Source organism: Melanerpes formicivorus, unplaced genomic scaffold (genome assembly GCF_026170545.1).
Source record: "Melanerpes formicivorus ecotype bairdi unplaced genomic scaffold, bMelFor1.0.p_v2 SCAF_9, whole genome shotgun sequence".
Lineage (NCBI taxonomy): Eukaryota > Metazoa > Chordata > Aves > Piciformes > Picidae > Melanerpes > Melanerpes formicivorus.
In genome coordinates this window covers 19,480,755-19,552,843 of record NW_027142361.1, presented here as the reverse complement: position 1 = coordinate 19,552,843, position 72,089 = coordinate 19,480,755, and the positions used below count along the sequence as shown (strand labels likewise).

The following is a 72,089-nucleotide window of genomic DNA, read 5'->3' as shown; positions in this document are numbered from 1 at the left end:
AAGTGTTCAAGTCCATGGGACCTGGCGGGATACACCCACGGGTACTGAGAGAACTGGCAGATGAGGTTGCTAAACCCCTCTCTATTATATTTCAAAAGTCATGGCAATCTGGTGAAGTCCCCACAGACTGGAAAAGGGGAAACATTGCCCCCATCTTCAAAAAGGTTAAGAAGGAGGAACCAGGGAACTACAGGCCAGTCAGTCTCACCTCTGTGCCAGGAAAGATCATGGAGCAGATCCTCCTGGAGTCACTACTCGCTCAAAAGAATAGTGAAGAGGTGATTTGGAACAGTCAGCATGGCTTTGCCAAGGGCAAATCCTGCCTGACCAACCTGGTGGCCTTCTATGAGCAGGTGACAAAATTAATAGATGAGGGGCGAGCAACTGATGTCGTTTACCTGGACCTGAGCAAAGCCTTCAACACTGTCCTGCACCACATCCTGGTCTCCAAACTGGTGACACATGGGTTTGATGGGTGGACCACTAGATGGATAAGGAACTGGCTTGATGGCCGCACCCAAAGAGTGGCTGTCAATGGCTCCATGTCCCAGTGGAGGCCAGTGACAAGCGGAGTCCCTCAGGGGTCAGTCCTGGGACCTGTCTTGTTCAACATCTTTGTGGGTGACATGGACAGTAGCATTGAGTGCAACCTCAGCAAGTTTGCTGATGACACCAAGCTGTGTGGTGCAGCAGACACGCTGGAGGGAAGGGAGGCCATCCAGAGGGACCTTGACAGGCTGGAGAGGTGGGCACAAGCCAACCTCATGAAGTTCAATAAGAGCAAGTGCAGGGTCCTGCATCTGGGTCGAGGCAATCCCAGGCACAAATACAGGCTGGGCAGTGACTGGCTGGAGAGTAGCCCTGAGGAGAGAAACTTGGGGGTGCTGGTGGACAAAAAGCTCAACATGAGCTCTCAATGTGCACTTGCAGCCCTCAAAGCCAATCAGATCCTGGGCTGCATCAGGAGAAGTGTGGCTAGCAGGTCGAGGGAGGTGATCCTCCCCCTCTACTCAGCCCTGGTGAGACCCCACCTGGAGTACTGTGTCCAGTTCTGGAGCCCCTATTACAAGAGGGATGTGGAGGTGCTGGAACGCGTCCAGAGAAGGGCCACGAGGATGATCAGAGGGCTGGAGCACCTCTCCTATGAGGACAGACTGAAGGAGTTGGGGCTGTTCAGTCTGCAGAAGAGAAGGCTCCGAGGTGACCTAATTGTGGCCTTCCAGTATCTGAAGGGGGCCTACAGGAAGGCTGGGGAAGGACTTTTCAGGATCTCAGGTAGTGATAGGACTAGGGGGAATGGAATGAAGCTGGAGGTGGGGAGATTCAGGCTAGATGTGAGGAGGAGGTTCTTCACCATGAGAGTGGTGAAACCCTGGAATGTGTTGTCCAGGGAGGTGGTTGAGGCCCTGTCCCTGGAGGTGTTTAAGACCAGGCTGGATGAGGCTCTGGCCAGCCTGATCTAGTGTGGGGTGTCCCTGCCCATGGCAGGGGGTTTGGAACTAGATGATCCTTGTGGTCCCTTCCAGCCCTGAATGATTCTATGATACTATGACTTTCCTTAGTTTCGCTTCTTCCCTTCTCCCTTTCCAGGTCATCTGCCTCTGGGCTCTCTGCCAGACTGACCTTCGACAGATAAGCAAACTAAGGCCTGCTAACATATTCTGCTTTAATTAACAATTGCTCTTTTTCTCTCTTTCTAACCCTATTTGGGGGAAAAGGGGAGAGAAGGGGGTAGAGGGGGGGAACCTTCCTCAGCAGAGGAGGGAATTTCATTCCTGTATTATTGTTCTTTTACTTTTCTGTATATTTCTGTGTATATATTGTAAATACTGTAAATTGTGTATATATATCCTGCATTCCCTAAAAATTGCTTGTAAATATAGCATTTCCCTTTTGCTTCTCCAGCTGGCTAGCTGTGGTTATTTGTTTTTTCCTCTTTGTGGGGGGAGAAGGCTGGGCCTTTCTCTCAAACCCACCACAGACCCAAAGAGATCGAGTCCAACCCCCCTGCCAGTGCAGGACCATACAATCTTGCTCAGGTCACACAGGAATGCATCCAGATGGGCTTTGAAAATCTCCAGAGATGGAGACTCCACAACCTTTCTGTTCCAATGCTCTGTGACCTTTACAGTAAAGAAGTTCCCCCTTGTGTTGAGGTGGAACCTCCTGTGCTGCAGCTTACATCCATTGCTCCATCACATTCCTGGCCTTCCCCCTGATTCTTACCCATAAACACTCAATCCTATCATCACCATCATTAACCTCAATACAATCAAAACCCTCTGGATCAAATTGCCCCAAACCAAAGAAAACTGCAGGAAGCCTCCTGCATACCAAGGTCTCACTCTCTCTGCTTCTGGCCTGACTGGTTCAAAAGCAGCTGTTCTATACCTGGCCCCGATCAAACTGCCCCAAATCTTGTTGCAGAAAGGAAAAAAACAACAACTCTTTTCCCCCCACATCTGAAGTGGGTAAGACAAGAAGAACTTGGCTGATGTTACAGGAAGGAAGGTCTGGGAATAGAATAGAATAGAATAGAATAGAATAGAATAGAATAGAATAGAATAGAATAGAATAGAATAGAATAGAATAGAACAGAACCAGCTTGGAAGAGACCTTCAAGATCATTGCGTCCAACCCATCATCCAACACCATCTAATCAGCTAAACCATGGCACCAAGCACCCCATCAAGTCTCATTCTAAACACCTCCAGTGATGGTGACTCCACCACCTCCCCGGGCTTTTGTGATGAATCTTGGTAAATGGGAATAAAGATGCAGTTTCCCTGGGGCTTCAAGCTGGTGCTGTTAGACACCTTGGACCAGTATGCCAAGACACAGCCATGACGAGTTCAGCTTTATTACAAGACGACAGGCAAGAGGATGGTGCACAAGGCATGAGGTGTCCACCCCCCACCCATCGCTCTTCCCCCCTAATGCGGGTACGGAATTGGGTTAAGTTCAGGGACATTCATCTCCCTGGGGATTCAGAGTGCCCTGCGGTGAATTTTAACCACACACCCCTGTGAGAAATTGTTTTTAATATTTGGCTTTCGCAAGGGGAATTACTGGGGACCGTGGGGCTCGACCGTTGGGCTGATTGGTTGGTTATGGTCTGTATTGTGTGGGGTATTGGGAGAGAAAGGTGAGGTGCCAACAGGTCTAAAGACTGGCCAGGTCAAAAGTGCAGGTTTTGTGTCAGTCCTGATGGAGAGGGGTGGGAGCGTGCTGGGGAATATATGAATATGTACGTTTTAATATATTAATATGTATGTTTGCCGCCTATGTAAGTTCAACTCATGTTGTTAGGGTGCGCCTCTAGCAAACTCGCTATGCGCCCAGCGCTGTGTTGCCTTTATTTTATAATAAACTGGTTATAAATTTCAGCAGTGAGTTCGTTTCTCACAATTTGGAGACCCCGACGTGATTACCCTGCCTGCGACGACTTCACAGACCCTTCGGAAGGGGTCCTGGAAGCCTCTCGGAACACAGTGTAGTGGATATGCCCTCAGGAATGCGCGGCAGATCCATCAATGAAAATGTAAGTTTATTTATATATATATGTACAAACTCTGTAACGGGGTATTTACAGTCACCCTTCACAGGTATCAATATTCGGTTAGTGGAACTATCTTTACAGAATGTTATGTATGGGCATTTAAATCAAAATGATTCACAGAACTTATAATCGAAACTGAGTCAGAGAGTGGCGGGGGAGGGGTTGGTCAGTGACCGGCAACCCTCCACCCAGAGCAATATAAATGCTATCCTAACTGAGGCTCTGTAAAGAAGGGCTTGGCTTACTCACAAGCTGAGAACTTCATGGAGTCTTTCCTTAATAATATTTATAGTCCAGAGAACGTGGCACGGATGTGCCGTAATAAGGAGACAGGAAATGGCGCCGGCCACGTGGCCGCACCGCGTGGCTCTGCTGTTCTCTCCCAGGATACAAAGGTTCCTCGCTCGGAGGGGGGCAGTGGCAGGTCAGCAACGCTGGTTCACACGGTCTACCAGGTTTTCTCCTACAACAATGGATCACGCAGCGGTTGATCCCACAGAGTGCTGTCCACAGCACCGCACGCAGCTGGGTGACGGTGGCAAAAAGGACCACGAGGCCTCCCGAAGCACTGGCACGCGCACACACAGGCTCCAACACCGAGGTGGGGGGGCTCATTTACCAAACGACCCCTATTTACCATTTGCCCCCGTGAATACTGGTCCAATAAGCATCTGTTGCTAACGCAAACATTAACCAATCAACTGACACCTACCAAATATGGCCTGAGTATATGCTATACCCAGGGAAACAAACCTATAGCCTGCCTCTTGTACTACAGGGGTGAGACCACACCCAGGTAGGCTGTTTACCTGGACTCAGTGGCTCCAGGATCCCCCCTGCTGCCTCCAGAAAGGAGGGGGAACAAAGGAGGGTTAACACATTGAGAAATATATCCTACACAAATGTTCAGGGCACAATCCTGACCATAAGCATCCTTCACTACACACGGGTAGGCGATCTAGCCAACGTTATAAGATAAAGGCAGGGGAAGGAGCTCCCAGTTTTCGCGACTGCCTGTAATTCTTGTGCACTAAGTCTCGGGCAAGAAAAGCGCTGTAAGTATTGTCCGGTTGGGCGGGTATTGAGGTCAGTGATGTCAAGGTCCGGAGACATTAAATGTCTCGATCCGGAGACACAGTTCTTTTAAATATTCCCGTGTTGTGAAATTAGAGGCACAAACGAGGCCAAAGTATCAACAGCTAGACTATTTATTACATAAATAAAGTGGACATAAGAAGGGGAGAGGGAGGAAATAGAGAGGGAGAGAGAGAAGAGAGAGAGAAGAGGAAAGGAATTATATTACCACACCCCTCATCCCCCCCAAGACAGTTTGAGTCTGTGGAGGAAAGGTGCTGCAGGAGATGTTGGGTCTGTAGAGAAACGGTGTTGAGGCTTTTGCTGGAGAAGAGCTGTGGTCCTCTGGGGAGATGTTGGATTGGTACAGGAATGGTGCTGAGGCTCCTCTGGGCAGCCTGGGTCTGTAGAGAAAGGGTGCTGAGGCTTTGGCTGGAGAAGAGCTGTGGTCCTCTGGGCAGCTTCTTTTCTCCAGAGCAGCATTGTCCCGGCTTTCCCTTCTCAGCGGCATGGTCCGTCTCCTGTGTTGTCCTTCATCTCCGTTTTTCTCCTCTGTTTCTCTCTACAAACCAGTAGTTGCTCAAGTCTTTTATACAGTTTTTAGTCCTTAGGTATGTAATCAAATATTGTCCCTCAGGAATTCCAGGGGCAGGAAATAATCCTTAGATAAATATCCAGGTATCGTTTCCCTGGAAATCTTTCTGTGTATTGCTGTGTGTTTGGGCAAGATTTTGGATGGAGGGGGGGAATCTCCATCTCCCCTGTCTCCATCCAGACAAGCCCCCCACATTCCTTACACATCAGGAAACAGGTGGTAAAAACCATTGTGTCACCCTGCCCAGGGTACTTGATGGGTGGAGATTATCTTTTCCTAAAGGCGTGATGGCTGGGTCCTTGGGTCCATTGTTGTAGTCCCGTGTTATCACGATGCAATCACAAGCTGATTTGCATCCAGGATTGGTAGACAGGATTCTTTGCACCTTCCTTCCAGTGGCTCTGCTATCAGTTTATCTTTGTTGACTCACACCAAGAGAGACAAACTTTTGGTCTCTCACAGTGAGAGTGTGGGCGTGCGTGAGACGTGGGCTGGACAGTCCGGATCCATGAAGCAAGTGCGGAGTCCTTCTAACTGCATTTCCAATATCCTGCGAGGGACTTGGCCAGTGAAGGGACAAAGCGGTTGGTGATGGAAAGCTTAGACCTCGGGAAATGGGGCAGGGGTCGGGTAAACAGACCAGAGCCGGGAAAAATGGGAGCAAAAGGGTACCCAGGGATATACCCCCGGACAGCCCTCTGGGGTTACAATTAGCGTATTGGGAAGAGAATCCTAATAGGTGGGATAAAGATCAGGGAACAATGATATATTATTGTATGGAGAAATGGGCTAGAGAGAAGATCAGATCAGACAATTTATTTTGGCCCCAATATGGGTCCTCGTAAGGATGGATCTGTCAGGCTCTCAACCTTTATGTTAACAGTAAGGAGCCTTTCAATCAGGAGGAGAGTGAATATGCCACTTGATGGAAAGGCAACGTCTGGTCAGCAGTGACAGTAACGGATTTTAAGGTGGAGGAAGAGGAAGAGCCAGAACCTGAAAAGTGGGAACCACTGAGTCACTTACCCCCACCTTATAACCCTGCAGTACCATCAGTCCCCGTCCTCCCTACATGCCCCGTCCTCCCTGCAGCCCCCGTCCCCTTGGCAGCAGCGGCCCCCACCCCCCCTGCAGAGGGACACACTAGCTTAACCCCTAGTCCTCCCCCATCTAAATCCACCCGCCAAAGGAGAGGAGGTAGGCAAACTAGAAGACAGGCAAATGTCATGGGTTTAGAGGAAGAGTCTACTGACTCAGACAATCCACATGAAGGAGTGCCATTATATCCTTTGAGAGAGGTGCCCCAGGGGGGAACAAATGGGGGAATTGGATATGTAAATGCCCCTCTCACTTCTACTGAGGTGAGAAACTTTAAGAAGGAATTAAAAGGTCTCCTGGAAGAACCAATTGGAGTAGCAGAACAATTTGATCAATTCTTGGGGCCGAATATTTACACGTGGGAAGAAATGCAATCAATCATGGGAATCCTTTTTACTTCAGAGGAAAGACAGATGATTAGGACAGCTGGAATGAGGATTTGGGAAAGGGAAAATCAGCAGGGACCTCCAGGTGATCAAAAGATGCCCCTAGCTTCTCCTAATTGGAACCATAATGATGATAGGGGCAGACAAAACATGAATGAATATCGAACCTTGGTTATTAGAGGCATAAAGGAAGCAATACCCAGGGGGCAAAATACAAAAAAAGCATTTGATAGTCAACAGGGAAGGGAGGAAACCCCTACTGATTGTCTTGAGAGGTTACGGAAAAATATACAGCAATATTCAAGAATAGATCCCATCAGTCAGGATGGCCAGATATTGTTAAAGGTAAATTTTGTCATTCATTCCTGGCCAGATATTAGAAAGAAATTGGAAAAAATAGAAGATTGGCAAGATAGAGGACTTCAAGAGTTATTGAGGGAAGCACAGAAGGTGTATGTGCGTAGAGATGAGGAAAAAGCAAAAGCTAAGGCCAAAATTATGGTAGCCAGCATGAGGGAAGCAGATCAGGTGGGGAAACCTGAGAAGAAAACACAATTCTCCCACCCTCCACCTCCTCGACCTATGAGGGATAAAACCCCCAGGCCTCACTTGGACCCGGGGAATGCTCAAACTGGAAGTAAGGGTACTGAATGTTATTATTGTGGGAAAATTGGGCATTTTAAATGAGATTGTCAAAGGAGGAAGAGAGATCTTAAAGTTTTTGAGGAAGATCAGCAATAGGGGTGTCAGGGGCTCTTTTACCTGGGGCAAAAATACCAACAGGAGCCCTTGATAAAATTAAAAGTAGGACCCCAGGAAGAAATTTTAGAATTTTTAGTAGATACAGGAGCTGAACGCACTTGTGTTACCAAGGCTCCTGAAGGGTGTGTGGAGAGTAAAAATACTGTAAAGGTTTTAGGGGCAAAGGGGGAAGGGTTTAAAGTCCCTGTAGTTAAGGATGTTAAATTAGAAACTGAGGCAAGAATTGGGGTAGGAGATATTTTGGTAGTGCCAAGCGCAGGATGTAATTTTCTAGGGAGAGATTTACAAGTTCAATTTGGCATAGGGGTAGTTCCAGAAGAGGGGCAGATGAGGGTCAGAATAATACAATTAAACACTGAGGATGAGGCAGAGATTAACCCAGAAGTCAGGGCCAGTGAAGAAAATAGAGGGAGCTTAGACATTGAACCTATACAAGTAACTATAGAGCAACCAGAACGTCCTATCAGAGCAAAACAGTATCCCATACCTAAAGAAGGGAGAGAGGGATTAAAGCCAGTTATAGACCACCTCCTTAAAGAGAGAACCTTGGAACCTTGTATGTCCCCGCATAACACCCCCATACTACCAGTAAAGAAAGAGGATGGAACTTACAGGTTGGTGCAAGACCTGCAGGAAGTGAATAAGAGAACCGTGACTCGGTTTCCTGTAGTTTCTAATCCTTACACATTGTTGAGTCACATACCTCCAAGTCATAAATGGTAGAGTGTAATAGATCTTAAAGATGCCTTCTGGGCCTGCCCATTAGCTGAAAACAGTAGAGATATCTTTGCCTTTGAATGGGAAGATCCAGTCACCAGGAGAAAGCAACAATTGAGGTGGACCAGATTGCCCCAAGGTTTTACAGAATTTCCCAATCTGTTTGGTCAAAACCTGGAAAAATTGTTATTGTCATTTCCACGGGAAAAGGATGTTTTAATCGCACAATATGTAGATGATTTATTAATTTCAGGAGAAGGGGCAGTTGAAGTTAGAAGGACCACCATGAACCTCTTGAATTTCCTGGGAAATTTGAGATTAAGGGTATCAAAAAGCAAATTACAATTTGTGGAACCTGAAGTTAAATATTTAGGACTATGGTTAAGTAATGGAGCCAGGAAGATAGATCCTGAAAGAGTAGAAGGGATTATATCTCTCCAAGCCCCTAAAACAAAGAGACAATCAGAAGATTATTAGGGTTACTAGGATATTGTAGATTATGGATTGAGAGATATAGTCAGTTAGTCAAGTTTTTATAGGAAAATTTAGTAGGAGATGATAACTTCGTTTGGACAGGGGAAGACGAGAAGAAATTTGAAACAATTAAAAAGGCTTTGACTACAATTCCAGTTTTGAGCCTCCCTTCCCTGGATATGCCATTCCAACTCTTTGTTAATGTGGAGGGAGGGGTGGCTTATGGAGTTCTGACTCAAGAATGGGGAGGGTCACGTAAGCCAGTAGCATACTGTGACCGGTTGACGTCCCCTTAAGAAAGGGGATATGGTGGACGGAAGTTGGTAAACGGAAAGAACGGATCTAAACTATTTCATTGGTGAAGTGGGAGGAAGCACCTTCTGAACTGGGACAGCAGGAAGGTATACTGGGCTTTCCAGCACTTTTCTGCAGTCTTGCTTCTGTCTCTTCTTTGGGCAGCAGCTCTCTCTGTGCTGGGCTTTCTGCCAAGGCTTCGGCCTTCAAACTGACAAACCTGATAAGGCCTGTATTAACTCCTTTCCAATTAACACAAACTGCTTCTAATTATTTTTCCTCTTTCTCTCTCTTTTCTAACCTGCTCTGGGGAAGAGGGGTAGAGGGGGAAAGCGGAGGTGGGGAATCCCCTCAGCAAGGGGGGGGGGGAACTCTCATTTCTGTGTTACTCTGTTGTATATCTTTGTATATATTGTAAATATTGTAAATTTGTATATATTCCCCTGCATACCCTACATTGCTTTGTAAATATAAAGCTCCACTGCTTTGCTAATTCAGCTTGTGAGTTTTTTTTCCCTTTCCCTTCAATTTTCTTTCCCTTTACCTTACAAGGGGGAAGGGAGGAGGCTTCTTGGCCTTACCCTTCCAACCCACCACATTTTTTTTTTCTTGGCGTACCCAACGTGTGGCAGATAATTAGTTTAATTTATTATTTGATTGATTTAGTGTTTTCCAGCTGAATTAGCAAACATGAAGGTATTGTGGTTTGTGGAGCGATTATTCTTTTCAATTTTTGGGGCTCTGGTTTACAGATATTGTTTGGGTTTGATTTTGGATTACCTGGGTAAATATTTGGTGCGGACAATTTATATGTGGGTTATGTATAGAGTTAGACTATGGTATGGAAAATGTATTAAATTCTTATGGCCAGTGAGATACAGAAATGTTACCTCCACCACTCTCCCAATTGAGATAAAGGGTTTTAGGATTCCGCCGGAGGAGAGAGTAACTTTAAGTGATGCCTGGGATCCAAAGGTGATTTATTGGGTGTGTATAATCCTGCTCTCGGTGCTAATTAATGTGTATCTCCTGATTTCTTTGCGGCGAGAGAGAAAGGTGTCCAGAGCTTGTTTTGTTATTAAAACTAGATCAAAAAGAAAACACCATGGCTCTGGATCAGTCCCAGAGTCATCTAGTGATGAGGAATGTGCAGAATCTGTGTCAGCTAAAAAGAAGGCTAAAAAGTTAATTGGTAAAGCAGCTCTAAATGACTCTGCTGATTCTGGCAAGCTGCCAAGGGCGTCGGCTGGTATCAACATGGCGCCTACTCCTTCTCCTACTCCTTCTCCTCCTTCTTCTTCTCCGTCGGCCATTAACGGAGCAACGTCACTTCCACCCACTCCCTCGGTGGGACTGGAAGTCACTGCCCCAGCAGCTGATTTATCTCAGGACCAGGCAGCTTCCATTAAGGTGGCTGTAAATTCAAACACAGCTCCAGTTAAGGTGGCTCCTTTAAAGACTAGAGGTGGAAAGGCCAAAGATGGAGAAGAAGAGGAGGAGACTGATCCTGGTGAGGGGCCCTCTACTGTAAAAGATCCTGCTCAGGAGGAAGAGAAGGTTTGTTTTAAAGATCTAGCTAACCTAGTGAGATCAAAGCAGGATGGAGATGAAGTTAGGAAAGCATCTGGCAAAGGTGGTTCTCAGCTTAAAGAGATCCTTAGGAGAATGACAGCAGGATTATATGGGCAAAGAATTCAGGGAGACGAAGGCGAAGATGATATTTCGGACTGTTCTTCTCCCCGCGAGGAATTGCGAAATGTCCGTAAAGATTTCACCAGGGCAGATAAGGAGCCAGTTCTAGCTTGGCTTAGTAGGTGTTATGATACAGGTGCTTCAGCTCTAACAGTTGGAGACAAGTCAGCAGCTCAGTTAGGAACTCTCTCAAGGGACAATGGAATAGATAGACATCTAAGCAGGGCTCTCGGTAAGGTTAATCTGTGGATACGCCTTTTAATAGCGGTTGCCCTGAGATACCCTTCCCGAGATGATCTTCCCTGGAATCCTAAACCCTGGACTACCATAGATGAGGGAATTAAGCGCTTGAGAGAATTTGCTGTTAGAGAGCTACTCTATGGTGAGCATGAAACTCTGAATCCTGATGACATTCCTGTAGGTATTGGTCTTGCTAAAAAGATCATCAAACTTGCTCCTTCCAATTATGCAAACATTCTGGCAAGCAGAATTCTGTCAAGAAGTTATGGTGGAGCTTCTCCTACGGCTGGCCAATTCAGTGATCAAATGAGACAATTGGAGGATAGCATGACACGTGGTTCTTTGGTTTCGGCCATTAAAACTATGTCTGGTAATATACAGAATTGCATAAGAGAGTTAAAAGATGAGATTAGAAATTCCATATCCCAATTGGCACAGAGGGATAATTTCAATTCTACCTTCAGGTGGGTACAAGTTTCATTTGTGAGGAATACAAGTCCTCCAAGGAGGTCATTCCAAAACAGGTCGTTCCAAAACAGGTCGTTCCAAAACAGACCACCAAGGCAATCACGTAGAACTATTTGGATAACTCTGCGTGATCAGTTTGGTGAGAACATGAACCGCTGGGATGGCCAACCAACTTCTAATCTTTTCAGAAGACTGAGAGAACTGCAAAGTGGCAGAACTCGAGGTAGCAATACCAGATGGGTAGCTGTTACTTCCACAGTTCCTCAGAACGACTCTTATGGCTCCAACAGTGGCTCGAGTTATAACATGCAAAGTTATTACCCTGCAAACTATGTGCAATGCACATGTGCGCATGTTCCCCATAACTAGGGGTGCCCTGCCTCCCGCCAGGGGGAGGAGAGGGATAACAGAGATAATAGAATCTATTGGGATGTGTACATCCAGTGGCCTGGCACTTCACAATTTCGGAAGTAAAGGGCCTTGGTTGACACAGGACCATAGTGCACAGTGCACCATAATACCATCAAATTTTCAGGGATCAGAGTCTATAACTATTCTGGCATCACTGGTGGATCTCAAGAGTTAAGTAAGGTGGAGGTTAATATAAGTTTAACTGGTAAACAATGGAGGAAGCATACAGTTGTGACTGGACCTGACGCACCTTGTGTTTTGGGAATTGATTTTCTGAGAGAAGGGCGTTTCAAAGACCCTAGAGGTTACAAATGGGCTTTTGGAGTAGCTTCAATAGAAATTGATGGACAAAAATTGAAGCTGTCTGCTAGACCTGAACTTTCTGATGAATCTGCAGTTGTGGGACTACACAAGATACAGGACATTAAATTGCCGGTTGCTTCTCAGACTGTGCATCACAGACAATACAGAACCAACCGTGACTCTTTGTTGCCCATTCAGAATCAGATTCATCAGTTGGAAAGTCAGAAAGTTGTCAGCAAAACTCATTCACCTTTCAACAGTCCAGTGTGGCCTGTGCGGAAGCAGAATGGAGACTGCCGTCTGACGGTAGACTACCGAGGCCTAAATGAAGTAACACCACCTATGAGTGCAGCAGTGCCAGACATGATGGAGCTACAGTATGAGCTGGAATCCAAAGAGGCCAAATGGTATGCTACCATAGACATTGCTAATGCATTTTTCTCTATTCCCATAGCAGAGGAATGCAGGCCTCAGTTCGCTTTCACCTTGTGGTGGGTGGAAGGGTAAGGCCAAGAAGCCTCCTCCCTTCCCCCTTGTAAAGTAAAAGGGAAAGAAAAATTGAAGGGAAGGGAAAAAAAAACTCACAAGCTGAATTAGCAAAGCAGTGGAGCTATATTTACAAAGCAATGTAGGATTTGCAGGGAAATATTTACAAATTTACAATATCTACAATATATACAAAGATATATAACAGAGTAACACAGAAATGAGAGTAACCCCCTCTCTGCAGAGAGGGGGTTCCCCACCTCCGCTCTCCCCTCTCTCCCCCCCTTTCCCCAGAGTGGGATAGAAAGAGAAAGAAAAGAGAGGAAAAAAAATTTAGAAGCAGTTCGTGTTAATTGGAAGGAAGTTAATATACAGGCCTGGTATCTTGTTTTCAAGGCCGAGGCCTTGGCAGAAAGCCCAGCACAGAGACAGAGCTGCTGCACGAAGAAAAGGCGGAAGCAAGACTGAAGATAGGGAGCCGGAGTGCCCAGGGTAGTCCCAGCTCACTCCCAGTTCAGAAGGTGCTTCCTCCCACTTTACCAATGAAATAGTTTAGACTATTCCTTCCGTTTACCAACTTCCGTCCACCATATTCCCTTTCTTAAGGGGGCAACGTCTACCGGCCACAGTCCACCCCTTCTAAACAATTTCATTGGCTGTTCATACTGTCCATCCAATCCAAAACGATATTTACAGTTCGTAAGTAAAGTTCATAGTCCATTCCGTCTATGCTCAGATGTAGATGATTCAAAAGTCCAAGAAAATCAGAAAATGAGAAAAATGGAAAACAGTTCATTTCTTCACCGACAAAGCAAAGAAAAGGGAAACAGGGATTCTCAGGGTCTCTTAGTTGACTCAGGGCTCTCAGGGCTCTCAGGGTTCGTGCACCGTAGATTCCTCGTTGATTCTTCCTCTGGACGCGATGTAGCTATACAACTGTTTGAAATTAACCTCTTTCAGCTAAAGTTAAATTTCTTTGTGGAATACACTGAATTTCACCATTCTCTTGCATTACCCAATAAGTGTGACCCGGACCTTCAGCTGAAACCACCCCTCTGACAGGTTTAGCCTCTCCTGAGGGTGAAAATACCCAAACAGTTTTACCTAACAGATTCTTTTCTCTAACAACAGGAACTCTATCACCTTCTACTTTCCGTAGCAAATCTGAATGTGCAGGTCCAGCTCGGTTCACTGAACCTCTACTATTTACCAGCCAGGTTGCTTGTGCTAAATGTTTTTCCCAGTTTTTCAAAGATCCACCCCCCATGGCTTTGAGAGTGGTCTTCAACAAACCATTGTAGCGTTCAATCTTCCCTGAAGCTGGTGCATAGTAGGGAATGTGGAATATCCACTCAACACCGTATTCTTTTTCCCAGTTCTTTACAAGGATGTTCTTGAAATGAGTTCCGTTGTCTGACTCAATCCTCTCTGGAGTTCCATGTCTCCACAGGACTTGTCTCTCCAGACCGAGAATGGTGTTGCGTGCAGTTGCACGTGGAACTGGATAAGTTTCCAACCATCCAGTGTTTGCCTCTACCATAGTAAGCACGTATTGCTTACCAGAACAAGAACGTGGTAGAGTGATGTAGTCAATCTGCCAAGCTTCACCATACTTGTACTTGGACCATCTGTCACCATACCACAAGGACTTAAGTCGTTTTGCCTGCTTAATAGCAGCACAAATGTCACAGTCATGGATGACTTGTGTGATAGCATCCATGGAAATGTCTATGGATCTGTCACGAGCCCATTGGTATGTTGCATCTCTGCCTTGATGTCCTGACGAATCGTGAGCCCACCGAGCTAAGAATATCTCACCTCGGTGTTTCCAGTCGAGATCAAGATTAGAGTCCATGTCTACTTGAGAAACTCTTGCAGCTAGATCTGCCTGATGGTTGTGTTGCTGTTCCTCAGTAGCTTTGCTCTTAGGTATGTGAGCATCGATGTGTCTCACTTTCACTGGAATTCTCTCAATTCGATCAGCAATGTCCTGCCATAGGTTGGCTGCCCAAATGGGTTTTCCTTTCCTCTGCCAACCACCCTTTTTCCAGTTCTTTAGCCAACCCCATAGAGCATTGGCTACCATCCATGAGTCGGTGTAGAGATAAAGCTTTGGCCATCTCTCATGTTCAGCCACGTCGAGAGCTAGCTGGACAGCTTTTACGTCTGCAAACTGACTGGATTCTCCTTCTCCATCTTTCGCCTCTGCAACTCGGCGTGTTGGACTCCACACTGCAGACTTCCACCTTCGCTTGTTTCCAACAAGACGACAGGAACCATCTGTGAACAAAGCGTATTTCTTTTCATCATCAGAAAGGTCATTGTAAGGAGGAGCTTCCTCAGCACGAGTTACTTTCTCCTCTGGAGGTTTGGCGCAGTTGGTACCTTCAGGCCAACTTGAGATCACCTCCACTAGACCAGGTCTTTCAAGATTTCCCATTCGAGCTCTCTGTGTTATCAGAGCCATCCACTTAGACCATGTTGAGTCTGTGGCATGATGTGGTGTGGAACCTTTGCCTTTGAACATCCAATTCAAAACTGGTAATCTGGGAGCTAGAAGAAGTTGTGATTCAGTTCCAATCACTTCAGAAGATGCTTTTACTCCTTCATAGGCAGCTAAAATTTCTTTCTCCGTTGGAGTATAGTTAGCCTCTGAACCTCTGTAACCTCGACTCCAGAAATCAAGAGGTCGTCCACGTGTCTCACCTGGAGCTTTTTGCCACAAGCACCAGGTTGGACCATTGTCACTTGCAGCCATGTACAAGATGTTCTTAATGTCTGGACCATCTCGGACAGGTCCCAGACCCATTGCTTGAATCACCTCTTGTATTATCTGGCCAAAGGCTGCTTGTTGTTCAGGTCCCCAGTGGAAATGGTTTCTCTTTCGAGTCACATCATACAGAGGTTTCACAATCTGACTGTATCCAGGAATGTGCAGTCTCCAAAATCCCACTATCCCCAAGAAACGTAGGGTCTCTTGCTTGTTTGTGGGACTTGCCATGGTAGAGACTCTATTTACCACATCCACTGGAATGTGTCGGCGTCCATCCTGCCACCACACTCCTAGAAATTGAATCTCTGTGGTAGGTCCTTTTACCTTGTCTCGTTTGATGGCAAAACCTGCATTCAGAAGAATGTCAATGATATTGTTACCTTTCTTGAAAACTTCCTCAGCTCAGTTTTGCCCCAGACGATGATGTCATCGATGAACTGGATGTGTTCTGGAGCACCGCCTTTCTCCAGAGCATCGTGGATCACTGCATGACAGATGCTTGAGCTGTGGATCCAGTCCATTGGCAGTCTGTTGAAAGTGTACTGGATTCCTCTCCAGGTGAAAGCAAACTGAGGCCTGCATTCCTCTGCTATGGGAATAGAGAAAAATGCATTAGGAATGTCTATGGTAGCATACCATTTGGCCTCTTTGGATTCCAGCTCATACTGTAGCTCCATCATGTCTGGTACTGCTGCACTCATAGGTGGTGTCACCTCATTCAGGGCTCGGTAGTCTACCGTCAGATGCCAGTCTCCATTCTGCTTCCGCACAGGCCACACTGGACTGTTGAAAGGTGAATGAGTTTTGCTGACGACTTTCTGACTCTCCAACTGACGAATCAGATTCTGAATGGGCAACAAAGAGTCACAGTTGGTTCTGTATTGTCTGTCATGCACAGTCTGAGAAGCAACCGGCAATTTAATGTCCTGTATCTTATGTTGTCCCACAACTGCAGATTCATCAGAAAGTTCAGGTCTGGCAGATAGCTTCAATTTTTGTCCATCAATTTCTATTGAAGCTACTCCAAAAGCCCATTTGTAACCTCTAGGGTCTTTGAAACGCCCTTCTCTCAGAAAATCAATTCCCAAAATACAAGGTGCGTCAGGTCCGGTCACAACTGTATGCTTCCTCCATTGTTTACCAGTTAAACTTATATTAACCTCTACCTTACTTAACTCTTGAGATCCACCAGTGACTCCCAGAATAGTTATAGACTCTGATCCCTGATAATTTGATGGTATTATGGTGCACTGAGCTCCTGTGTCAACCAAGGTGTGGTGGGTGGAAGGGCAAGGCCAAGAAGCCTCCTCCCTTCCCCCTTGTAAGGTAAAAGGGAAAACAAATTGAAGGGAAAAGAAAAAAAACTCGCAAGCTGAATTAGCAAAGCAGTGGAGCTATATTTACAAAGCGATGTAGGGTTTGCAGGGAGATATTTACAAATTTACAATATCTACAATATATACAAAGATATACAACAGTGTAACACAGAAATGAGAGTGAACCCCTCTCGGCAGAGAGGGGGGTTCCCCACCTCCTCTTTCCCCTCTTTCCCCCCTTTCCCCAGATTAGGTTAGAAGAGAGAGAGAGAGAGCGAAAGAAAGAAGTTAAAAGCAGTTTTGTGTTAATTGGAAAGGAGTTAATACAGGCCTTATCAGTTTTTCTCTCAAGGCCGGAGCCTTGGCAGAAAGCCCAGCACAAGGACAGAGAGCAGCCGCACCGTAGAAAGGCGGAAGCAAGACTGATAGAAAAGTCGTGGAAATGTCCAGTTCACTCCCAGTTCCGAAAAGTGCTTCCTCCCACTTCACCAATGAAATTAGTTTAGACTATTCCTTCCGTTTACCAACTTCCGTCCACCATATTCTCTTTCTTAAGGGGGCAACGTCAACCGGCCACAGTCCAACCCTTCTAAACAATTTCATTGGCTGTTCATACTGTCCATCCAATCCAAAACGATATTTACAGTTCGCGAGCAAAGTTCATAGTCCATTCCGGCTATGCTCAGATGTAGATGATTCAAAAGTCCAAGAAAATCAGAAAATGAGAAAAATGGAAAACAGTTCATTTCTTCACCGACGAAGCGAAGAAAAGGGAAACAGGGATTCTCAGGGTCTCTTAGTTGACTCAGGGCTCTCAGGGATCTCAGGGTTCGTGCACCGTAGATTCCTCGTTGATTCTTCCTCTGGATGCGATGTAGCTGTACAGTAGTTTGAAATTAACCTCTTTCAGCTAAAGTTAGATTTCTTTGTGGAATACACTGAATTTCACCATTCTCTTGCATTACCCAATAAGTGTGACCCGGACCTTCAGCTGACACCACCCCTCGGATAGGCTTAGCCTCTCCTGAGGGTGAAAATACCCAAACAGTTTTACCTAACAGATTCTTTTCTCTAACAACAGGAACTCTATCACCTTCTACTTTCCGTAGCAAATCTGAATGTGCAGGTCCAGCTCGGTTCACTGAACCTCTACTATTTACCAGCCAGGTTGCTTGTGCTAAATGTTTTTCCCAGTTTTTCAAAGATCCACCTCCCATGGCTTTGAGAGTGGTCTTCAACAAACCATTGTAGCGTTCAATCTTCCCTGAAGCTGGTGCATAGTAGGGAATGTGGAATATCCACTCAATACCGTGCTCTTTTGCCCAGCTCTTTACAAGGTTGTTCTTGAAATGAGTTCCGTTGTCTGACTCGATCCTCTCCGGAGTTCCGTGTCTCCACAGGATCTGTCTCTCCAGACCAAGAATGGTGTTGCGTGCAGTTGCATGTGGAACTGGATAAGTTTCCAACCATCCAGTGTTTGCCTCTACCATAGTAAGCACATACTGCTTACCAGAACGAGAACGTGGTAGAGTGATGTAGTCAATCTGCCAAGCTTCACCATACTTGTACTTGGACCATCTGTCACCATACCACAAGGGCTTAAGTCATTTTGCCTGCTTAATAGCAGCACAAATGTCACAGTCATGGATGACTTGCGTGATAGCATCCATGGAAATGTCTATGGATCTGTCACGAGCCCACTGGTATGTTGCATCTCTGCCTTGATGTCCTGACGAATCGTGAGCCCACCGAGCTAAGAATATCTCACCTCGGTGTTTCCAGTCAAGATCAAGATTAGAGTCCATGTCTACTTGAGAAACTCTTGCAGCTAGATCTGCCTGATGGTTGTGTTGCTGTTCCTCAGTAGCTTTGCTCTTAGGAATGTGAGCATCGATGTGTCTCACTTTCACTGGAATTCTCTCAATTCGATCAGCAATGTCCTGCCACAGGTTGGCTGCCCAAATGGGTTTTCCTTTTCTCTGCCAACCACTCTTCTTCCAGTTCTTTAGCCAACCCCATAGAGCATTGGCTACCATCCATGAGTCGGTGTAGAGATAAAGCTTTGGCCATCTCTCACGTTCAGCTACGTCGAGAGCTAGCTGGACAGCTTTTACCTCTGCGAACTGACTGGATTCTCCTTCTCCATCTTTCGCCTCTGCAACTCGGCGTGTTGGACTCCACACTGCAGACTTCCACCTTCGCTTGTTTCCAACAAGACGACAGGAACCGTCTGTGAACAAAGCATATTTCTTTTCATCATCAGAAAGGTCATTGTAAGGAGGAGCTTCCTCAGCACGAGTTACTTTCTCCTCTGGAGGTTTAGCACAGTTGATACCTTCAGGCCAACTTGAGATCACCTCCACTAGACCAGGTCTTTCAAGATTTCCCATTCGAGCTCTCTGTGTTATCAGAGCCATCCACTTAGACCAGGTTGAGTCTGTGGCATGATGTGGTGTGGATCCTTTGCCTTTGAACATCCAATTCAAAACTGGTAATCTGGGAGCTAGAAGAAGTTGTGATTCAGTTCCAATCACTTCAGAAGATGCTTTTACTCCTTCATAGGCAGCTAAGATTTCTTTCTCTGTTGGAGTATAGTTAGCCTCTGAACCTCTGTAACCTCGACTCCAGAAACCAAGAGGTCGTCCACGTGTCTCACCTGGAGCTTTTTGCCACAAGCACCAGGTTGGACCATTGTCACTTGCAGCCGTGTACAAAATGTTCTTAATGTCTGGACCATCTCGGACAGGTCCCAGACCCATTGCTTGAACTATCTCTTGCTTTATCTGGTCAAAGGCTGCTTGCTGCTCAGGTCCCCAGTGGAAATGGTTTCTCTTTCGAGTCACATCATACAGAGGTTTCACAATTTGACTGTATCCAGGAATGTGCAGTCTCCAAAATCCCACTATCCCCAAGAAACGTAGGGTCTCTTGTTTGTTGGTGGGATTTGCCATGGTAGAGACTCTATTTACCACATCCACTGGAATGTGTCGGCGTCCATCCTGCCACTTCACTCCCAGAAACTGAATCTCTGTGGTAGGTCCTTTCACCTTGTCTCGCTTGATGGCAAAACCTGCATCCAGAAGAATGTCAATGATTTTGTTACCTTTCTTGAAGACTTCCTCAGCAGTTTTACCCCAGACGATGATATCATCGATGAACTGGATGTGTTCTGGAGCACCGCCTTTCTCCAGAGCATCGTGGATCACTGCATGACAGATGCTTGAGCTGTGGATCCAGCCCATTGGCAGCCTGTTGAAAGTGTACTGGATTCCTCTCCAGGTGAAAGCAAACTGAGGCCTGCATTCCTCTGCTATGGGAATAGAGAAAAATACATTAGCAATGTCTATGGTAGCATACCATTTGGCCTCTTTGGATTCCAGCTCATACTGTAGCTCCATCATGTCTGGTACTGCTGCACTCATAGGTGGTGTCACTTCATTCAGGGCTCGGTAGTCTACTGTCAGACGCCAGTCTCCATTCTGCTTCCGCACAGGCCACACTGGACTGTTGAAAGGTGAATGAGTTTTGCTGACGACTTTCTGACTTTCCAGCTGACGAATCAGATTCTGAATGGGCAACAAAGAGTCACGGTTGGTTCTGTATTGTCTGTGATGCACAGTCTGAGAAGTAACCGGCAGTTTAATGTCCTGTATCTTATGTTGTCCCACAACTGCAGATTCATCAGAAAGTTCAGGTCTGGCAGATAGCTTCAATTTTTGTCCATCAATTTCTATTGAAGCTACTCCAAAAGCCCATTTGTAACCTCTAGGGTCTTTGAAACGCCCTTCTCTCAGAAAATCAATTCCCAAAATACAAGGTGCATCAGGTCCGGTCACAACTGTATGCTTCCTCCATTGTTTACCAGTTAAACTTATATTAACCTCTACCTTACTTAACTCTTGAGATCCACCAGTGACTCCCAGAATAGTTATAGACTCTGATCCCTGATAATTTGATGGTATTATGGTGCACTGAGCTCCTGTGTCAACCAAGGCCCTGTACTTCCGAAATTGTGAAGTGCCAGGCCACTGGATGTACACATCCCAATAGATTCTGTTATCTCTGTTATCCCTCTCCTCCCCTTGGCGGGAGGCAGGGCACCCCTAGTTATGGGGAACATGCGCACATGTGCATTGCACATATTGTGCAGGGTTATAACTTTGCATGTTATAACTGGAGCCACTGTTGGAGCCATAAGAGTCGTTCTGGGGAACTGTGGAAGTAACAGCTACCCTTCTGGTATTACTACCTGGGGTTCTGCCACTTTGCAATTCCCTCAGTCTCCTGAAAAGATTAGCAGTTGGTTGGCCATCCCAGCGGTTCATGTTCTCACCAAACTGATCACGCAGAGTTATCCAAATAGTTCTACGTGATTGCCTTGGTGGTCTGTTTTGGAATGACCTGTTTTGGAATGACCTGTTCTGGAATGACCTCCTTGGAGGACGTGTATTCCTCACAGATGAGACTTGTACCCACCTGGAGGAAGAATTGAAATTATCCCTCTGTGCCAATTGGTATATGGAATCTTTCAGATCCTTCATACAATTCTCAATTTTTCCAGACAGAGTTTCAATGGCTGAAACCAAAGAACCACGTGTCATGCTATCCTCCAATTGTCTCATTTGATCACTGAATTGGCCAACTGTAGGAGAAGCTCCACCATAACTTCTTGACACAATTCTGCTTGCCAGAATGTTTGCATAATTAGAAGGAGCAAGTTTGATGATCTTTTTAGCAAGACCAATACCCACAGGAACGTCATCAGGATTCAGAGTTTCATGTTCACCATAGAGTAGCTCTCTAACAGCAAATTCTCACAAGCGCTTAATTCCCTCATCTATGGTAGTCCAGGGTTTAGGATTCCATGGAAGATCATCTCGGGAAGGGTATCTCAGGGCAACCGCTATTAAAAGGCGTATCCACAGATTAACCTTACCGAGAGCTTCACCTAGATGTCTATCTATTCCATTGTCCCTTGAGAGAGTTCCTAACTGAGCTGCTGACTTGTCTCCAACTGTTAGAGCTGAAGCACCTGTATCATAACACCTACTAAGCCAAGCTAGAACTGGCTCCTTATCTGCCCTGGTGAAATCTTTACGGACATTTCGCAATTCCTCCCGTGGTGACGAACAGTCCGTAATATCATCTTCCTCTTCATCTCCCTGAATTCTTTGCCCATAAAATCCTGCTGTCATTCTCCTAAGGATCTCTTTAAGCTGAGAACCACCTTTGCCAGCTGCTTTCCTAGCTTCATCTCTATCCTGCTTTGATCTCACTAGGTTAGCTAGATCTTTAAAACAAACCTTCTCTTCCTCCTGAGCAGGATCTTTTACAGTAGAGGGCCCCTCACCAGGATCAGTCTCCTCCTCTTCTTCTCCATCTTTGGCCTTTCCACCTCTAGTCTTTAAAGGAGCCACCTTAACTGGAGCTGTGTTTGAATTTACAGCCACCTTAATGGAAGCTGACAGGTCCTGAGATAAATCAGCTGCTGGGACAGTGACTTCCGGCCCCACTGAGGGAGTGGGTGGAAGTGACGTTGCTCCATTACTGGCCGACGGAGAAGAAGAAGAAGGAGAAGGAGTGGGAGAAGGAGTAGGTGCCATGTTGATACCAGCCGATGCCCTTGGCTGCTTGCCAGAATCAGCAAAGTCATTTAGAGCTGCCTTACCAATTAACTTTTTAGCCTTCTTTTTAACTGACACTGGTTCTCCACAGTCCTCGTCACTAGATGACTCTGGGACTGATCGAGAGCCACGGCGTTTTCTTTTTGATCTAGTTTTAATAACAAAACAAGCTCTGGACACCTTTCTCTCTCGCCGCAGAGAGAACAGTAAATATGCAATTACCATCACCAGCAACAGATTTATACACATCAAATAAATCACTTTTGGATCCCAGGCATCACCTAAAGTTACTCTCTCCTCAGGCGGAATCTTAAAACCCTTTATCTCAATTGGGAGAGTGGTGGAGGTAACATTCCTGTATCTCACTGGCCATAATAAATTAATACATTTTCCATACCATAATTTAACTCTATACATAACCCACATATAAATTGTCCGCACCAAATATTTACCCAGGTAATCCAAAATCAAACCCAAACAATACCTGTAAACCAGAGCCCCAAAAATTGAAAAGAATAATCGCTCCACAAACCACAATACCTTCATGTTTGCTAATTCAGCTAGAAAACACTAAATCAATCAAGTAATAAATTAAACTAATTATCTGCCGCACGTTGGGTACGCCAATAAAAAAAATGTGGTGGGTGGAAGGGCAAGGCCAAGAAGCCTCCTCCCTTCCCCCTTGTAAGGTAAAAGGGAAAACAAATTGAAGGGAAAAGAAAAAAAACTCGCAAGCTGAATTAGCAAAGCAGTGGAGCTATATTTACAAAGCGATGTAGGGTTTGCAGGGAGATATTTACAAATTTACAATATCTACAATATATACAAAGATATACAACAGAGTAACACAGAAATGAGAGTGAACCCCTCTCGGCAGAGAGGGGGGTTCCCCACCTCCTCTTTCCCCTCTTTCCCCCCTTTCCCCAGATTAGGTTAGACGAGAGAGAGAGAGAGCGAAAGAAAGAAGTTAAAAGCAGTTTTGTGTTAATTGGAAAGGAGTTAATACAGGCCTTATCAGTTTTTCTCTCAAGGCCGGAGCCTTGGCAGAAAGCCCAGCACAAGGACAGAGAGCAGCCGCACCGTAGAAAGGCGGAAGCAAGACTGATAGAAAAGTCGTGGAAATGTCCAGTTCACTCCCAGTTCCGAAAAGTGCTTCCTCCCACTTCACCAATGAAATTAGTTTAGACTATTCCTTCCGTTTACCAACTTCCGTCCACCATATTCTCTTTCTTAAGGGGGCAACGTCAACCGGCCACACAAGGCCCTGTACTTCCGAAATTGTGAAGTGCCAGGCCACTGGATGTACACATCCCAATAGATTCTATTATCTCTGTTATCCCTCTCCTCCCCCTGGCGGGAGGCTGGGCACCCCTAGTTATGGGGAACATGCGCACATGTGCATTGCACATAGTTTGCAGGGTTATAACTTTGCATGTTATAACTGGAGCCACTGTTGGAGCCATAAGAGTCGTTCTGGGGAACTGTGGAAGTAACAGCTACCCTTCTGGTATTGCTACCTTGGGTTCTGCCACTTTGCAATTCCCTCAGTCTCCTGAAAAGATTAGCAGTTGGTTGGCCATCCCAGCGGTTCATGTTCTCACCAAACTGATCACGCAGAGTTATCCAAATAGTTCTACGTGATTGCCTTGGTGGTCTGTTTTGGAATGACCTGTTTTGGAACGACCTGTTTTGGACTGACCTCTTTGGAGGACGTGTATTCCTCACAGATGAGACTTGTACCCACCTGGAGGAAGAATTGAAATTATCCCTTTGTGCCAATTGGGATATGGAATTTCTAAATTCATCTTTTAACTCTCTCATGCAATTCTCAATTTTTCCAGACAGAGTTTCAATGGCTGAAACCAAAGAACCACGTGTCATGCTATCCTCCAATTGTCTCATTTGATCACTGAATTGGCCAACCGTAGGAGAAGCTCCACCATAACTTCTTGATACAATTCTGCTTGCCAGAATGTTTGCATAATTGGAAGGAGCAAGTTTGATGATCTTTTTAGCAAGACCAATACCCACAGGAATGTCATCAGGATTCAGAGTTTCATGTTCACCATAGAGTAGCTCTCTAACAGCGAATTCTCTCAAGCGCTTAATTCCCTCATCTATGGTAGTCCAGGGTTTAGGATTCCATTGAAGGTCATCTCGGGAAGGGTATCTCAGGGCAACCGCCATTAAGAGGCGCATCCACAGATTAACCTTACCGAGAGCTTCGCCTAGATGTCTATCTATTCCATTGTCCCTTGAGAGAGTTCCTAACTGAGCTGCTGACTTGTCTCCAACTGTTAGAGCTGAAGCATCTGTATCATAACACCTACTAAGCCAAGCTAGAACTGGCTCCTTATCTGCCCTGGTGAAATCCTTACGGACATAACCAATTCCTCGCAGGGCGAAGAACATTCCAAAATATCATTTTCATCTTCATCTCCCTGAATTCTTTGCCCATAAAATCCTGCTGTCATTCTCCTAAGGATCTCTTTAAGCTGAGAACCACCTTTTCCAGCTGCCTTCCTAACTTCATCTCTATCCTGCTTTGATCTCACTAGGTTAGCTAGATCTTTAAAACAAACCTTCTCTTCCTCCTCAGCAGGATCTTTTAGAGTAGAGGGCCCCTCACCAGGGTCAGTCTCCAACTCCTCTTCTTCTCCATCTTTGCCCTTTCCACCTCTAGTCTTTAAAGGAGCCACCTTAACTGGAGCTGTGTTTGAATTTACAGCCACTTTAATAGAAGCTGACAAGTCCTGAGATAAATCAGCTGCTGGGGCAGTGACTTCCGGTCCCACCGAGGGAGTGGGTGGAAGTGACGTTGCTCCATTACTGGCCGACGGAGTAGAAGAAGAAGGAGAAGGAGTGGGAGAAGGAGTAGGTGCCATGTTGATACCAGCCGATGCCCTTGGCTGCTTGCCAGAATCAGCAAAGTCATTTAGAGCTGCTTTACCAATTAACTTTTTAGCCTTCTTTTTAACTGACACGGGTTCTCCACAGTCCTCGTCACTAGATGACTCTGGGACTGATCGAGAGCCACGGCGTTTTCTTTTTGATCTAGTTTTAATAACAAAACAAGCTCTGGACACCTTTCTCTCTCGCCGCAGAGAGAACAGTAAATATGCAATCACCATCACCAGCAACAGATTTATACACATCAAATAAATCACTTTTGGATCCCAGGCATCACCTAAAGTTACTCTCTCCTCAGGTGGAATCTTAAAACCCTTTATCTCAATTGGGAGAGTGGTGGAGGTAACATTCCTGTATCTCACTGGCCATAGGAAATTAATACATTTTCCATACCATAGTTTAACTCTATACATAACCCACATATAAATTGTCCGCACCAAATATTTACCCAGGTAATCCAAAATCAAACCCAAGCAATATCTGTAAACCAGAGCCCCAAAAATTGAAAAGAATAATCGCTCCACAAACCACAATACCTTCATGTTTGCTAATTCAGCTAGAAAACACTAAATCAATCAAGTAATAAATTAAACTAATTATCTGCCGCACGTTGAGTACGCCAATAAAAAAAAAAATGTGGTGGGTGGAAGGGTAAGGCCAAGAAGCCTCCTCCCTTCCCCCTTGTAAAGTAAAAGGGAAAGAAAAATTGAGGGGAAGGGAAAAAAAAACTCACAAGCTGAATTAGCAAAGCAGTGGAGCTATATTTACAAAGCAATGTAGGATTTGCAGGGAAATATTTACAAATTTACAATATCTACAATATATACAAAGATATATAACAGAGTAACACAGAAATGAGAGTAACCCCCTCTCTGCAGAGAGGGGGTTCCCCACCTCCGCTCTCCCCTCTCTCCCCCCCTTTCACCAGAGTGGGATAGAAAGAGAAAGAAAAGAGAGGAAAAAAAAGTTAGAAGCAGTTCGTGTTAATTGGAAGGGAGTTAATATACAGGCCTGGTATCTTGTTTTCAAGGCCGAGGCCTTGGCAGAAAGCCCAGCACAGAGACAGAGCTGCTGCACGAAGAAAAGGCGGAAGCAAGACTGAAGATAGGGTGCCGGAGTGCCCAGGGTAGTCCCAGCTCACTCCCAGTTCAGAAGGTGCTTCCTCCCACTTTACCAATGAAAGAGTTTAGACTATTCCTTCCGTTTACCAACTTCCGTCCACCATATTCCCTTTCTTAAGGGGGCAACGTCAACCGGCCACACACCTGGAGAGGAATCCAGTACACTTTCAACAGGCTGCCAATGGGCTGGATCCACAGCTCAAGCATCTGTCATGCAGTGATCCATGATGCTCTGGAGAAAGGCGGTGTCCAGAACACATCCAGTTCATCGATGATATTATCGTCTGGGGTAAAACTGCTGAGGAAGTCTTCGAGAAAGGTAACGAAATCATTGACATTCTTCTGAATGCAGGTTTTGCCATCAAGAGACACAAGGTGAAAGGACCTACCACAGAGATTCAGTTTCTGGGAGTGCGGTGGCAGGATGGACGCTGACACATTCCTGTGGATGTGGTAAATAGAGTCTCTACCATGGCAAATCCCACAAACAAGCAAGAGACCCTACGTTTCTTGGGGATAGTGGGATTTTGGAGACAGCACATTCCTGGATACAGTCAGATTGTGAAACCTCTGTATGATGTGACTCGAAAGAGAAACCATTTCCACTGGGGACCTGAACAACAAGCAGCCTTTGACCAGATAAAGCAAGAGGTGATTCAAGGAATGGGTCTGGGACCTGTCCGAGATGGTCCAGACATTAAGAACATTTTGTACACGGCTGCAAGTGACAATGGTCCAACCTGGTGCTTGTGGCAAGAAGCTCCAGGTGAGACACGTGGACGACCTCTTGGTTTCTGGAGTCGAGGTTACAGAGGTTCAGAGGCTAATTATACTCCAACAGAGAAAGAAATTCTAGCTGCCTATGAAGGAGTAAAAGCATCTTCTGAAGTGATTGTAACTGAATCACAACTTCTTCTAGCTCCCAGATTACCAGTTTTGAATTGGATGTTCAAAGGCAAAGGCTCCACACCACATCATGCCACAGACTCAACATGGTCTAAGTGGATGGCTCTGATAACACAGAGAGCTCGAATGGGAAATCTTGAAAGACCTGGTCTAGTGGAGGTGATCTCAAGTTGGCCTGAAGGCATCAACTGTGCTAAACCTCCAGAGGAGAAAGTGACTCGTGCTGAGGAAGTTCCTCCTTACAATGACCTTTCTGATGATGAAACGAAATATGCTTTGTTCACAGAAGGTTCCTGTCGTCTTGTTGGAAACAAGCAAAGGTGGAAGTCTGCAGTGTGGAGTCCAACACGCCGAGTTGCAGAGGCGAAAGATGGAGAAGGAGAATCCAGTCAGTTTGCAGAGGTAAAAGCTGTCCAGCTAGCTCTTGACGTGGCTGAACGTGAGAGATGGCCAAAGCTTTATCTCTACACCAACTCATGGATGGTAGCCAATGCTCTATGGGGTTGGCTAAAGAACTGGAAAAAGAGTGGTTGGCAAAGGAAAGGAAAACCCAATTGGGCAGCCAACCTATGGCAGGACATTTCTGACCGAATCGACAGAATTCCAGTGAAAGTGAGACACATCGATGCTCACATTCCTAAGAGCAAAGCTACTGAGGAACAACAACACAACCATCAGGCAGATCTAGCTGCAAGAGTTTCTCAAGTAGACATGGACTCTAATCTTGATCTCGACTGGAAACACCAAGGTGAGATATTCTTAGCTCGGTGGGCTCATGATTCATCAGGGCATCAAGGCAGAGATGCAACATACCAATGGGCTCGTGACAGATCCATAGACATTTCCATGGATGCTATCACACAAGTCATCCATGACTGTGACATTTGTGCTGCTATTAAGCAGGCAAAACGACTTAAGTCCTTGTGGTATGGTGACAGATGTTCCAAGTACAAATATGGTGAAGCTTGGCAGATTGACTACATCACTCTACCACGTTCTCGTTCTGGTAAGCAATACGTGCTTACTATGGTAGAGGCAAACACTGGGTGGTTGGAAACTTATCCAGTTCCACATGCAACTGCACGCAACACCATTCTCGGTCTGGAGAGACAGATCTTGTGGAGACATGGAACTCCAGAGAGGATTGAGTCAGACAACGGAACTCATTTCAAAAACAACCTTGTAAAGAACTGGGCAAAAGAGCACGGTATTGAGTGGATATTCCACATTCCCTACTATGCACCAGCTTCAGGGAAGATTGAACGCTACAATGGTTTGTTGAAGACCACTCTTAAAGCCATAGGGGGTGGATCTTTGAAAATCTGGGAAAAACATTTAGCACAAGCAACCTGGCTGGTAAATAGTAGAGGTTCAGTGAACCGAGCTGGACCTGCACATTCAGATTTGCTACGGAAAGTGGAAGGTGATAGAGTTCCTGTGGTTAGAGAAAAGAATCTGTTAGGTAAAACTGTTTGGGTATTTTCACCCTCAGGAGAGGCTAAACCTGTCCGAGGGGTGGTTTCAGCTGAAGGTCCGGGTCACACTTATTGGGTAATGCAAGAGAATGGTGAAATTCAGTGTATTCCACAAAGAAATTTAACTTTAGCTGAAAGAGGTTAATTTCAAACTGTTGTGCAGCTACACAGCGTCCAGAGGAAGAATCAACGAGGAATCTACGGTGCACGAACCCTGAGATCCCTGAGAGCCCTGAGTCAACTAAGAGACCCTGAGAATCCCTGTTTCCCTTTTATTCACTTCGTCGGCGAAGAAATGAACTGTTTTCCATTTTTCTCATTTTCTGATTTTCTTGGACTTTTGAATCATCTACATCTGAGCATAGCCGGAATGGACTATGAACTTTACTCACGAACTGTAAATGTCGTTGTGGATTGGATGGACAGTATGAACCGCCAATGAAATTGTTTTGAGGGGGTGGACTGTGACCGGTTGACGTTGTCCCCTTAAGAAAGGGATATGGTGGACGGAAGTTGGTAAACGGAAAAAACGGATCTAAACTATTTCATTGGTGAAGTGGGAGGATGCACCTTCTGAACTGGGACAGCAGGAAGGTATACTGGGCTTTCCAGCATGTGGCCGGTTGACACTGTCCCCTTAAGAAAGGGAATATGGTGGACGGAAGTTGGTAAACGGAAAGAATAATCTAAACTATTTCATTGGTGAAGTGGGAGGAAGCACCTTCTGAACTGGGACAGCAGGAGGGTATACTGGGTTTTTCCAGCGCTTTATCTTCAGTCTTGCTTCCTCCTCTTCTTTGGGTAGCAGCTCTTTCTCTGCTGGGCTTTCTGCCAAGACTTCGGCCTTGAAACCGATAAGATAGAAGGCCTGTATTGACTCCTTTCCAATTAACACAAAACTGCTTTTAACTTCTTTCTTTCTTCTTTCTCCCTTTTTCTGACCTACTCTGGGGAAAGGGGGGGAAAGAGGGGAGAGCGGAGGTGGGGAACCCCCTCTGCTGAGGGGGGTTTCTCTCATTTCTGTGTTACTCTGTTGTATATCTTTGTAGATATTGTAAATATTGTAAATTTGTAAATATTCCCCTGCAAATCCTACACTGCTTTGTAAATATAGCTCCACTGCCTTGCTAATTCAGCTTGTGAGTTTTGTTTTTTTTCCCTTCCCTTCAATTTTTTTTCCCTTCTGCCTTACAAGGGGGAAGGGAGGAGGCTTCTTGGCCTTACCCTTCCACCCCACCACATTTTTTTTTATTGGCGTACCCAACGTGCGGCACATTATTAGTTTAATTTATTATTTGATTGATTTAGTGTTTTCTAGCTGAATTAGCAAACATGAAGGTGTTGTGGTTTGTGGAGCTATTATTCTTTTCAATTTTTGGGGCTCTGGTTTACAGATATTGTTTGGGTTTGATTTTGGATTACCTGGGTAAATATTTGGTGCGGACAATTTATATGTGGGTTATGTATAGAGTTAGACTATGGTATGGAAAATGTACTAATTTCTTATGGCCAGTGAGATACAGGAATGTTACCTCCACCACTCTCCCAATTGAGATAAAGGGTTTTAAGATTCCACCTGAGGAGAGAGTAACTTTAGGTGATGCCTGGGATCCAAAGGTGATTTATTTCATGTCTATAATTCTGCTGCTGGTGATAATTATCGTGTATCTCCTGATTTCTTTGCGGCGAGAGAGAAAGGTGTCCAGAGCTTGTTTTGTTATTAAAACTACATCAAAAAGAAAACGCCGTGGCTCTAGGTCAGTCCCAGAGACATCTCGTGATGAAGAGTGTGCAGAATCCGTGTCAGTTAAAAAGAAGGCTAAAAAGTTAATTGGTAAAGCAGCTCTAAGTGACTTTGATGATTCTGGCAAGCAGCCAAGGGCATCGGCTGGTATCAACATGGCACCTACTCCTTCTCCCACTCCTTCTCCTTCTTCTTCTTCTCCGTCGGCCATTAACGGAGCAACGTCACTTCCGTCCACTCTATCGGTGGGACCAGAAGTCACTGCCCCAGAAGCTGATTTATCTCAGGACCAGGCAGCTTCCATTAAGGTGGCTGTAAATTCAAACACAGCTCCAGTTAAGGTGGCTCCTTTAAAGACTAGAGCTGGAAAGGCCAAAGATGGAGAAGAAGAGGAGGAGACTGATCTTGGTGAGGGGCCCTCTACTCTAAAAGATCCTGCTGAGGAGGAAGAGAAGGTTTGTTTTAAAGATCTAGCTAACCTAGTGAGATCAAAGCAGGATAGAGATGAAGTTAGGAAAGCAGCTGGCAAAGGTGGTTCTCAGCTTAAAGAGATCCTTAGGAGAATGACAGCAGGATTATATGGACAAAGAATTCAGGGAGACGAGGAGCAAGATGATATTTCACACTGTTCGTCACCACGTGAGGAATTGCGAAACGTCCGTAAAGATTTCACCAGGGCAGATAAGGAGCCAGTTCTAGCTTGGCTTAGTAGGTGTTATGATACAGGTGCTTCAGCTCTAACAGTTGGAGACAAGTCAGCAGCTCAGTTAGGAACTCTCTCAAGGGACAATGGAATAGATAGACATCTAGGCGAAGCTCTCGGTAAGGTTAATCTGTGGATACGCCATTTAATGGCGGTTGCCCTGAGATACCCTTCCCGAGATGATCTTCCCTGGAATCCTAAACCCTGGACTACCATAGATGAGGGAATTAAGCGCTTGAGAGAATTTGCTGTTAGAGAGCTACTCTATGGTGAACATGAAACTCTAAATCCTGATGACATTCCTGTGGGTATTGGTCTTGCTAAAAAGATCATCAAACTTGCTCCTTCTAATTATGCAAACATTCTGGCAAGCAGAATTGTGTCAAGAAGTTATGGTGGAGCTTCTCCTACGGTTGGCCAATTCAGTGATCAAATGAGACAACTGGAGGATAGCATGACACGTGGTTCATTGGTTTCGGCCATTAAATCTATGTCTGGTGATATACAGGATTGCATAAGAGAGTTAAAAGATGAATTTAGAAATTCCATATCCCAATTGGCACAAAGGGATAATTTCAATTCTTCCTCCAGGTGGGTACAAGTCTCATCTGTGAGGAATACACGTCCTACAAGGAGGTCATTCCAAAACAGGACATTCCAAAACAGGTCGTTCCAAAACAGACCACCAAGACAATCACGTAGAACTATTTGGATAACTCTGCGTGGTCAGTTTGGTGAGAACATGAACCGCTGGGATGGCCAACCAACTGCTAATCTTTTCAGGAGACTGAGGGAATTGCAAAGTGGCAGAACCCAAGGTAGCAATACGAGAAGGGTAGCTGTTAAATTCGATATAGAATAAACCAGGTTGGAAGAGACCTTCAATATCATCACGTCCAACCTATCACCCAACACCACCCAATCAACTAACCCATGTAACCAAGCACCCTGTCAAGTCTCCGCCTGAACACCTCCAGTGACGGCGACTCCACCACCTCCCCAGGCAGCCCATTCCAATGGGTAATCACTCTCTCCGTGTAAAACTTCCTCCTGACCTCCAGCCTGAACTTTCCCTGGTGCAGCCTGAGACTGTGTCCTCTTGTTCTGGTGCTGGCCGCCAGGGAGAAGAGACCAACCTCTGCCTGTTTACAACCCCCCTTCAGGTAGTTGTAGAGAGCAATAAGGTCACCCCTGAGTCTCCTCCTCTCCAGGCTAAGCAGCCCCAGCTCCCTCAGTCTCTCCTCATAGGGCTTGTGTTCCAAGCCTCTCACTGACTTCGTTGCCCTTCTCTGGTCCCGTTCCAGCAAGTCAACATCCTTCCTGAACTGAGGGGCCCAGAACTGGACACAGTACTCGAGGTGTGGCCTAACCAGTGCAGTGTACAGGGGCAGAATGACCTCCCTGCTCCTGCTGGCCACACTGTTCTTAATGCAGGCCAGAATGCCATTGGCCCTCTTGGCTGCCTGGGCACACTGCAGGCACACTCATGTTACTTCCACAGTTCCCCAGAACGACTCTTATGGCTCCAACAGTGGCTCCAGATATAACATGCAAAGTTATAACCCTGCAAACTATGTGCAATGCACATGTGCGCATGTTCCCCATAACTAGGGGTGCCCTGCCTCCCGCCAGGGGGAGGAGAGGGATAACAGAGATAACAGAATCTATTGGGATGTGTACATCCAGTGGCCTGGCACTTCACAATATCGGAAGTACAGGGCCTTGGTTGACACAGGACCATAGTGCACCATAATGCCATCAAATTATCAGGGATCAGAGTCTATAACTATTCTGGGAGTCACTGGTGGATCTCAAGAGTTAAGTAAGGTAGAGGTTAATATAAGTTTAACTGGTAAACAATGGAGGAAGCATACAGTTGTGACCGGACCTGACGCACCTTGTATTTTGGGAATTGATTTTCTGAGAGAAGGGCGTTTCAAAGACCCTAGAGGTTACAAATGGGCTTTTGGAGTAGCTTCAATAGAAATTGATGGACAAAAATTGAAGCTATCTGCCAGACCTGAGCTTTCTGATGAATCTGCAGTTGTGGGACAACATAAGATACAGGACATTAAATTGCCGGTTGCTTCTCAGACTGTGCATCACAGACAATACCGAACCAACCGTGACTCTTTGTTGCCCATTCAGAATCTGATTCATCAGTTGGAGAGTCAGAAAGTCGTCAGCAAAACTCATTCACCTTTCAACAGTCCAGTGTGGCCTGTGCGAAAGCAGAATGGAGACTGGCGTCTGACGGTAGACTACCGAGCCCTGAATGAGGTGACACCACCTATGAGTGCAGCAGTACCAGACATGATGGAGCTACAGTATGAGCTGGAATCCAAAGAGGCCAAATGGTATGCTACCATAGACATTCCTAATGCATTTTTCTCTATTCCCATAGCAGAGGAATGCAGGCCTCAGTTTGCTTTCACCTGGAGAGGAATCCAGTACACTTTCAACAGATTGCCAATGGGCTGGATCCACAGCTCAAGCATCTGTCATGCAGTGATCCACGATGCTCTGGAGAAAGGCGGTGCTCCAGAGCACATCCAGTTCATCGATGGTATCATCGTCTGGGGCAAAACTGCTGAGGAAGTCTTCGAGAAAGGTAACAAAATCATTGCAATTCTTCTAAATGCAGGTTTTGCCATCAAGAGAGACAAGGTGAAAGGACCTACCACGGAGATTCAATTTCTGGGAGTGCGGTGGCAAGATGGACGCCGACACATTCCAGTGGATGTGGTAAATAGAGTCTCTACCATGGCAAGTCCCACCAACAAGCAACAGACCCTACGTTTCTTGGGGATAGTGGGATTTTGGAGACTGCACATTCCTGGATACAGTCAGATTGTGAAACCTCTGTATGATGTGACTCGAAAGAGAAACAGTTTCCACTGGGGACCTGAACAACAAGCAGCCTTTGACCAGATAAAGCAAGAGGTAGTTCAAGCAGTGGGTCTGGGACCTGTCCGAGATGGTCCAGACATTAAGAACATTTTGTACACGGCTGCAAGTGACAATGGTCCAACCTGGTGCTTGTGGCACCTCTTGTGGACGACCTCTTGGTTTCTGGAGTCGAGGTTACAGAGGTTCAGAGGCTAATTATACTCCAACAGAGAAAGAAATCTTAGCTGCCTATGAAGGAGTAAAGGCATCTTCTGTAGTAATTGGAACTGAATCACAACTTCTCTTAGCTCCCAGATTACCAGTTTTGAATTGGATGTTCAAAGGCAAAGGATCCACACCACATCATGCCACAGACTCAACATGGTCTAAGTGGATGGCTCTGATAACACAGAGAGCTCGAATGGGAAATCTTGAAAGACCTGGTCTAGTGGAGGTGATCTCAAGTTGGCCTGAAGGCATCAACTGTGCCAAACCTCCAGAGGAGAAAGTAACTCGTGCTGAGGAAGCTCCTCCTTACAATGACCTTTCTGATGATGAAAAGAAATGTGCTTTGTTCACAGACGGTTCCTGTCGTCTTGTTGGAAACAAGCGAAGGTGGAAGTCTGCAGTGTGGAGTCCAACACGCCGAGTTGCAGAGGCGAAAGATGGAGAAGGAGAATCCAGTCAGTTTGCAGAGGTAAAAGCTGTTCAGCTAGCTCTCGACGTGGCTGAACGTGAGAGATGGCCAAAGCTTTATCTCTACACCGACTCATGGATGGTAGCCAATGCTCTATGGGGTTGGCTAAAGAACTGGAAGAAGAGTGGTTGGCAGAGGAAAGGAAAACCCACTTGGGCAGCAGACCTGTGGCAGGACATTGCTGATCGAATTGAGAGAATTCCAGTGAAAGTGAGACACATCGATGCTCACATTCCTAAGAGCAAAGCTACTGAGGAACAGCAACACAACCATCAGGCAGATCTAGCTGCAAGAGTTTCTCAAGTAGACATGGACTCTAATCTTGATCTTGACTGGAAACACCGAGGTGAGATATTCTTAGCTCGGTGGGCTCATGATTCATCAGGGCATCAAGGCAGAGATGCAACATACCAATGGGCTCGTGACAGATCCATAGACATTTCCATGGATGCTATCACACATGTCATCCATGACTGTGACATTTGTGCTGCTATTAAGCAGGCAAAACGACTTAAGCCCTTGTGGTATGGTGACCGATGGTCCAAGTACAAGTATGGTGAAGCTTGGCAGATTGACTACATCACTCTACCACGTTCTCGTTCTGGTAAGCAATACGTGCTTACTATGGTAGAGGCAAACACTGGGTGGTTGGAAACTTATCCAGTTCCACATGCAACTGCACGCAACACCATTCTTGGTCTGGAGAGACAGATCCTGTGGAGACATGGAACTCCAGAGAGGATTGAGTCAGACAACGGAACTCATTTCAAGAACAACCTTGTAAAGAGCTGGGCAAAAGAGCACGGTATTGAGTGGATATTCCACATTCCCTACTATGCACCAGCTTCAGGGAAGATTGAACGCTACAACGGTTTGTTGAAGACCACTCTCAAAGCCATGGGGGGTGGATCTTTGAAAAACTGGGAAAAACATTTAGCACAAGCAACCTGGCTGGTAAATAGTAGAGGTTCAGTGAACCAAGCTGGACCTGCACATTCAGATTTGCTACGGAAAGTAGAAGGTGATAGAGTTCCTGTTGTTAGAGAAAAGAATCTGTTAGGTAAAACTGTTTGGGTATTTTCACCCTCAGGAGAGGCTAAACCTGTCCGAGGGGTGGTTTCAGCTGAAGGTCCGGGTCACACTTATTGGGTAATGCAAGAGAATGGTGAAATTCAGTGTATTCCACAAAGAAATTTAACTTTAGCTGAAAGAGGTTAATTTCAAACTGTTGTACAGCTACATCGCGTCCAAAGGAAGAATCAACGAGGAATCTACGGTGCACGAACCCTGAGATCCCTGAGAGCCCTGAGTCAACTAAGAGACCCTGAGAATCCCTGTTTCCCTTTTCTTCGCTTCGTCGGCGAAGGAATGAACTGTTTTCCATTTTTCTCATTTTCTGATTTTCTTGGACTTTTGAATCATCTACATCTGAGCATATCCGGAATGGACTATGAACTTTGCTCACGGACTGTAAATATCGTTTTGCGTTGGATGGACAGTATGAACAGCCAATGAAATTGTTTAGAAGGGGTGGACTGTGGCCGGTTGACACTGTCCCCTTAAGAAAGGGAATATGGTGGACGGAAGTTGGTAAACGGAAAGAACGGATCTAAACTATTTCATTGGTGAAGTGGGAGGAAGCACATTCTGAACTGGGACAGCAGGAGGGTATACTGGGTTTTTCCAGCACTTTATCTTCAGTCTTGCTTCCTCCTCTTCTTTGGGTAGCAGCTCTTTCTCTGCTGGGCTTTCTGCCAAGACTTCGGCCTTGAAACCGATAAGGTAGAAGGCCTGTATTGACTCCTTTCCAATTAACACAAAACTGCTTTTAACTTCTTTCTTTCTTCTTCCTCCCTTTTTCTGACCTACTCTGGGGAAAGGGGGGGAAAGAGGGGAGAGCGGAGGTGGGGAACCCCCTCTGCTGAGGGGGGTTACTCTCATTTCTGTGTTACTCTGTTGTATATCTTTGTAGATATTGTAAATATTGTAAATTTGTAAATATTCCCCTGCAAATCCTACACTGCTTTGTAAATATAGCTCCACTGCCTTGCTAATTCAGCTTGTGAGGTGTTTTTTTTTCCCTTCCCTTCAATTTTTTTTTCCCTTTTACCTTACATGGGGGAAGGGAGGAGGCTTCTTGGCCTTACCCTTCCACCCCACCACACAGCACTTTTCTGCAGTCTTGCTTCCGTCTCTTCTTTGGGCAGCAGCTCTCTCTGTGCTGGGCTTTCTGCCAAGGCTTCGGCCTTCAAACTGACAAACCCGATAAGGCCTGTATTAACTCCTTTCCAATTAACACAAACTGCTTCTAATTTTTTTTTCCTCTTTCTCTCTCTTTTCTATCCTGCTCTGGGGAAGAGGTGTAGGGGGGGAAAGCGGAGGTGGGGAATCCCCTCAGCAAGGGGGTGGGAACTCTCATTTCTGTGTTACTCTGTTGTATATCTTTGTATATATTGTAAATATTGTAAATTTGTATTATTCCCCTGCATACCCTACATTGCTTTGTAAATATAAAGCTCCACTGCTTTGCTAATTCAGCTTGTTAGTTTTTTTTCCCTTTCCCTTCAATTTTCTTTCCCTTTACCTTACAAGGGGGAAGGGAGGAGGCTTCTTGGCCTTACCCTTCCACCCCACCACACATACTTATCAAAGTTATTAGATCCTGTAAGCCGAGGTTGGCCGGCATGCATTCAAGCAGTGGCAGCCACAGCACTCATGGTGGAAGAAAGTAGAAAATTAACGCTAAGAGGAAAATTGGAAGTATATACTCCCCATTCAGTGAGAAATAGAATAGAATAGAATAGAATAGAATAGAATAGAATAGAATAGAATAGAATAGAATAGAATAGAATAGACCAGGTTGGAAGAGACCTTCAAGATCATCGCGTCCAACCTATCATCCAACACCACCTAATCAACTAACCCATGTAACCAAGCACCCTGTCAAGTCTCCTCCTGAACACCTCCAGTGACGGCGACTCCACCACCTCCCCGGGCAGTCCATTCCAATGGGCAATCACTCGCTCTGTGTAAAACATCCTCCTGACCTCCAGCCTGAACCTCCCCTGGCGCAGCCTGAGACTGTGTCCTCTTGTTCTGGTGCTGGCTGCCTGGGAGAAGAGTCCAACCTCTGCCTGTTTACAATCCCCCTTCAGGTAGTTGTAGAGAGCAATAAGGTCACCCCTGAGTCTCCTCCTCTCCAGGCTAAGCAGCCCCAGCTCCCTCAGTCTCTCCTCATAGGGCTTGTGCTCCAAGCCCCTCACCAACTTCGTTGCCCTTCTCTGGACTCGTTCCAGCAAGTCAACGTCCTTCCTAAACTGAGGGGCCCAGAACTGGACACAGTACTCGAGGTGTGGCCTAACCAGTGCAGTGTACAGGGGCAGAATGACCTCCCTGCTCCTGCTGGCCACACTGTTCTTAATGCAGGCCAGGATGCCATTGGCCCTCCTGGCCACCTGGGCACACTGCAGGCTCATGTTCATCCTACCATCAACCAGCACCCCCAGGTCCCTCTCTGCCTGGCTGCTCTCCATCCACTCTGACCCCAGCCTGTATTACTGCATGGGGTTGTTGTGGCCAATGTGCAGAACCTGGCACTTGGATGCGTTAAATCTCATGCCGTTGGACTCTGCCCATCTGTCCAGCCTGTTGAGGTCTCTCTGCAAAGCCTCTCTACCCTCTAGCAGATCAACTCCTGTCCCCAGCTTGGTGTCATCAGCAAATTTACTGATGATAGACTCAATGCCCTCATCCAGATCATCAATAAAGATGTTAAAGAGGATGGGGCCCAGCACTGATCCCTGGGGGACTCCACTACTGACTGGCCGCCAGCTGGATGTGACACCATTCACTACCACTCTCTGGGCTTGGCCATCCAGCCAGTTCCTAACCCAGCCAAAAAGCAGAAAAATGGCTTGCTGATTCTAGGATTTTAAAATATGAAGCAATCTTGATTTATGGTCCAGATCTAACAATCTCCACTAGCCAAGGCCTAAATCCAGCTCAATTTTTATACGGGGAGCCTACTGAAGCTTTAGTACATGACTGTCTGGAGGTTATTCAATACCAGACTAAAATAAGGGAAGATTTATTTGAACAGAAATTACCAGAAGGGGAGAAATATTTTGTGGATGGGTCCTCTCGGTGTGTAAATGGGAAACGCTTGTCAGGATATGCAGTGGTTGATGGGCTAAGATTGGAAACGATTGAAAAAGGGAAATTACCCTCTCATTGGTCAGCTCAGACCTGTGAGTTATATGCACTGAATCGGGCTTTGAACCTTTTAATGAATAAAGTGGGAACCATTTATACAGACTCTAAGTATGCTTTTGGAATAGTTCATACATTTGGAAAAATTTGTGAAGAAAGGGGGATGTTAAATTCAAAAGGGAAAAATTTGATTCATGAAGCCCTAATCAGGGAAGTCTTAGAGGCATTGAAACTACCAGAAGAAATAGCGGTGGTTCATGTAAAAGGACATCAGAAGGGAACTTCGTTAATCATTAGAGGGAACAACTTAGCTGACAGTGAAGCTAAGCAAGTAGCAGAAGAAGGAGAGGAGCGGGTCCTCCATATACAGGTAACAGCATCAGATGAACAGGAGGAATCACCAGTATTCACTCCTACAGAGGAACAGGCACTTGAAAAGATAGGGGGAAGGAAAGATGAAAAAAGGATCTGGAAATTGGAGGATGGGAGACAACTGATTTCAAAAGCCTTAGCCCGAAAAATCCTCGAGCGATTACACCTTAAGACCCATTGGGGAATAAGAGCTCTGTGTGATCATTTCCTACGGGATTATGGCTGTATTGGAGTTTATGAGATAGCTAGGCAGGTAACCAGCAAATGCCTAGCATGTCAAAAAGTAAACAAGAAAGTCATGAGGCAGGTTCCATCTGGGGGACGTACCATATCCTTACGCCCCATCCAAGCTATTCAAGTAGATTTTACTGAACTACCTCAGATTAACAGATGGAAATACCTCCTAGTTCTAGTGGATCATTTGACACATTGGGTAGAAGCTGTGCTGGTCTCCAGAGCAACCGCCAATGTAGTAACTAAAGTGATATTGGAAGACATAATGCCCAGGTATGGGTTGGTACACTGGATAGATTCTGATCGAGGCCCTCATTTTACATCAAAGGTGGTCCAAAAATTAATGGACAGTTGGGGCATACTTCATACCCCCTGGCACCCACAGAGCTCGGGGAGAGTAGAAAGAATAAACCAAACACTGAAACAAACCCTTACCAGATTAATGATTGAGACCCAGATGACATGGGTTAAGTGCCTACCCTTGGCCCTGCTCTGGATCAGGACACAGCCGAGATCTGATGTTGGTGTATCACCTTATGAAATGATGTTTGGGCTACTTGATTTACAAGGTGGGAGGGAAATGGCTAATTATGAATTGGGGGACAAAAACATTAGAAATTACGTGATGGTAATAGGGAGAACATTACAACATTTACGGGCTCAAGGGATGTTATCTCAGTATGTTCCTTTAGATTTCCAAATCCACAAATTTAAACCAGGAGATTGGGTTATGATAAAAAGGTGGAAAGAACAAACACTTACACCTCAGTGGGAAGGACCCTTTCAAGTTTTGCTTACTACAGAGACTGCAGTGCGGACAGCCGAGAGAGGATGGACACATGCAACAAGAGTTAAAGGACCTGTGGATCCACCCACCAAATGGACTGTGGTACCCCAAATGGAGGACCTAAGGATGGTCATTAGATGAGTTCCAGTATCAGAGCAGGAGTGGTAATGGTCCTTGCCTGAAAACATAAAACCTCCCTGGGCACAGGGATATAATCTAAGCAGAGTATCGGTGGGATTGTAGGAGGCAAGACCGGGTAGACCTCTGGAATTACCACGAAGAAGATCTAGAACCATGGCTGTGGGCAGCAACCCCATAGGCCATGTGAGTGGAGTTACAAGACAAACCGGACTCCTAATTCCCAGGATTAGCCACTCAGAGGAAGAAAGTTGTCACCCAGATATTGGTATATATAGCATACCCACTCACTGTGTATGGTGCCTATTAAAGTAGAAGAGGAAATATTTTCAGGCAAGGAACATCAGTTGTTATTCCATTCCTTTTACCAGGAAGTTTAAATTGGAATCCTTTTGCTTGTTGTAGAATTGTTGCCAAGTTAGGTTATTATGGCTCAAGCCAAATGTAGTAGAAAGAAGGGGAGGGATTGTGAGAAACTGGTTATAATATTTGGCTTTCGCAAGGGGAATTACTGGGGACCATTGGGTTCGATCGTTGGGCTGATTGGTTGGTTATGGTCTGTATTGTGTGGGGTATTAGGAGAGAAAGGTGAGGTGCCAACAGGTCCAAAGACTGGTCAGGTCAAAAGTGCAGGTTTTGTCTCAGTCCTGATGGAGAGGGGTGGGAGCGTGTTGGGGAATATATGAATATGTACGTTTTAATATATTAATATGTATGTTTGCCATCTATATAAGTTCACCTCGTGTTGTTAGGGTGCGCCTCTAGCAAACTTGCTATGCGCCCAGCGCTGTGTTGCCTTTATTTCATAATAAACTGGTTATAAATTTCAGAAGTGAGTTCGTTTCTCACAGCGCTTATCCCGTATCCATAGGGAAACGCACGAGAGTAGTCAATATACAAAACAACACGTCTTTTGATATCTTTAGTAGAAGTTTCAGAGCTTTAGTACGATTTTAGGCTATTTCCACTGCCCATTTCTACTAGGGTGTCCACTGCGCTCGCCTGCTTCAAGACATTTCTTTCCCATTTCAGGCATTTCTTCGACGCGTCTTTCTGAGCCTGAGATGACAAAAGTCCTCTCTCCCGGGTAGGGCCCGGTGGTGTCTCTTGGCGTGCGCCGCAGAGAGAGGAAGGTCCCCAAGATGGCAATGCTGGCGGAGTGTGAGTGCAGATCCCCGTGGGGAGGGGCCGCGCAGGTGGGGCTCGGGGCGATGCCCCCGAGAGCGGGCTGTGGTCGAGGAAAGAGCTGCTCTCCCGGGAGGCGGCTCCAAGCCCTCCCCGCCGCTCTTGCTGTTGTGGCATGGGCCGCGCTCTCCATCCCGAGCGTGGCGGGCTGGATGCTGGTGGGTCCCCTGAGTCCTCGCGGTGGCTGGGGACGGGCTTGTGGGGCTCTGTCACTTCCTGGCTTAGGTGTACAAAGTCAGCGGGGATGTCCCGTAAAGGCCTTTGGAGCCGGCATTTCCTTTCAGCGCCTCAATGAGACAGTATATTACAGGAGAGGTGCCCTCAATACTTAGGGCTGGGTCAGTGTGTCAGCCAGGCAGGACTCGGCGGAGCCCTGTGTGTGTAGGCATCAGTCTTTTGATGGAGCTGGCATTTGGACTAGGCTTACCCTCTTGTCTGTACAGGCCCTTTCAATACTGAAAGAAGGTTTGTAAGAAATGGAGAAACTGGTTATAATATTTGGCTTTCACAAGGGGAATTACTGGGGACCGTGGGGCTCGATCATTGGGCTGGATCGTTGGGCTGATGGTCTGTATTGTGTGGGGTATTGGGAAAGAAAGGTAAGGTGCCAACAGGTCTAAAGACTGGCCAGGTCAAAATTGCAGGTTTTGTCTCAGTCCTGATGGAGAGGGGTGGAAGCATGCTGGGGAATACATGAATATGTACGTTTTAATATATGAATATGTATGTTTGCTGTCTATATAAGTTCAACTCGTGTTGTTAGGGTGCGCCTCTAGCAAACTCGCTATGTGCCCAGCACTGTGTTGCCTTTATTTTATAATAAACTGGTTATAAATTTTCAGCAGTGAGTTCGTTTCTCACAGAAAGATGTGGACAGTCTTTTTAGCAGTCTGCTGCAACTGGTGTCCTGTTTTTTTACCTGAAGGGAGGGTATAGCCAGGCGGGGGTTGGTCTCTTCTCCCAGGCAACCAGCACCAGAACAAGAGGATACAGTCTCAAGCTGCACCAGGGGAGGTTTAGGCTGGATGTTAGGAAGAAGTTAGGAACTGGCTGGAGGGCCATGCCCAGAGAGTGGTGGTGAATGGTGCCACACCCAGCTGGAGGCCAGTCAATAGTGGTATCCCCCAGGGATCAGTTCTGGGCTCTATACAGTTCAATATCTTTATTGATGATCTGGATGATTGGATTGAGTCAGTCATCAGTAAATTTGCAGATGACACCAAGTTGGGAGCAGGAGTTGATCTGTTGGAGGGTAGGAGAGCTCTCAAGAGGGACCTTGACAGGCTGGACAGATGGGCGGAGTCCAATGGAATGGCATTACACAAGTCCAAGTGCTGGGTGCTGCACTTTGGCCACAGCAACCCCATGCAGTGCTGCAGGCTGGGGTCAGAGTGGCTGGAGAGCAGCCAGGCAGAAAGGGACCTGGGGGTACTGACTGACAGCTACCTCAACATGAGCCAGCAGTGTGCCCAGGTGGCCAAGAAGGCCAATGGCATCCTGGCCTGCATCAGGAATAGTGTGGCCAGCAGGAGCAGGGAGGTCATTGTGCCCCTCTACTCAGCACTGGTTAGGCCACACCTTGAGTCCTGTGTCCAGTTCTGGGGTCCTCAGTTTAAGAAGGACATTGAGACTCTTGAATGTGTCCAGAGAAGGGCAACGAGGCTGGTGAGAGGCCTCGAGCACAGCCCTATGAGGAGAGGCTGAGGGAGCTGGGGTTGCTTAGCATGGAGAGGAGGAGGCTCAGGGGTGACTTCATTGCTGTCTACAACTACCTGATGGGAGGTTGTAGCCAGGAGAGGGTTGGTCTCTTCTCTCAGGCAACTAGCAGCAGAACAAGAGGACACAGTCTCAAGCTGTGCCAGGGGAGGTTTAGGCTCGAGGTGAGGAGAAAGTTCTTCCTAAAGAGTAATTGGCCATTGGAATGTACTGCCCAGGGAGGTGGTGGAGTCACCATCCCTAGAGGTGTTCAAAAAGGGATTGTACATGGCACTGGGTGCCATAGTTTAGTTAGTCATTAGGTGTTGGGTGATAGGTTGGACTTGATGATCTCTTTTCCAACCTTATTGATTCTATGGGTTTCATAGCTTCAGTTAGAAACGAAATCCCTTCTGTGGGCAATATGATTTTTCTGTTTACTGGAGAAATGTTATCTGTTTGTTATCTTTCTGTGTTGCATGGATCACACAGCAGGAATTTAGGTTGGAACTGATAGGGAACCTCCAGAAATGTTTAAATGTTTCATGCTGCAGACAACAGAATTGGTAAAAAGGTTGTAGTAATTGAGCTTTTTCAAATGAGTGTCCATGATCTGGAGAAATGAAACTTTTCTCCACTGGATGGTGCCGCTTGCTCAGAGTTGTGTTATCTGCAGCATCATTTTATGAGCAGCCCAGAAGATAGTCTTAATTTCTGAGCTGATTTAGCTAGAAGATTGTGTGTTGTTCCCTTCAGTGAACAAACATACTTGATGAATTGTTGACTGAAGAGTCTATTTTTTTGTTTGGTTGGGTTTTTTGTGGATTGTTTGGAAGAGGGAGATTTGGAGAGGGACTGTTTACAAAGGCCTGTGGTGACAGGACGAGGGGCAATGGTTTGAAGTTAGAGATGAGAGAATGATGAAAACCTAAACTCAGAGAACAATCCAGATTGTCTGATTGTTTATTGCTGCTTTGATTGTACCTTTCAGCCAAGTCACAAAATTACATCTGTAGATAAGGGGAGATTTAGCCTGGATGTTAGGAACAAGTTGTTTACCATGAGGGTGGTGGAACACTGGAACAGGCTGTCCAGGGAGGTAGTTGAAATGTCATACCTTGAGATATTCCAGGTCAGGCTCAAAGAGGGTCTGAGCAGCCTGATTTAGTGGTGGATGTCCCTACAGAGGGGGTTTGGACAAGATGACCTTTGGAGGTCCCTTACAACCCAAACCATTCTATGATTTTATGTTTTCTGTATGTGGCATGAAGTTGCTCCTCTCCAAAAAAGGACCATGAGGATGATCAGAGGGCTGGAGCTACATCTCCTATGGAGACAGACTGAGAGAGTTGGGGCTTTTCAGTCTGGAGAAGAGAAGGCTCCGAGGTGACCTAATTGTGGCCTTCCAGTACTTGAAGGGGGCCTACAAGAAGGCTGGGGAGGGACTTCCCAGGATATCAGGCAGTCATAGGACTAGGGGGAATGGAATGAAGCTGGAGGTGGGGAGATTCAGGCTGGACATGCGGAAGAAGTTCTTCACCATGAGAGTGGTGAAGCCCTGGAATGGGTTGTCCAGGGAGGTGGTTGTGCTGGGTTGAGGCAGCCCCCTTACCCACCACTCGCAACAATAAACACTCAGACAAACGGATTGCAAAAGTGATGGAAAGTTTAAATAGAACAGTGAGTGCGTGCAGAGAACTAGAAGCACAGTGACAAGAAGAAACCCCAAAACAGACCCAGAGAGATCCCATCCCCACCTGAGGGTGCACCCAAACCCCCAGGGCTCCTCCTTCCTCCCCCCACTGCTAGGCTAGTCTCAGCTGGCCAGATCTGAGACTGCCCATCCCCCCCGTGGCCTTGGGCCTAGCCAGGCCCATGGCTGGGATATCTCTCCCCCAGTTACCAGGTAGCGGAGACGAAGGAAAGAGGAAGTGCCAGACCCCGCCGTGAAACTTATAGTGGTGCAAGGGATCATGGTAGGAAATAACCTAATTTCCTGTGTCCACCCACTGGGCTGGACTTCTGGACACAGGATACACCCCTGTAGCAGAGGGCACCCAGCCCAAACTACGACAGTGGTTGGGGCCCCATCCCTGGAGGTGTTTAAGACCAGGCTGGATGAGGCTCTGGTCAGCCTGATCTAGTGTGGGGTGTCCCTGCCCATGGCAGGGGGGTTGGAACTAGATGATCCTTGTGGTCCCTTCCAGCCCTGACTGATACTATGATACTATGACTTTTTAGGATGTCAGGTAGTGATAAGACTAGGGGTAATGGAGCAAAACTAGAAATGGTTAGATTCACATTGGATGTTAGGAAGAAATTCTTCCCCATGAGGGTGGTAAGACACTGGCACAGGTTGCTCAGGGAGGTGGTAGCAGCCCCATCCCTGGAGGTTTTTAAAGCCAGACTGGATGTGGCTATGAGCAACCTGATCTAGTGTGAGGTGTCCCTGCTCATGGCAGGGGGGCTGCAACTAGATGATCCTTGAGATCCCTTCCAACTCTAACAATTCCTAATGATTCTATGATTTTAAAATAATTCTATAAAGATGTAAGCAACTTTCTTTGTTTTCCTGCATCTACCTTAACACGTTTGAAGATAAGAATGTGTTAACTTGAGTGAAATGTGAGGATAAATCCCATAGCAGTAGTTAAGAGGTTTGAAACAGTTGGACTGCATGGGCTGGGAATGGGAAGGCCTCTGGAAATTTCAGGCTTGAGAAATCTCAGTATTAGGTGTCCTTGTGTTTTGTTACCAGCATCCTCCTGGGAGTAAATCATCTTAGGGCTTCTCTACAGAGAAAAGGGAAAAGGGACCTGGGGATGCTGATTGACAGCCAGCTGAACATGAGCCAGCAGTGCACCCAGGTGGCCAAGAAGGCCAGTGGCATCCTGGCCTGCATCAGAAATAGTGTGGCCAGCAGGAGCAGGGAAGTCATTGTGCCCCTGTACTCAGCACTGGTTAGGCCGCACCTTGAGTCCTGTGTCCAGTTCTGGGCCCCTCAGTTTAAGGACATTGAGACTCTTGAATGTGTCCAGAGAAGGGCAACGAGGCTGGGAAGAGGCCTTGAGCACAGCCCTGTGAGGAGAGGCTGAGGGAGCTGGGATTGTTTAGCCTGGAGAAGAGGAGGCTCAGGGGAGACCTTCTTGCTGTCTACAACTACCTGAAGGGAGGTTGTAGCCAGGTGGGGGTTGGTCTCTTCTCCCAGGCAACCAGCACCAGAACAAGAGGACACAGTCTCAAGCTGCACCAGGGGAAGTTTAGGCTGGAGGTGAGGAGAAAGTTCTTCCCAGAGAGTTGTTAGCCATTGGATTGTGCTGCCCAGGGAGGTGGTGGAGTCACCATCCCTGGAGGTGTTCAAGAGGGGATTGGATGTGGCACTTGGTGCCATGGTTTAGTAGTCATGAGGTCTGTGGTGACAGGTTGGACTTGATGATCTCTTCCAACACTTCCAACCTTTGTGATTCTGTGAAAATTAATAGAAATTAGCTTTTAAGGTGGATTAGTTGAACTGCATCAAACAACTGTATTTGGAAGTTAATTTAAATTCAGACATGCAGTTGTCATCGATTACCTCTGCTGCATACAGAAATCCTTGGGCACATGCAGTGGCTTTACAGCTGTAAGAGTTGCCTTGAATTTAATTTCTTGGGATTTGCAATGTCACCACCTGGGGAACTAGTTGCAGAGAGCATAACAGAACATGTTTGTTTTGGTTTTATTGTCTTTCTTGTTATGTCGTTTGTTTCCCTGTCAGCTACACATGAAAGCAACAGCCAAGATGTTCCCTGTTTTTGTAGGACTTAGCTTTTGCTGGCAGCTTTTTAGCTGGATCCCCTGGCAGACCACTGGAAACCTGAGCCGTTGCATTTGCACCTTGGATGAGTAAAGATGACAAAACATTAGTTGTCCCAGATCCCTAGCTGGTGTTTCAAACACAGCAATAAATGACTGAAGGGAGCCAGAGTTTTTGTTCCCAGTGGGACAGCAGGAAACCCTAATTTGTTTGTGCTTTTCGAGTCACAGCCCACGGTAGCACTTCACCACCTTTTGTTAGTAGCTCAGGCTGCTACAAATAATGAATCAAACATCCTTGTAATATGCTGTCCCTTTGACCTAAATCTGAAGTGTTGCATTTTTTGGGAAAGGTGATTTCCTGATTATGTTGAGAGTGCCTCAGTGGATTTGGGTTCTCACTGGCTTTGTGTGGCCTTGGGTTAATTGGTCAGTTTGGATCCATCATTTCCCATCATGTTTAATGAAGTCTGTAATCTTCCTGTTTCCATTCTTTGTTTGTCTTGTTTATTTAGGTTGTCTTCCTGCATGTATGTAGGTGTATATTTCACGTGGCTAGTTAACTGTGTTAGCTTTTCTCCCTTGACCTCAGTGAAGCTATTCCTGACAATAGAGATGAGCACGCATATGGGGGCCTAGGAGATTAGGACAGAGAAGCCTCCATTCTCATTTGGGTACCTTCACACCTGCAATAATTTCTGGTGACTTTGCATTTTCCATTTAAACCATTTTCTAGCACATCCAAAAGCTGAAATCTCGCTGGTTTGTGTTCTATAATCCAATTTCTCTGGCCACCCCTCATGGTAAACAACTTGTTCCTAACATCCAATCTAAGTCTACTCTGCTCTGGTTTGAAATCATTGCCCCTTGTCCTATCACTGCAGGCCTTTATAAACAGTCTCTTTCCAGAAGACTGGCTAGTGGGTGTTGTCCAGAACTGGGAAAGCCAGCACTGAAGTTGCATGTCCTACAGATTTCATGTTGAAGCCACAGGTAAAGCAAAGCCCTACAAGGAGAGGCTGAGGGAGCTGGGGTTGCTTAGCCTGGAGAAGAGGAGGCTCAGGGGAGACCTCATTGCTGTCTACAACTACCTGAAGGGTGGCTGTAGCAAATAGGGGGTTGGCCTCTTCTCCAAAGCAACCAGTACCAGAACAAGAGGACACAGTCTCAAGCTGTGCCAGGGGAAGTTTAGGCTTGAGGTGAGGAGAAAGTTCTTCACAGAGAGAGTTGTTAGCCATTGGAATGTGCTGCCCAGGGAGGTGGTGGAGTAACCATCCCTGGAGGTGTTCAAGAGGGGACGTAGCACTTGAAGCCATGGTTTAGTAGTCATGAGGTTTTGGGTGACAGGTTGGACTTGTTGATCTCTTCCAACCTTGGTGATTCTGTGATCCTGTGATTGAAGCCTGTACACCTAAGTGGTAACCCTTGCAGCCTTCCCTGCAGCCCATGCTTAGGGATGACAAATTCCATTGCAATTTTATTTTGGCATTTTTCACATTAGTAGTTGCAATTTTTACTGGACTTTAGTTTTGTGTGCACTATAAGGTTTAGTAGAATTAAACCCCCAAAACATTTTTTTCTTTTCAATGAAGAGCTTTCCTTGAACTGATGAAATACCAAGAACACTGAAAATGGCATCAGAGGCTGTTTGATACTGTTTTTTTCCTCCCCTACTCTAGCTTGTAGAAGGCAAAAGTGGTCTGTAGACCCCCAAAACAGTGCTTGGAGTAAAGATGAATCTAAATTTGGCCAGAAGATGCTGGAGAAGATGGGCTGGTCCAAAGGAAAGGTATTTATTAAAGGAGACTTATCTGGATGGAGGGCGAAAGACTGCTAAGGGACTCATGATCTCAGTATTTAAAACATCCTTGTTCTTTCTATTGATTTATTCTCTTAAGCTCACAGGAGATTTGGGCAGTGTTAGATCTCTGCAGTTTTTTACTCAGGTACTTACTTGTACCTGTCCCACTTTCCAGTTTTTCTTCCTTTGACAAGGTGATGTCCCCAAGAGCAGGAGTTAGCACCTTAAATCAGGTGATAGCTGAAGGCTTTAAGTTGCCATTATGCCCTCAGCTCTTTCTGACTGGTAGAGTTTCAAGGAATTCCAGGACCTGCTTTAATCTTTTACCTGTTTTTGAAGGTTATTTCTGATCTGTTCCCTGAATGGCCAAAATGCAGCTTTGTGGGCTCTGTTCCTTCCCAGCTTCAGCCTGTATCTGTGGGGTAAGGTGACAGGTATCTGGTGCTAAGAATAATCTCTAGATAAGTGCAGACATCTGCAGACTTTTCAGCTAGCTCTTTAAAGCAGTTTAATTTCCACAGAGGTGCCTCAGCCATGCTGAGATTTGGGCCTGCACATTAATGAAGTGAAATAAATGCAAAACTCATATGATATTTATTTCATTCTTCTCCTAGATTTCCTCTCCCAACTTTCTTTTTTAAGGAAAGAAAATTAGGATCCTTTTCAGAGGATCATGGAATGGTGGAGGTTGAAGGAACCTCTGGAGATCATCTAGTCCAATCCCTCTGCTAAATCTGGTTCACTCAGAGCAGGTTGCCCAGGATTGTGGTAAGGGTGGATTTGTAATCTCTCCAGAGGAGGAGACTCCACAACCTCTCTGGGCAGCCTGTTCCAATGCTCTGGCAACCTCACAGGAAAGAACGTTTTCCTTATGCTTAGGAGGAACCTGCTGTGTTCTAGTGTGTGCCCGCTGCCCCTTTTCCTATCACTGGACACCACTGAAAAGATTCTGGCCCCCTCCTCTTGACTTCTGCCCTTTAAATATTGGTGGCCATTGATAAGATCCCCTCTCAGTCTGCTCTTCTTCAGGCTAAACAGCTCTGGGTCTCTCAGTATCTATCACAGACACTCCATGTCAGGATTTGTAATGGGTTGGGGTAAACCCCCTCCCCACTGCAGGGCAGAAACAACGACTCAGACAAAGGGATTGCAAAAGTGATGGAAAGTTTAAATAGAAAAACAATTTAAAAACAAACCACAATGAAAGCTTTACAGAGAACCACAAGCACCGTGACAAAGAGAGAGATCCCAGAACATGCCCAAGAACATCCCATCCCCACCTGGGGGTACACCCAAACCCCCCCAGGGCTCTTTCCTCCCCCCCAACCCAGCCTTGGGCCTGGGCAGGCCCAAGGGAGGCGGCTCACGCCATTTTACCTAGGCTGCAGCTGGGGACGAAAGAAGAAGTGAAGACCCCGCATGGACATTTTATAGGGGAGCAGGGCATTATGGGATTGGAATACCTGCCTGTGACCACCCCCTGGGCTGGGCCCACCCCTTGGGACCTCCCAGGTGTGGTCTATGCAGTGGCATCTGGGCCAGCACCCAGCCTAAACCACCACAGGATTCTATCCTCAAAAAAACACAAACATGAACATTCAAATCTAGGAAGTAATATTTAGGCCCAGTATTATCTTTCCTCATTGTACAATCCCCAGGGGAGGAGGGGGAGAGCAGTTGGTTTAAAGCTTTACTTTTTGTACCTGGCCATTTTTTACCTGATGTGTCAGCAGTAACATATCATCAGCTGAGTGTGTGGCTATCATAAATACATTTGTGGTGGAGTAGTGGAGAGAAGCCCTGTGGACACATCCTGGGCATATGTGGCATTCAAAGCAATAAGGCATATTTGAAATCCAGGTATTAGAAATCCAGCACAGTTTATTTGGTCAGTGAGATGAAAAATTCACCTCCTGCTAACCAAAAAAAGTATGAAAGCAAGCGGGACACTTGGCCTGCCTGTCCTGACCCAATTCCAATACAACTAATAACAGTACTAGTGTAAGCTGCTTAATTTCACTGCACAGATGGGCAAAAGCTCATTAATTTGATCAAGCTAAAGTTCCATTTCTCTGGGTTTGTAGTGGAATGGGGACATAAATCTTTCCTCTAGAGCTATAACTGTGGCAAAGGAAGATCTGGTAGCTCAAGCAGGAAACTTACTGTCATGAAGAAGATGAGAGGAAGAGTAAGGACAGACAGAAAGCAACATGAGGCCTTCCTTTTACACTCTGACACAAACAGTGGTCTGACAGCAAAGTTGTTATCTGGAGTCTTGTGGCTCCCCAGTGGGGAGCTTTGGCTTCCCATTGCAAGAGAGACAAGGAACTACTGGAGAAAGTCCAGTGAAGGCTCCAAAGATGCTGAGGGGACTTGAGTGTCTCTCTGACGAGGAAAGGCTGGAAAATCTGGAACTGATAACCTGGAGAAGACTGAGAGGGGACCTTCTCAATGCTCATCAATATCTAAAGGGTAAAAATAAAGAGGATGAGGACAGTCTTATTTCTGTGGTTCCCAGCAACAAGACAAGGGACAATGGCACACACTGGGATGCAGGAAATTCCATCTGTGGTGAAGAACTTTCCTGTGAGGGTGCCAGAGCTGTGGAACAGGCTGCTTGGAGATGTTATGGTGTTTCCTCCTCTGAAGAGATTCCAAACTTGCCTGGACATAATCCTGTGCGACCTGCTGTAGATGACCCTGGTTTTGCAAGAGTATTGGGCTAGGTCTTATAGAATCATAGAATTGTTAGGGTTGGAAGGGACCTCAAGGACCATCCAGTTCCAACCTCCCCACCATGGCCAGGGACACTTCACACTACAGCAGGTTGCTCACAGCCACATCCAGCCTGGCTGCAAAAACCTCCAGGGATGAGGCTTCCACCACCTCCCTGGGCAACCTGTGCCAGTCTCTCACCACCCTCATGGTGAAGAACTTCTTCCTGACATCTAATCTGAATCTACCCATTTCTAGTTTTGTTCCATTCCCCCCAGTCCTTTCACTCCCTGACACCCTAAAACGTCCCTCCCTAGCTTTCTTGTAGCCCCCTTCAGATAACTGGAAGGTCACAATTAGGTCACCTCAGAGCCTTCTCTTCTCCAGGCTGAACAGCTCCAACTCCCTCAGTCTGTCCTCATAGGAGAGGTGCTCCATCCCTCTAATCATCCTCATGGCCCTTCTCTGGACACCTTCCAGCACATCCAGATCCTTCCTGTACTAGGGGCTCCAGAACTGGAAGCAATACTCCAGGTGGGGTCTCACCAAAGCAGTCGAGTCTTCTCTGAACCTCCACCACTCTGTGTGTGTGATATTTGTTTACTCCAGTATCTTCATCAGCTTATCAGTGTGAATTAGATGGCAGAAGTTCCTTATGTCCTGCTAGCTCCAGTCTGAGCCTTCTTTTTCCCACTTTCCCCACATATAGCTTCAGTGTGTGTTGTGTGTGGCTTCTGTCTCAGAGCCAATGCAAAGCTGCCTTGCCATTGACAGAGGTATTTTTGGTGAAAGGCACCTTCTTTTTATCTAGTGTCTTGGTTTGAAATTTGTAAACACTTTTGACTTGCCTTGGAATGTCAGGTGGCTTCCTGATTAACCACCCAAGTGCTTAAGGTTGTTGCTATTTTAGTGTTTATAATGCTTTGCTGGAGGCTTAAGTGGTAAATGAAAAAAGAAAAGAAAACCCCAACACTTAATATCTCATGTGCTAATGCCTGAACACATTCAGTTACAGGGAAGCAAATTAAGTTGTGATTAATTGTTGTATTTCTTTGCAAACTGCCTGACAGTCCAATGTTCTAATTTTTTTCTCATTCACTGCTGTAAAATCCTTACATTTTTTACCCTTAAACCCTCCACAGGGTCTTGGGGCTCAGGAACAAGGAAATACAGAACATATCAAGGTTAGGGTGAAAAACGACACGCTGGGGTTAGGAGCTAACATCAATCATGAGGTGAGCACTAGACCCAGGTAAGGAGAAGGCTCCCCTTTTGGCTAAAGTACTCTCTTTATCATAGAATCATAGAATCAATAATGTCGGAAAAGACCTCAAAGACCATCAAGTCCAACCTGTCACCACAGACCTCATGACTACTAAACCATGGCTTCAAGTGCCATGTCCAGTCCTGTCTTGAACATCTCCAGGGATGGTGACTCCACCACCTCCCTGGGCAGCCCATTCCAATGGCCAACAACTCTCTCTGTGAAGAACTTTCTCCTCACCTCTAGCCTAAACCTCCCCTGGCACAGCTTGAGACTGTGTCTTGTTCTGATGCTGGTTGCCTGGGAGAAGAGACCAACCCCCACCTGGCTACAACCTCCCTTCAGGTAGTTGTAGACAGCAGTAAAGTCTCCCCTGAGCCTCCTCTTCAGCCTTAGCAACCCCAGCTCCCTAAGCCTCTCCTCATAGGGCTTGTGCTCGAGGCCTCTCCCCAGTCTTGTTGCCCTTCTCTGGACACGTTCAAGAGTCTCAATGTCCTTCTTAAACTGAGGACCCCAGAACTGGACACAGGACTCAAGGTGTGGCCTAACCAGTGCTGAGTAGAGGGGCACAATGACCTCCCTGCTCCTGCTGGCCACACTATTTCTGATGCAGGCCAGGATGCCATTGGCCTTCTTGGCCACCTGGGCACACTGCTGGCTCATGTTCAGCCTACTATCAACCAGTACCCCCGGGTCCCTTTCTGCCTGGCTGCTCTCCAGCCACTCTGACCCCAGCCTGCAGCACTGCATGGGGTTGTTGTGACCAAAGTGCAGCACCCAGCACTTGGATTTTTATAATAATAATAATAATATAATAATAATAAAAAACAGGTTGGAAGAGACCTTCAAAATCATCGTGTCCAACCCATCAACCAATCCAACCCACCTAAACAACTAAACCATGGCACCAAGCATCCCATCAAGTCTCCTCCTGAACACCTCCAATGATGGTGACTCCACCACCTCCCCAGGCAGCCCATTCCAATGGCCAATTACTCTCTCTGTATAGAACTTCTTCCTAACATCCAACCTAAACCTCCCCTGGTGCAGCCTGCGACTGTGTCCTCTTGTTCTGGTACTGGCTGCCTGGGAGAAGAGAGCAACAATGGGATGTAAGTGAAACGTCTTGCTACATCTGCTGGCAGCATGTACCTACTTGTCTGTCTGTGCAGAAACTCTTGTCCTGGAGTTCAGTTCTGCTTTTTTGAACATTTTAGGAGTAAATATCTACTTGGAAAGGTTCCAGTGGTACTGAGGGCTGGCTCTTCAGAGATTATTTTATTCCGAGATTAGTATTTCCAAGCAAACCATTGAAATACTTGTCTTTTCCCTGTGCCTCCTGCCCTGCTTCATATCTTCTGTCCCTCTTCCTGATATCAGTTACCTTTCTGACTGAACATAAGGTACATAGGCAGAGCAGAATGTAGTCCTAAAGGTGCTGGTCTCATTATCAACCTCTTAAGTAACTTTATTGTTGTTAAAAATGACACTAGTATTTCTTGCTTACATTTGAAAAAATACTGTGCAGGTGAGATGGGCAGAGCCAGCTCAGTATTACTTAAGGACTGCAAAGCAAACCTTTATAATTTTTACACTTTGAAGCAGCTGATGAGCTGCTGTTAGTGTTGCCATCTGTGGAGTTTCTGACAGTTGTTCTCACCAACAAGGACTGAGTATATACAGCTGAGTTACTTCTTAGAGTGCTGAGTCTTATTATGGGCCTTGTATTCATCTGAGTGATACTTACAGGACAACTGGATTGCTCACCAGGATGACTTCAACTTCTTGCTGAACTGAATGATTGCCATGGACAGAGTGAAACAGGTAGGTTCATGCTTTGCTCAGCCAGATGCTGTTCCATTCTTTGCCTAAAAAAAAAATTTTGGGCTGCTGAGGCAGACAACTTCTCCTTCTTCCCCAAAATCAGGGGAGCCAAAAGGTACATTGCCATTCATTCATCATGCTGGATGAGGCTCTGGCCAGCCTGATCTAGTGTGGGGTGTCCCTGCCCACGGCAGGGGTGTTGGAACTAGTTGATCCTTGTGGTCCCTTCCAACCCTGACTGATTCTATGATTTTATGATTCTATCTGCCTGCCTGTTGCACATTGGCTCTGTTCAGCGGGAAGCCCTCTTGGGACAGCACTGGTACCAGCAGCCGCTGGGGACCATCCGCTGCTCTCCTTTTCGGGCTGCGGGAATCAACAGCACCGTGGAGATTCCTGCTCACGCCGTGAATCAAGAGGAGCTGTCTTTTCACATGGTCAGACTCGTGATCCCAGCATCGGGAGCGGCTTATTACAAAAGGGTTTGCTGTGGCTCGTGGGGACTCTGTTTGGCGGGCAGCCCATATTCTCTTGTACTCTCTTGTGCTCTCACGCGCCACCGCACTTTTTCTAATTTTCTTTTTTGTCCAGTAGGTGCTGTGGCCAGGGACAGGCATGGTTGTAACTCGCAGCAAAAACTCCCTAAAAAAATCAGTGTCGACCCAGACTGAGGTAGAACACAAGCAGGTAGCTGTCCAGGTATCTGGCTGTAGAGAGTACTGGAGCCTGGCTCTTGAGAAGCAGGGTAGGGGGGGCAACTCTTGCATAAGGTGTGAGCAGATTGACTATCTGCTTAATCTGGTGGCCAGACTGAAGGATGAGGTTGCTAGCCTTAGAAATGTAAGGGAATGTAGGAAAGAGATGAACCAGAGGAGGAAAGAGATGAATCAGAGTAAGCAGGCTCTGCAGGCTCCCCCAGCAGAGGCTGGTTATTCAAAAAGCAGAGGGGAACGGACGCAGGTTCCACTCAAAAGACGCAAAGTTAAACATCCTTGCCTCCCCTCACCTTCCCCACTGCACTTGGAAAACAGGTATGGGGCACTGGAGATAGAGGGTGAGGTGATCCTGATGCCAGAGGACACACCATCTGGGGTTATCCCTGAGGCTAAACAGCCTAAGGTTAAACAGCCTAAGGCAAAGCAGCCTAAGGTTAAACAGCCTTCCCCTGGAATCAGGACCTGCTCCCTCAAAAAAAAGAGGAGGGTAATTGGTATTGGTGATTCCCTTCTGAGGGGAACAGAGGGCCCTATATGTCGGCCTGACCCATCTCATAGGGAACTCTGTTGTCTGCCAGGAGCCCAAGTTAATGATGTTACCAGAAGGCTGCCTAGACTGGTGCAGCCCTCTGACTACTATTCTTTGCTAGTTATGAAGTTAGAGAATGATGATGTTGCAACGAGAACTCCCAAGGCTATCAAAAATGACTTCAGGGCCCTGGGAGATCTGGTTGAGGGGTCAGGGGCACAAATAATTTTTTCATCAATACCCTTAGTTGCAGGAGGGAATACCGTAAGAAACAGGTCAGCAGCTATAGTCAACAAGTGCCTTAGAGGCTGGTGCAGTCAAAAGAATTTTGGGTTTTTTCGATCTTGGAAAACTTTCTACTGCACCAGGTCAGCTGGCAACAGATGGAGTACATCTGTCCCAGAGAAGGGGAAAGGTCACAGTATATGAGAATGGCCTGTCCCCCAAAGGTAAAAAGATCCTGGGAAGGAAATTGGCAGGTCTCATCGACAGGGCTTTAAACTAGTTTCGAAGGGGGAAGAGGCTGAAACTAGTCCCCTCAGGCAGCAGTCTGGGGACGATAAGCTAGAGTCAGAGGTGAAACCAGCAGCCCAGCTGAAGTGCATGTACACTAATGCACGAAGCATGGGTAACAAACAAGAGGAGCTGGAAGCCTTGATGCAGCAGGAAAGTTATGATGTAGTTGCCATCACAGAGATGTGGTGGGACGACTCACATGACTGGAGCACTTCAATTGTTGTCTGCAGGCTCTTCAGGAGAGACAGGCAAGGAAGAAGGGGTGGAGGGGTGGCCCTGTACATCAGGGAGGCACTAGATGCCATTGAGATGGAGATTAGGGACGATCGGGTTGAGTGCTTGTGGGTAAGAATTAGAGGGAAGACCGGCAGAGCAGACATTCTGGTTGGAGTCTGTTATAGACCACCCAACAAGGATGTTGATGAAGTATTCTATAGGCAGCTTAGGGCTGTCTCAAGATCTCCGGACCTTGTTCTCATGGGCGACTTCAACCTGCCTGACATCTACTGGGATCTCAACACAGCAGAGAGGAGACAGTCTAGGAGGTTCTTAGAATGCATGGAGGACAGCTTCTTATCCCAGGTGCTGCGAGAGCCTACCAGGGGCAAGGCTATGCTTAACCTCCTCTTCACCAATAGGGAAGGGCTGGTGGGTGATGTGGTTGTCTGCGGGTGTTTAGGGGCCAGTGACCACGAGATAATTGAATTTTCGGCTTTTGGTCAAGCTAAGAGGGGTAGCAAGAAGACCTCCACTCTGGACTTCCGGAGGGCAGACTTCGGGTTACTCAAGGAACTAATTCAGAGGGTTCCTTGGGATAAAGCCCTTAAAAACAAAGGGGTCCAGGAGAGCTGGACCTACTTCAAGGAAGAATTGTTGAAGGCTCAGGGACAGGCTGTGCCAATGTGCCGGAAGATGAGCCGCCGGGGCAGAAGGCCAGCCTGGATGGTTCATGAAATTTTACTGGAACTGAGGGAAAAAAAGAGGGTGTATCATCTTTGGAAGAGAGGGGAGGCAACCCACGGAATGTTTAAGGATGTTGCTAGGTCTTGTAGGAAGAAAATTAGGGAGGCAAAAGCACACTTGGAGCTTAAACTGGCCTCTACTGTGAAGGACAACAAAAAGTCCTTCTATAAATACATTAATAGCAAGAGGAAGGGAAAGGACAACCTCCACTCCTTGGTGGACATGGAGTGGAACATTGTAACAAAGGATGAGGAAAAGGCAGAGATACTTAACACCTTCTTTGCCTCAATTTTTCCTAGCAGGATGGAACGTCTTCCAGACAGCTGGCCTGCAGAGCTGGCAGGAGGAGCCAGGGAGCCACACAGTTTCCCTATGTTCCATGAGGAGGTGTTTGGAACTCTCCTCAGCAGCTTGGATCCCCACAAGTCCATGGGACCAGATGGGATCCATCCTAGGGTGCTGAGAGAGCTGGCAGAGGAGCTGGCCAAGCCGCTATCCATCATTTTCCAGCAGTCCTGGCTCACTGGAGAGGTCCCAGAAGACTGGAAGCTGGCTAACGTTGTGCCCATCCACAAGAAGGGCCGGTTGGATGAGCCAGGGAATTATAGGCCTGTCAGCCTGACCTCAGTGCCAGGCAAGATTATGGAACAGGTCAACCTGAGTGAAATCACTCAGCACTTAGAGGATGGACAAGGGATCAGGCCCAGCCAGCATGGATTTAGGAAGAGTAGGTCCTGCCTGACCAACCTGATCTCCTTCTATGATCAGGTGACCTGCCTGGTCGATGTGGGGATGCCTGTGGATGTAGTCTACCTGGACTTCAGCAAGGCCTTTGACACTGTCCCCCACAGCAAACTCCTGGCCAAGCTGTCAGCCCATGGATTGGATGGGAGCACACTGCATTGGGTTAGGAACTGGCTGGAGGGCCGAGCCCAGAGAGTGGTGGTGAATGGTGCCACATCCAGCTGTCAGCCAGTCCGTAGTGGAGTCCCCCAGGGATCAGTGCTGGGCCCTGTGCTCTTTAACATCTTTATTGATGATCTGGATGAGGGCATTGAGTCCATCATCAGTAAATTTGCTGACGACACCAAGCTTGGGGCAGGAGTTGATCTGCTGGAGGGTAGAGAGGCTCTGCAGAGGGACCTCGACAGGCTGGACAGATGGGCAGAGTCCAACGGCATGAGATTTAACACATCCAAGTGCTGGGTTCTGCACATTGGTCACAACAACTCCATGCAGAGCTACAGGCTGTGGTCAGAGTGGCCGGAGAGCAGCCAGGTAGAGAGGGACCTGGGGGTACTGGTCGATAGTAGGCTGAACATGAGCCTGCAGTGTGCCCAGGCAGCCAAGAGGGCCAGTGGAATCCTGGCCTGCATCAAGAACAGTGTGGCCAGCAGGAGCAGGGAGGTCATTCTGCCCCTGTACACTGCACTGGTTAGGCCACACCTCGAGTACTGTGTCCAGTTCTGGGCCCCTCAGTTTAGGAAGGACGTTGACTTGCTGGAACGAGTCCAGAGAAGAGCAACAAAGTTGGTGCGGGGCTTGGAGCACAAGCCCTATGAGGAGAGACTGAGGGAGCTGGGGTTGCTTAGCCTGGAGAAGAGGAGACTCAGGGGTGACCTTATTACTCTCTACAACTACCTGAAGGGAGGTTGTTGACAGGCGGACTTTGGTCCCTTCTCCTAAGTAGCCTGTACCAGAACAAGAGGACACAGTCTCAGGCTGCACCAGGGGAGGTTCAGGTTGGATGTTAGGAAGAAGTTCTATACAGAGAGAGTGAGTGCCCATTGGAATGGGCTGCCTGGGGAGGTGGTGGAGTCGCCATCATTGGAGGTGTTCAGGAGGAGACTTGATGGGGTGCTTGGTGCCATGGGTTAGTTGTTTTGGTGGGTTGGATTGGTTAATGGGTTGGACATGATGATCTTGAAGGTCTCTTCCAATCTGGTTTGGTTTATTCTATTCTATGGTTTATTCTATTTATTCTATTCAGTAGTGAAATTCCTCCTTGAAGACACAAGGAGGTGCTGCTGCCCCTTTCACTGTATAATAAGCGGAGGAGGAAGCAGCCCTGTGGGTGTCCTTTGCTCTGTAATATTCTCTTCTATACATGCAGGTCAGGAAGTAGACTCCAAGCACCTCATCTCTGCTCAGGCTATTTTAGTTGTGGTGCTTACTTTAGCCTTTTCTTTTTAGGATTTTCAAGTTAACTGCAAATTCTTGCACTTGGCCAGCTAGTTGTCCTTCTCATTAGGGCTTGGTGTGTAAATGGAAGAGTAGGTCTCAGGCTGCCTTCTGGTAGTCTCATAGTTTCATAGTTTCATAGTTTCATTCAGGGTTGGAAGGGACCACAAGGATCATCTAGTTCCAACCCCCCTGCCATGGGCAGGGACACCCCACACTAGATCAGGCTGGACAGAGCCTCATCCAGCCTGCTCTTAAACACCCCCAGGGACGGGGCCTCGACCACCTCCCTGAACAGCCCATTCCAGGGTTTCACCACTCTCATGGTGAAGAACCTCCTCCTCACATCTAGCCTGAATCTCCCCACCTCCAGCTTCATTCCATTCCCCCTAGTCCTATCACTACCTGATATCCTGAGAAGTCCTTCCCCAGCCTTCCTGTAGGCCCCCTTCAGATACTGGAAGGCGACAATTAGGTCTCCTCGGAGCCTTCTCTTCTGCAGACTGAACAGCCCCAACTCCCCCAGTCTGTCCTCATAGGAGAGGTGCTCCAGCCCTCTGCTCATCCTTGTGGCCCTTCTCTGGACACGTTCCAGCACCTCCACATCCCTCTTGTAATAGGGGCTCCAGAACTGGACACAGTACTCCAGGTGGGGTCTCACCAGGGCTGAGTAGAGGGGGAGGATCACCTCCCTCGACCTGCTAGCCACACTTCTCCTGATGCAGCCCAGGATCTGATTGGCTTTGCGGGCTGCAAGTGCACACTGAGAGCTCATGTTGAGCTTTTTGTCCACCAGCACCCCCAAGTCTCTCTCCTCAGGGCTATCCTCCAGCCAGTCACTGCCCAGCCTGTATTTGTGCCTGGGATTGCCTCGACCCAGATGCAGGACCCTGCACTTGCTCTTATTGAACTTCATGAGGTTGGCCTGTGCCCACCTCTCCAGCCTGTCAAGGTCCCGCTGGATGGCCTCCCTTCCCTCCAGCGTGTCTGCTGCACCACACAGCTTGGTGTCATCAGCAAACTTGCTGAGGGTGCACTCAATGCCACTGTCCATGTCCCCCACAAAGATGTTGAATAAGACAGGTCCCAGGACTGATCCCTGAGGGACTCCACTTGTCACTGGCCTCCACTGGGACATGGAGCCATTGACAGCCACTCTTTGGGTGCGGCCATCAAGCCAGTTCCTTATCCATCTAGTGGTCCACCAATCAAACCCATGTGTCACCAGTTTGGAGACCAGGATGTGGTGTGGGACAGTGTCGAAGGCTTTGCTCAGGTCCAGGTAAACGACATCAGTTGCTCGCCCCTCGTCTATTAATTTTGTCACCTGCTCATAGAAGGCCACCAGGTTGGTCAGGCAGGATTTGCCCTTGGCAAAGCCATGCTGACTGTTCCCAATCACCTCTTCACTATTCTTTTGAGCGAGTAGTGACTCCAGGAGGATCTGTTCCATGATCTTTCCAGGCACAGAGGTGAGACTGACTGGCCTGTAGTTCCCTGGTTCCTCCTTCTTGCCCTTTTTGAAGATGGGGGCAATGTTTCCCCTTTTCCAGTCTGTGGGGACTTCACCAGACTGCCAGGACTTTTGAAATATAATAGAGAGGGGTTTAGCAACCTCATCTGCCAGTTCTCTCAGTACCCGTGGGTGTATCCCGTCGGGTCCCATGGACTTGAACACTTTCAGGTTCTTCAGATGATCACGAACCTGATCTGCACTTACAATGGGCAGTTCTTCCTCCCCGTCCCTGGCTTTGACTTCCATAACATCAGGAGTGTGGCTAGAGGCCCTTGCAGTGAAGACTGAGGTAAAGAAGTTATTAAGTACCTCAGCCTTTTCCTCATCACATGTGACCATGTCACCATTTTCCTTTCTGAGGGGGCCCACACCTTCCCTAGTCTTCTTCTTCCCATTAATATACCTGTAAAAGTTCTTAGTATTCCCTTTAATCTCCCTGGCTAGATTCAACTCAAACTCTGCTTTGGCTTTCCTAACCAGGACTCTTGCTGCTCGGGCAGCTTCCTTGTATTCCCCCTGTTCTACCTGTCCTTCCCTCCACTTCCTGTAGAGTTTCCTTTTAAGTAATAGTGTGTCCAGTAGCTCCTTGCCCATCCAGGCAGGCCTCCTAGCATTCTTACCTGCTTTTCTCTTTGTTGGTACACAGAGCTCCTGGACACAGAGGAGGTGGTCCTTGAATACTGACCAGCTGTCCTGGGTCCCTCTTCCCTCCAGGGCTTTGTCCCACGACACTTTGGCTAGCAGATCCCTGAAGCGATCAAAATCTGCACGCCTAAAGTCTAGGGTCGTGAGCTTGGAATACTTCCTCCTGATTACCCTGAGGATGTTAAATTCAACTGCTTCATGGTCACTGCAGCCAAGGCCGTCTATGAGCCTCACATTGCTTACCAGCCCTTCCCTGTTGGTGAGAACAAGGTCCAGCATAGCACCATTTCTTGTTGGTTCCTCCACCATTTGGAGGAGGAAGTTGTCTTCTATGCAGTCCAGGAACATCCTGGATTGCTGGTGCCTTGCTGTGTTGTCCCTCCAGCAGATATCCGGGTGGTTGAAATCACCCATGAGGACCAGGGCTTGTGACCTGGAAGCTGCTTCTATTTGCCTATGGAGGGCCTCATCTGCTTGGATCTGCTGGTCAGGTGGCCTGTAGGAGACCCCCACAGTAATATCTTCTTCCCCTGTCCTGCCTTTAATTTTGACCCATACACTCTCAACTAGCTTATCATCCCTCCCCAGTTGGAGCTCCACTGATTCCAACTGGCTATTGACATAGAGGGCAACACCTCCTCCTCTCCTTCCCTGCCTATCCTTCCTAAAGAGTTTATACCCATCTATGCCTACCTCCCAGTCATGGGATTCATCCCACCAAGTTTCAGTAACAGCCACTATGTCGTGGCATCCCAGCAGCACAGTGGCCCTTAACTCATCCTGTTTGTTGCCCAAGCTGCGCGCATTCGCATAGAAGCACTTCAGCTTCTTCGTCAGGCAGCAGATTTCATTATTAGGTCACTGACTCTGTCATCAGGTGTCATTGTCTATTAAACAGCAAAGTGCTGTAGTTCCAGTGTCAGAAAAGCTTAGTCTGCAGATCGTTCAGGGGTGGGATCATCTGAAAAGTGACTCAGTTGGCCCTCAGGGTGTGAGTTGATTTCCTTACCCATCCCAGTTGCCACTGGAAGGGAAAAACGTCAGAGTAGCATTTTCCAGAGTTACAGAGCAGAGAATCCTGTGGTACCTGCTTCTTGTCAGGACTGGACTAATAAAGTAGCTATTAAGCAGACGGCAGGTTGCCTTCTTTGGAGAATTTGTTGTTTTGTGAGAGCAAAGAGTGCATCTGGAGCAGTGAAGTAACCTGTGACAGCACAGGAACTCGATACCTCTGTGGTGGAATGCTTAGACTAATCCTTCACATGGTTTTAACCTGCACAAGCTAAACGTTCTCCCAAGCAGCTCCTTAATGAATCTGGGACTTAGCCAACCTCAGAGACCATTCCCAGCAGACAGTTTAGAGGAAACCCCTCTTCTGGAAGCAGGGAGAATTAAACAACATGGATGTGGCAATTTATTGTGCCTGGCCTCACGGGCAGGGATGCTCTGCCACTGTTTAATTTCCTTACACAGATGTGTCAGACTCTGCCCAGGTAGAGGCACTTAGTGTAGTGGTAGAAGTGGAGAGCCTCTCTAGGTGATTTTTTTTTTCTTTCTTTATTATAACTTTCTTACTTTATTTTTTCTCATTTTTCCTCCTACCACTATTTGTTTTTATACTGTTTCTAACATCTTTCTCAGACTCTGGCACTGGAGATCTTTGATAACAAACAGCACACTAAGCCATGACCTAGTAGTATTCTTTTTCTCACTGTAGAAATGGTGGTAAATTAGACTTTTGACTTGGCATACCTGTATCTGCCTTTTCAAATTACTTTAGATTGGAAATGGAAAGGGAGGGGGATATGGCAAAAGACATCAAGCATGTCTGGATCACAACTTAACCATCTTTCCTCATTTGTTGAGACAGGTTGTTGAGGCTTGGTTTTGAAAGTGAAAGTTAAATAGACTAATGTTTAAATTTGGAGCTTAAGATTACATTGAGCAGGGTTGGAACCTGTTTGTTTGAGGGGTTTGTGCTTTGTTTTGTAGAGTCCTCAGTGAACAATCAAAAGAAGAAATTCAGTCTGGAAGAAAAATCTAAATATTCCAAGAAACGTGTCCACTACATGAAGTTTGCAAAAGGTAAGAGGAGTTTTGTTCTTTCATAAGCTCTGACCAAGATTAGGAAAAAATAACATGTGACTAGGGTGATCTGTTACCTTCTGGGGTCTAAATTTGGCAAGTAAAACCTTGGTATAGAAATACCCCCTGCAGCAACTTACTGACAGCTTACTATGTGCTGCCCCTCTTTATTTTGGACAATTTCAGATGGCTTTGGGTTGAATACTGTTGGGTAAAACAGTTGGTATCTGAAAGAACCACCTGCTGAATAAAGGAACAGTGAATACCCTGAGTGTTCTGTGTGTGGGCAGGGAATGGGAGGGGGAGGCAAAGGTGATAACAGTTCCTTGGGCATCTGCATGGCACTATCCCCTGCAATCTCCAGTAACCCCTGCTAAGAGATCACGTGGATAAGATCAGTGATCAGATTAAACCTGAATGCAGGAAGAGGAAAGCCCTCTTACATCTACCAGGTACTTTATTGGATAAATGAGGACAGTGGTTGGTGGCCAGAAAAATTCTTATCAAGAACTCGTGGAGCTTAGGGATTTCTTTCCTTCTTAGAGTGATGACATTATGTCAACCATACCTTGTTTTACATCTTGCCAGTTGTCCAATCTCTTGCTATGTTTTTTCTGCTGCTCATGTTCCCCATTCACACACCCTGGGCAGATGATGTGTGTGTGGACCATACCTTGTTTTACATCTTGCCAGTTGTTCAATCTCTTGCTGTGTTTTTTCTGCTGCTCATGTTCCTCATTCACACACCCTGGGCAGATGATGTGTGTGTGTACATGTTCCCAGTGCATGGATGGGATTGGTTTCCACTAATGGCTGACTTATTAAGCTTAAAGCTCTGTGTAATGTTTTCTGATAGGAAATGCCTCTGCTAAAACAGAGGTCTGAATGGAGGCCAAATTCTGATATTGGGATTTGTGATTTTTGGATTGATTGATTGATTGATTTGGCCTTGAAGTCAAACATGTTAACATGACTGTGCCACTGTGATGTTAAACAATTAAACTGATTCAGGGAGCTGGGGTTGTTTAGCCTGGAGAGGAGGAGGCTCAGGGAGACCTTATTGCTGTCTACAACTACCTGAAGGGAGGTTGTACCCAGGTGGGGGTTGGTCTCTTCTCCCAGGCAACCAGCACCAGAGCAAGCGGACACAGTCTCAAGCTGTGCCAGGGGAGGTTTAGGCTGGATGTTGGGAAGAAGATCCTCACAGAAAGAGAGATTGGCCATTGGAATGTGCTGCCCAGGGAGGTGGTGGAGTCACCATCCCTGGAGGTGTTTAGGAAGAGACTGGATGGGGTGCTTGGTGCCATGGTTTAGTTGATTAGATGGTGGTGGGTGATGGGTTGGACTTGATGATCCAAAGGTCTTTTCCAACCTGGTTAATTCTGTATCCTTGCAAGTGCAGGGGCCTGTTGTAGATGGTAGAAAACAGTATTTAACCTTTTTCTGAAAACAATGGAAAAATAGGTATCTTGTGAGCATGCAAAATGCGAAGCAAAGCTTTTATATTAAGGCTATCCCTCATTTGTATGGCTGCAGTGTTCCTGTAAGGTAGGCCCCTGTTTGATTGTTCTCTCTGTGATCTAAAAAAACAGGGAAATTGTCCTTTTTCAAGGAAAGAGAAAAAGTTACTTGAGAAAGGCTGATGTTGTTGTGGCCCTTGTTGTTCAAGTCCAATCCTGCTTCCTTTTAGACTAAACAAGAGGAGCTCACACAAAAGCAGGAGAATGGAGCAGCAGCAGTAGAAAAGGCAGCTTCCGTTTCTGGTGCTGTTTTGTAGCCTCACTGCTGGAGGAAGATAGATACCACACGTAGACTTGCATCTGAGAAATACACACCAATATGAGATTCAGACAGTGATTTCAATTCCTTTTCTAGTAACTGCTCCCCTCTGATGCTGCAAAGGATTTGGCCTGTCAGCTATTTTGATTTTTTTGAAACAGAGAATGCAGGAAAAGTGAGGGATACTCTCCAGAGGGAGGGGAGAAAAAAAGGCATGGAAAGAAAGTGTAAAGTGAGAGGAAGAGCAGCAGGATTGCAAATGTCATGTTACAAGCCTTGGCAAAGATAAAGTTGAAAACAGCCATGAGTGACATCCAGCTTGCTTGGATAAAGGCATCTGGAGGCTGCCCAGTGAGACACTAGGAAGTTGGGTGATGTCTGCTCCTCTAGGTTCATGTGTCTGCTCAACCTCTGTGGGCAGTTAAGGATCCTGAGAAGAAGAAACAGGTGGAGTAGTCAGATTAGTTTGGTGGGTTTTGTCTATTGCAGGTGTTTAGATTCATTTGGAGGTCAGTGATTCTGGAATCAGAAAATCAAGTGGAGTAGGACCCCAGCAGACTCCTGATAAATTGGTTTATCTGTGCTAATTCTGTTTCTTGAACTTTTGCTGACTCCTTTTTAAAGATAATTTTCTGACATAGGCTGTGGATGACTCAGCAGGTGTCTGCCTGGGGAATTGGCTAAACTTCTGCTGATATCTCAGTTTATTACTTCACACACTATTACTTCCCCCTTCTTGCTCCATTTCTGATATTCAGGTAGCCACTCAGCAGTCAGATGGGAATAATGGTCCTCCTGATACTTAGAGTAATCTCTCCTTAACCCTTACAATTGTTTTAAATTGGGATAATCTGGTGTGTTGCAGAGGTGGAGGATTTTCCTTTCAGAAGCCATTTCAAGAATCAAGGAAAAGTCTCAGCTGACTTAATATGGGTATTGATTTGTTTTTTTTCACTGTAAGGAGGAGCTGTGACTCCTTAACTGTCAGAGATGGGAAATTCTTATGAGAATCCAAAGATGTGCTTTTTCTTCTTGAAATTTTTCTGCATGTAGGAGTTTATAGCTCTTTTCCCATCTTCCTATACCAACTTGGCAACACAAACTACTGTTGCCTGCTTCCCTGTGGGCATACACGAACAGGCCGTGGTTGTCTCCTCACCAACCTTTCCTCCCTACACACACACATACACATTTCCTTCTGTCTGGAAGTCATGGCCAGCCTTCATTGAATGTCTTTGGCATTCTCCTGCTGATTTTTGTTCACCTCTGAAAAACAGCTGTGAAGGTTGTGGATGTTCTTTTGTTTTCCCTCTCCTTTCAGGCAAGGATCTCTCTTCGCGCAGTGATGATGATCTGTCCTGCATATTTGGGAAGTGACACAAAAGCATCAAGACACAGGTAAACAAGAGGCTTCATCTTGTTCTTGCTCCTTTGCATATTTTCCCTTGTAGCAAACCCATATTTAAATGTCTTCTTCCTGCTAGTGAGATTGCCACGTGCTCATCAAAAAGCGAGGGCCCTGCAAAATTACTGTTGGTTGGTTTTGTGTGAGTGCTGCAGGTGGGTGGCTGTTCTCTGAACCATTGGGCAATAAGAGTGAATCTAATACATACTTTTGTGAGCCACAAGGGTGATGAAGGGTGTAGAACATCTGCCTTTTGAGGAAAGGCTGAAAGAGCTGTGTCTGTTTAGCTTGGAGGAGAGGAGACTGAGGGATGACCTCATTCATGTTTATAAAGATGCGAAGGGTGAGTATTTGGAGGATGGACCCGGGCTGTGCTCAGTGATGCCCAAGGGGCATTGGGTGCAAGCTGGAGCATAGGAGTTCCATGTGAACATAAGGAAAATCTTTTTCACTGTAAGGGTGATAGAGCCCTGGAACAGGCTGCTCAGAGAGGTTTTGGAGTCTCTTTTTCTGGAGACATTCAAAACCCGCTTGGATGCATTCCTTCATGGCCTACTGTAGGGGATCCTGCTCAGGCAGGGAGGTTGGACTAGATGATCCTTTAGGGTCCCTTCCAAACCCCTAACATTCTGTGATTCTGTGTAATTATTGTGTAATCCAACTTCTTTGGAGTTAGGGATCTTCATTATTTTAATTCTACACTTGTTAGGTAATGTACATCACAAAGCAGAACAATCTTGCTTGATCTGAAAGTTGCATAAATAACCAAAATAAAACTGGACATTCTCTTTTCACAAGAGCTGGGAAAGGCTGAGCAGCTGCTAAGTCTTGCTCATTTTAGAATCAGGGAATCATAGAATTGTTTTGGTTCAAAGAGACCTGTCCAGTCCAACTGTTAATACCTCAGCATCACATCTATGTGTCATTTAAATACCTCCAAGAATGGGGACTCCAACACAGGAGAAGACTTTCCTCAACTTTGTGTAATGAGATCAAGATTTATACTAGCATGTATTTTCACAGAAACACAGAATGTTAAGGGCTGGAAGGGATCTCAAAAGATCATCTAGAAAAACCCCTCCTGCCAGAGCAAGATCACCTAGTGTAGGTCACACAGGAATGCATGCAGGTGGGTTTTGAATGTCTCCATAGAAGGAGATTCCAAAACCTCTCTGGGCAGCCCATTTCAGTGTTTTGTCACTCTCATAGTGAAAAAGAACTTTTCCTTATGTTCACATGGAACCTCCTACGTTCCTATGCTGTTTTGTTTTCTTCTTGCATTCAATAGTATCTTTCAGAGAATAAATTTCATGGATCAGCATATAAAATAACAGACTTACACTGTAACAGGGCTAATACAGCCAGAAAAATTCTTTGGAAAATAGAATATCTGGAAAAGCACAAATGATTAAGTTGTAAGAATTGCCCTCTTGCTTCAGACACCTCTGAAATCTCTTGTCTGGAAGGAAAGATGAAGCCTGAAACAGAGTGGAAATTTCTGGAATAATGTGTGTATGGTTGACACCTGGTTCTGTAAGCTCACTGTAGGTCATTGGACTTTGATGAAGAGGAATGAGGTGAAGAATCTGCTCTGAGATGCTGACTAGCAGTGAGGATCTTAGAGGTCTTTTCCAACTAAACAACTAACCAATTAATTTCCCCATGCAGTGCTACAGGCTGGGGTCAGAGTGGCCGGAGAGCAGCCAGGCAGAGAGGGACCTGGGGGTACTGGTCGATGGTAGGATGAACATGAGCCTGCAGTGTGCCCAGGCAGCCAAGAGGGCCAATGGCATCCTGGCCTGCATCAAGAACAGTGTGGCCAGCAGGAGCAGGGAGGTCATTCTGCCCCTGTACACTGCACTGGTTAGGCCACACCTCGAGTCCTGTGTCCAGTTCTGGGCCCCTCAGTTTAGGAAGGATGTTGACTTGCTGGAACGAGTCCAGAGAAGAGCAACAAAGTTGGTGAGGGGTTTGGAACACAAGTCCTATGAGGAAAGACTGAGGGAGCTGGGGTTGCTCAGCCTGGAGAAGAGGAGACTCAGGGGTGACCTTATTGCTCTCTACAACTACCTGAAGGGAGGTTGTAGCCAGGTGGGGGTTGGTCTCTTCTCCCAGGCAAGCAGCACTAGAACAAGAGGACACAGTCTCAAGCTACACCAGGGAAGGTTCAGACTGGATGTTAGGAGGAAATTCTACACAGAGAGAGTGGTTGGCCATTGGAATGGGCTGCCTGGGGAGGTGGTGGAGTCACCATCACTGGAGGTGTTTAGGAGGAGGCTGGATGTGGTGCTTGGTTGCATGGTTTAGTTGATTAGGTGGTGTTGGATGATAGGTTGGACACAATGATCTCAAAGGTGTCTTCCAACCTTGTTCATTCCATTCCATTCCATTCCATTCCATTCCATTCCATTCCATTCCATTCCATTCCATTCCATTCCAATTATTCTAAGGTCACCTAGCTACAGACAAGGGAGCTTGTGAAGAGCAATCTTCATCAGAAAACACTCTTACAATAAGAAAGAATTCTTCAGTGGGGTGTCTTGAATTGAACAGTTGGAAGGATTTAGCCTTTCTTTTTTATCCCATATCATGTCATCATTTTAGTGATTGTGCTGCTAGTTCTGAAGTTACTGGTAGGACAAATTAAAATGTCTGTTCTCTAGACTATAAAAATGCAGTTACAGTTAATTAATCTGGGAGGTTAGAAGAAATTTAGACAAATTAAGAACTGTCCTGTCTTGTCTGCCACTCTGAGAAACAGTATGAACCTTTGTTACAAATCACATGGTTTGGCTTGAAATGTAGGAGCTTGAGAAGAGGCCATAAGCCACAACAGAACCCATCTGAACTTTTTACAGTCTTGGAAGAAGTGTTTGGGGACTCCACCTCCATGAGGGAGATCTCAAATTCTGTAGGTAAACTTGCAGCATCAGAACCCCTTTGATTAACACTTCTGATCACCTAAACGTGCTATGGATCTACTTAGCATCCTTGCTGTTAGATCAATATGAAGCAAGGCAGACTAGGATTTAATGCAAACCAACAGTGCTTTGATTAAGAGAGTAGATTTTGCCTACTTGTGAGGTTTTTTGAATAGTTGCTTGTTCTCTCTGTTGCCCTGCAACTTTAGAAACTAAAGGTAAGTTTGGAAAATGCTGTTGCTTCTTCTGGGACTTAATCCTGCAGACCATTTGTTCTTGTGTTGGTAGACGCTGCAGATCATGTGCATTTATGGCTGCTTCTGAAGGGTTTAGAAGTTTGTGCCTTCTTTTGCTGATTCCTTGACCAATGCAGTGGTTGGCAGATGACTGCTGTGTAGATTTTCACACACACCCCACCCCCCCCACCCCTCACTGAACCCTGAGCTAATGGGTCAAAGCTCTGGTAAAAAGCCACAGACTGTTCCCTATTAAGCACCCAGATATACACATGCAAATACATGCAGGAGGTAATGTAATTTGGAGCTGCATTGTTGTCTTCTGGCTAGCCTGTGCTGCTGAGCAGCCACAGGGAGAGAAAGTCAGAGCCAGTACAATTGCCCTTTTTTTATGTTGTTCCCTTTTGTTCTAATCCCCCTTCTCCCTTTCTTCATGGATCAGAGATCTGTGGAGTTTGCACAGAACAAAAATGCATTGCTCAGGCCCTCCAGCTCTGAGCAATTTCATTTCATTGCACCCATAAACTCTCATGATCCCTTTCCATCATGTTCCAGAGCCTGGTCCTTAAGGTGGCACAAATGCGACTGCCTTGTGAGGATTTGCAGTACTGTTCCCTCTGTGTGATTGCATTCTGTTTTGAAATCTCTAGGCTCTGGGCATCTCCCTGATGTGGCAGAGAGCTCACTACAGGACCAGGAAAGTGCTGTCATTGTCCTGAACTGAGTTGTTCATATCTGTTCCTATGTAGAGATAATGTAGGAAGAGTGCTGCTGTCCATCAGAGCCCTGGGGTATGTCTTCAGGATGTGGCAACCTGCAATCCCTTCTAATTGAAGCTCCTGCAACCTTGAGTAATGGTTGTATGCTGCTGTCCCTGCTCAAAGTAGATGAGGACAGCTTCCATACTTGCATAGGTGCCAAAACTGCTACTATCGATTGGTCTGATTGCAGGTTCACAGCTGTTACTGCAGCTGAGATGACACCTGGAAGCACCTTGATCCTGCAGCTTGAAGTTTGGCCTTTAGGGCACTTCCAAAGGTATCAGATGCTGCTTCTTTTTTTCAGAGGTGCATTTTGAAAAGCATTCAGTACAGATTTAATGTAGACTGGGTGACCTCTTCTCAAGTTGTCATTCCATTCTTGATCTTTTAACAAAGATGCTCAGCATAGTTTTTTTTCCCCTCTGTTTCTAATTGTTTCAGTCCAGGATCAGAAACATCTTGGGTATAACTTCATGGCAAGAGGCAGGAACTGCTTTTCATGTAATCACAGAATTACTGAGATTGCAGGAGACCTGGAGGTCTCTAGATCAGTTGCATAAGGCAGGGTCAGCTCAAGGCTAAGTGACATGGTCTCTCGACCAGCAAGATAATCCTGGCTCTTCTGAAGTGCTTGTCAAAAATGTCACCTCTGAACTGCTATTGTGAATAATGATGTCTCAACAAATCAGAGATGTCACAGATACACTGTTCCAATCAGCTGTGTTCAGTGTTTTCTAGGTGGTCATTAGGAATCATTTTATGATCTTGACCTGTGGAACAGTCTTTGACACGAGGTGTTTTATTGTGGCTTAATCTGACCTGTCTTAACTGTAGAGCTCATCTCAAACTCATTTGTTAACTGTCCCCATAGCCTAGGACAGATCTGGTTGATGGATTTTTTCTCCTGTTTCACACTGACATTACTGCAGTTAGTTGAGATGTTGAAATTTGGATTATCTACCTTATCAAAGGAAGAGGGAGTTGGCTAGAGGATTGTAAAGATTGCAAAAGAGTAGAATTGCAAAGGATGTGGAAGGAAATTCTGTTTGCCCTGAAGAGTTGAAAGGAGTTTCTCTAGAAGCAGTAAGACTGAGGTGCTA

General features: G+C 46.4%; 1 protein-coding gene across 1 annotated transcript; it reads left to right on the top strand.

Annotated features, from left to right (window-relative positions):
• Positions 1-40,613: 40,613 nt before the first annotated feature.
• Positions 40,614-67,075, top strand: PINX1 (PIN2 (TERF1) interacting telomerase inhibitor 1). Its single transcript, XM_068142932.1, is given in 8 exon segments — positions 40,614-40,643; positions 41,549-41,618; positions 48,812-48,921; positions 52,791-52,883; positions 54,662-54,692; positions 54,695-54,736; positions 63,795-63,887; positions 66,988-67,075. Coding segments are annotated over 8 exon segments (525 nt in total). The 3' UTR covers positions 67,044-67,075.
• The last annotated feature ends 5,014 nt before the right edge of the window (positions 67,076-72,089 follow it).